Source organism: Panicum hallii, chromosome 7 (genome assembly GCF_002211085.1).
Source record: "Panicum hallii strain FIL2 chromosome 7, PHallii_v3.1, whole genome shotgun sequence".
NCBI lineage: Eukaryota > Viridiplantae > Streptophyta > Magnoliopsida > Poales > Poaceae > Panicum > Panicum hallii.
In genome coordinates this window covers 36,455,943-36,524,012 of record NC_038048.1, presented here as the reverse complement: position 1 = coordinate 36,524,012, position 68,070 = coordinate 36,455,943, and the positions used below count along the sequence as shown (strand labels likewise).

Below are 68,070 nucleotides of genomic sequence, written 5' to 3'. Positions count from 1 at the left end.
CTCCGGCGCGAGGCGGTAGTCCACGGAGACGGCGACGGCGGGGCAGGCCGCGGCGAGGTCGTTGAGGCAGCGGTGGTACGCGGCGGACGCGGCCGACCCGATCACGAAGCCGCCGCCGTGGAAGTAGACGACCACGGGGAGCTTCCTCGAGTTCTCGTCGGTGGCGGCGGGCGGGAGGTAGAGGCGCGCGAAGGAGTGCGGGGAGAGTGCCACGTCCCTGGACGCGACGCCTGTGACGGCGTCGAGACCTGGCGGGACAGGCGGCATGGCGATGGGCCGCTCGAGGCGGCCGCTCTTGTACACCACGAGGAGCGGGGCGAAGTCGTGGACGACCTCGTCGTCGTCCCGGTCCCCCGCAGCGGCCTCGGCGCTCGACATCGTGCGATGCTAGCCGCGTGCGCGTCCGCGACGTACGGCTCTCTACCGGCACGATCGAGAGAGAGCAGGGCGTCGTCGATCCCGCCGCGGCCCCGCTATTTGTAGACCACCGTACCTGCGGCTGCGGGCGATTAGTACGAGGAGATGCGCGACGGCAGCACGCGTTGCTTCCTGTTGTTTTGGTGAGGTGGTGTTGGCGCGCAGGTGAGTCACGAATGCCGCTGCCCTGCATTGCCAGGACCGGGGCCGGTAGGGCACACGTTTAACGTTTTGTGGAGGGTTGGATCAGACGGAGACGGATCCGCCACACAGGGTACTGAAGATTTGAGGTAGCAATGGAGGCTTTGCCTTGAGGTCTGAGGTGGTAGATGAGCCTTCTGGGCTTCTGGGCACATGAACAGCGCCAGCGCGAAGAGAGCAGACTGCAGTGCTGCTGCTTGGTCGCCGGAGACGGCCGGATCCGTTGAAGTCATATTCATGGGCCGGCCATTCGGGTTGAGGCGACCCGAGACCCGTCCGTCGTCGTTAGTGGCGGCTTCCGATGATGCAAAGCTGGTGGCGCTAATTCCTACCACGGCAGGAGCGCGCCCCCATTCCCCAATCCCCATCGACAGCTTGTGCAGCCGCCGCCGCATATGCCGCATTCAGGTCCGCCGGAATGACCGGCCTCGACGCCACAAACTATCCCAGCCCAGCCTCCGCCGCTCCAACCGTCTGGAGGTTGCCCGCTCGATGCTACTGTGCCAGGAAGGTAGCGTTGCGTGCAGGGAAAACGGTATTCAGGTGAGCCGCCGCATGGCAATTCGTTTGCAGATTGTTTTGGTTTCCTTATGGATAATTAGCGCGATTACCTACCGCTACATCTCAAGCAAATGCGATTTGGCTCGTCATTGTCCGGCCGCATCTCAAGCAAATGGATAATTAGCGTGGAGGTGCCGCAGTTGCGACCGTCAGAACTTGCGCATCTACGCCGTCATCGATTCCTGCACCGTCACCAATGCGGCCATGGCCGGACACAAGTCTTCTTTTCTACTCGTGCGCGCTCAGTTTCGTCAGCCTATTTCATTCGCTCGGAATTGTTCCACCGCCGGCCAGAGATTCGGCCGCAGACGAGCCTTCAACATCATACTAATTCAATATCAACCTGGTTCCCCTTGGATTAGCAGCCGTTTCTCTTTGGATTAGATTCTTCCTTACTGTACATATATTTATTTTAGTGATTTTCCATTGGTTTGATTTCCCGGAAGGAATTGGTCCTTTTGTTGTTGCATCCATGTCGTATAAATTTGACTGCAGTGTACAGCTCTAATTGTTTGATTCTATCGATTTATCACATTCTTTTAGTTACGCCAAAGAAAACTTTTAAATGATATTGCTTTTAATGTAGGTTCTTATATGCAAAGAGCACAATTTTCCTAATCTTTTTCCCTGGATTGTATTCTACAAATGATGATACATATTTTTGCGAGATTCCATGGTCTTCAGGTACTATGCATTATTGTAAATATATCATACCATTTACTAATTATTTTCATATAATCTCATAATTTAGTTGTACGTAATTCTTGTAATTTTACTAGGCTTTCATTAACCCTTCATATTGGTAAATCTACCATATAGTTTACTACTACATTTAATTATGGTGATTTCACCAGTTAGAGTTGTGGTTGCCTTATCTGATCTGGGTGTTAAGTTGCATGAAACTAAAGTTTTGAATTATGTCGAAACTAGGTTGGCATAGTAGTAAATTGATGGATTCATGTTAGTTACTTATCATGAGTTATGTCTCTCGTAATTCAAATTCCAGTTTCAATTTTACAGATTTATCTGCCAATAGATTTACTGATTGTTATGTCTCGATCTGATGGAGATGAGGATTTGATTCGATCTGATCCAACAACGTCCGATGTTATTGTAGTGCAAAAGATGTGTATAGTGTTTGAAAATAAATTATTTGTTACTGAATTACTATACACTTTGCGCAAAAAGTTCCAATATTTTTTCACTTGCTCGCAGAAAATAAATTGTGGTAATAACTCCACGTCCAAATTATCTTCCCGAGCCATTTGAATTCTTGTAACTATTTCATGTTCAATTTGACTCGTCACCGTAGTAGCTGGTTACATGGAACGGATTGACACAAAATTATGGTAACCGCGCATATAGTATTTGGTTTCTTAGAACAATTTAATATCAAATTGTGGTAACTCTATTCTAATTAACACCTCGAACTTGATGTCAAATTGTGGTAACTCTCTGTTATAATTATATATTAAGCTATTTGAATTCTTGTAACTATTTTATTGTAAATTTGACTTCTCTACAGTAACTGATTCCTCGGAAAACCTTGCACGCGTACTATACAATTCTTTTAGCTCTGAAGCATCTTATTGTATACACAGCAATTAGCATGGACATTCTTAGACGTGCAACAAAAGCCCATGGTGATGGTACTGTGCTACACACTATAGTAAATAATAACTATATTAGTAGCTATGGCATTTTTAACTCAATTAGCAAACGCACTTAATCGAAACCGATCCATGCACTACCATATATGTTATGTCACTACCGTAGCTTGCAGGAATAAGTTCCACGTGTGTACGCGCTCTCGTTTTAATATTCTCGTAACATGTATGCAGGCATGCACGTGCATACTAAACACTGTCTATGTGTTCTCGTAACCTATATATCTAGGCCGTAACGTGAACTCGAGTTCCCTAAATCACCCAACTAAATCACCCAACAGTAGTTAATTACGCCATCCATGGAAATAGGTATCCGGTTGCAACTTAAACCGATCCGATTGTAACAGGACACAATCCGGTTGCAACTAAAACTGTCACAATTGCAACTAAGAGAATGGGTGCATTCTCCATGCAAAATGCACCTAGATGCATTATAACAAAACTATATAAAAGATTCGAAGATGTCTCATGTTTGTCATTTGGGAGCACGTGGTCGTAGCCGCTCGCTACAGAGTACAGTAGGGTGACATCAGCTGTGCAAAAGTGGTTGTAGGAATTTATCAGACGTGGAGCGGGCGCAGCAGCTGAACAAATACTGGGGCGGTGGTACGTCATGTGATACCCGGAACTAAGGCCCGTGGGCTAAGATGGAAAAGGGCCCAGTATTGCTACCCACCATAGTTTTGGGCCTTGCATCCATCGTACCTACTAGTGCATGTTTTGAGTTTGACCAGCGTCAACTGCGTCGGTTGCTCGTGAGCAGTCGGTGGCTGACTGGCTGCACCTGCACAGGACGCGCGCAACTTGCAACGAACCTGACATGCGAAAGACTCTTATCTTGCTGGATGATGGGGACAGACACAGACCGAAGAGCCTCCAGACGGCGTAGTAACCTCTGAATCTCGATGCCCTGGCCGGAAACGTGCGTCTCTCTCTCCAGCATGGCGGTGACAAACTGTCCCGCATCTAGAACGGAAGAAATTCAGCCTATCCGCAGCCGGCTGCCTTCTTCCGTGGCAATCTGCTTCTGGAAACTTTGACGTGCCGGCTTAATTCCTTCCCGTCCCGATCGAGCCGCCGGCCGTGCGCGCGCGGCGACGGCGGCCTGCGGATGTCCATGACGAGGCCGCAAACGCATGCGGGGATGATCGCCAGATGCGCGCACCATGGAGTTCACACCTGATCTGCCACTCTTCTTTGCGAGCGATCACACCTGTCCTGAAAAAAACACGGGTCTTGAGTTCGGCTGATGGACGACCGACGGCCGATGCCGTCTGCGATGCAGACGTGTGTTCTGACCTTCATTCTCGAACGGCGGCGTACACACAACCAGGAGCGGAATCCAGTGGAGGCGAAACTGGGTTCCGGCTCCCTCTTACCTGATGAAAATTCTGAAGATACGATGATCTATCAATGAAAAAGCACCAGGAGTATTCTAGCTGATAGACTTCTAGTAAACAGCTATTGGCAATTAGCCCCTTCCTTACTTTTGGGTCACGGTCCGCACACAACGACGGCTGATCTTCGTTGCCAACAACGTTTACCGGTACCTGCTACTGCTAGTACCTGCTACATGACACGTAGTGGTCACATACGCACATCCGGAGAATATACAGAGTCAAATACGCAGCCACGGGGATGAGTAGGTAGGTCTCTTGCCAGCATCTCAGGGAAGAGATAGAATCCAAGAAACCACCAGCGTAGCTATCCGATCACCATTTTTTCTCATCACGTGTGATGCAAGCCGTGACACTAGGCCTAGCTAGCTAGCAGCCCGTGACATCGGAAAGGAAGGCGAGTGCCATTTTGGCCTTCGCGGCCTATCTTTCAGGCAGCGACGTCCACCCAATAATCCGGCTACACTAGCAATCTAGCATTAGTGGAGTTTCCATGTCAGCATCCAACACACGAGCGCCGTGCCGCCGTCAGCATGGAGCCATCGACAGCGTGGACGCGTGGTGCGGTGTCACAGCTGGGAGCTCCACGCACGTATCGCGCCCGGGCCCAGCCCCCTGTTCCCCCAGGCCCTCGCCTGCGCCCTCGAAACACCGCCATCTCCTTGTCCTGGGGCCATCTTCTCTCGCCATGGCCATCAGGCATCTGCCCTGCCCATCCTCCTCCAGACCTCCACTGTTTGTGAGCTCTCCTCGCCTCCACCACCCCCAGGAGAACACGTGTGATCGACTGACGGGGCATCCATGCTTTCTCCTTCGCGCAGTCGCCGGCCGGGCCGCCCAAGCAGCTGCCAGGTGGTACTCCGATCTGGCGCGGTCGGTTGGCAACCCGTGCCTGTCTTATCTTACCGGTGTATAGGCGTCTAGCCATTGAATGGAATGCAATGGAAGAGGCTTTTATCAGCCTGCGGCCCACCGGCAAACCCTGTCTGAATCTGAAATCGGAATGCGATCCGAATTTGATCTCGGACATAAGAAAGAATCTTGTGTTGAGAATATAGGTAGATGTAATATTAAATTCGTATAAAATAAATTATGTTCATCCAATCCGGCTACGCCCCGTTTGATCTCGAACATAAAAAAGAATCTTGTGTTGAGAATATAGGTAGATGTAATATTAAATTTCGTATAAAATAAATTATGATGAACATAGGAACTAGCATGCATAAGTCTAGTATACTAGTCAGCATAAACAGTATAGTCAGAAACTTATTAAAATACACGGTGAATAAATATACGGTTAAGGAATAAATCAGATCACAGAAGACGTACTGATCCTTGACCGGAGGATTGACAACGACGAACCGCCACTGCTGGAGACGACGAAGGCGGTTGGCCCGTGAGGTGACGGAGTTAGGTGGAAGACGCGCCGTGGTGAAGATCTTGAGCGGTCGCACAAAAGCGCTTCCCAAAAGTCTTATTCGCCCTCTCCCGGTGCAGGATCCCAAAGGCAAAGAGTTCTGGAGATCTGCTCTCGTTCCTGCTCTCTTGTTCGCCAATGCCCGCCGGCGCTCGGCATGGAGAAGACTACGGTGGCGGCGCAACAACGAGAAGACGCAAAACCCTAGATTTTGGTGTGTGTTTGGTGGAGGCCGATGAGTCATATATATAGGGAAGTCAAACCGACCTCGCGATCGGGATCTAAACCGATTAGATTTAGGGTTTAGGCTTCCTTTTGCAGTTTTAATTCTTAGTGACTTAGGGGTTTAGGGTGAGTGGGCGTGCCCGCGCCCTTCGCCCCGCCTGGTGAGGCGTGGCGTGCGCGCGTGTCGTATTTTATCTTCCCTCCTACATCACATAGCTTGAAGGAGTGGAGACAACCTCCATATATTGATCATCTCACTCCTTCACTAGAAAGGTGGGATTAAATTTGTACCACTTCCTCTTGTATATGGGTCTTTGAGATTTATTAGAATTTCTGAATTAGTTAATGGGCCAAGCCCACTACAATTCTAGCATCTTGTCATTTAATAGTATTAAATAAAATTTGTTTACAAAATATTTTGCATATATGGATGTTAATTCGCGAGACGAATTTAATAAGTCTAATTAATCTATGATTTGCTACAATAACTATCCTCCAACTATGGATTACTAGATTCGTCTCGCAAATTAGCTCAGAAATTCTGTAATTAGTTTTATAATTAGATTTTATTTAATACTTCTGAGTGGCTAGATTCTCTGAATGGTTAGATTTTCTTTATGTGATACAGCCAAAGTTACGTGTGTGTGTGTTGCCCCCTTTTGTTCCCCAAACTTGCATCGAGCCGATCTCACTCGATGCATTTATTGACTCGATCTCCCGCGATGGAATCGCGCGCTCACTAATTTCGGTGGTGCGTCACCGCGCGCTTCGGCTGACAGGCCTGAAAGTGTTGCTCGATCGCCCAGGCCCGGATCCGGATCGTGGCCTGGAGAGGAGGAGGTCGACGACCTGCGTGCCTGTCAGCGTTGCAGTTAGCTGGCGAGCAGGGAGGAGGGCTGAAGGACATACTGGTTGCGAGTCCTGCTCGCTGAGGCAAGTCGGTGATTGGCTCACGAGTGAGTAGAGGCAACTGAATCTGACGTCACGCGAGCTATCAGTGTCACGGTAGCAGCAACAGGAAAGGGAGGGGGAAAAACAATCGTTTGCTTGGCAGTCAGCAACAAGTTAGAAACGCTGCTTCTCAGTTAGCACCGCCCTCACACACTACATTTCCCCGACGTGTTCTTTTGCAGGCAGAGAACAAAATGGATGCGAATCTGATCACATAAGAAAAAGGTGTTCTTTTGCAGGCAGAGAACAAAAAGGATGCGAATCTGATCACATAAGAAAAAGGATACGAACATCTGGTTTTGTTTTTTAAAGGGATACGATCGAATCAGCCTGCGGGGTACCTATTACACAATCCTCCGGCGTAGAGAGGTTGGGGGCCAGGTCGCTGTAGCCGGCGGCATGCCACTGGCTGCTGCCAGGTCCCCGGTGACGCGACGGGACACGGTTCCCCTGCCGTCCTTGATGATTTCTTGGGAGGCGGCGGACGCGACCGTTCCCTGAAGCCCGAACCGACCATTCGGTTTGCAGTTTGATCTCCTCCTTTCCCTACTGCTGCTTCCTTCCATCGCCGGATCACCCACCAGCTCCAGGCGTTCTTTATTGCTGCTGCCTGGGGAGGCTGGAGTGCGCGGCAAGGCAGCCCCGTCAAGTCAACCATGGCTAGCTACTGTAGCATGAGTTTGCTTCTCCACGGTCCGATCCGAGCGTCTGACTTGCGCGCGCGCGCGTCAACCAAAAGCAAATTCAGAAAAGTGTCGCGTGAACCGTGACAGGGCGATCGAATGGATGGACGTTTTCCGCAGAAACTTCTCTGCCATTGGGAGGGTTTCTTCCAGCTCTCGGAGTCGCGAGTCGTGGCATGCAGGAGCGCCCGGAGAAAAATTCAGCGGTCTAGCACCAGCACACGCTAGCCGTTGCTTTGCTGGGTACGCGAGAACGCAGCATAGTTTGTTCTGGCTATCATTCTCTGTCCCGTCGGACGGCAGTTTACTTTGCGCCTTGCAAAGGAATCTTACCAATTTGAAGTACTAAATAAAATCTATTTATAAAACCTTTTACATGGATGGGTTGTAAATCGCGAGACGAATCTAATGATGCTAATTAATTTATAATTAAGCAATAATTAGCGGATGGTTACTGTAGCATCACTGTTGCAAATAGTAGATTAAGCAGGCTTATTAGATTCGTCTCGCGATTTACAGCTCATCCATGCAAAAAGTTTTATAAATAGACTTCATTTAGTACTTCAAATTACCAAGATTCTTTTAAAAATTTTACGTTTACAGTTTTTTTCGTTTACAGGGTGGAAACTAAACAGGGCCTTTATCCGTAACGGATTCTGACGGTTACTTTGGTATGTCGTACGCATCCATTAGTTTTTCTTCTTCTAGAGCGGGTGGCTGACGCTCCAGAGTCTTGACTTCCACGAAAGGCGAAAAAAGAAAGAAAGAAAGGGTGTCGCCAGTAGGAGATGGCGCATGTCAGATGTGACGGCTGCGGGTGGGGGAGTCGAGGAGAAATTTTCAGAGGGTCCAACTGGCCTCCCGGCCAGCTAGTGTAGCGGCAGGCCTGGCCCCTGGCGTAGATATCTGCCACCGTCCTGAATCGTGTCGGACGCGCAGCAAGTCCCCATGCCAGTATGCCACAGTGGTCGGAGCCAAAAAGCCGCTGCACGTGTCGGCCTCTTGTCGGGGTCGCAGTCGCAGCACCTGGGTAGCGGAAGCGGAGGCTGCTGACACGGGCCAACAGCCACAGCCAGAGGCCAGAGCCCAGGGAAAGGTTAGCGAACAGTACAGGCAGGCGTGGGAGGCCACGACAAATGGGGCTCCAACGACTCGGGGTGCCGTGCCGAACCCCGTTACCCGCCGGCCAGATGAGGCGCCGTCCCGGAGGCGGACCTTGTTGTTGGTGGTGGTGACAAAGCTACAACCGTTTGTACCGTGTTATTAAAAAAAAACTGTTTGTACTGCCAGACTACCGGTACTGCTGAATTGTCCTGACCGATGAAAGCATTCTGCCTGCTAATGCAGAGAGGAAGGAGTGGTTTGCGCGAGGTGTTTGACGGGCTGATGATGACTGATCAGCTCAAGAGAGAGAAAGCGGATGAGTCCAGCAGGCCAATTGTCTAAGTCGATGGGGAGATTGAAAATTGGACGGATAGATCCTTTCCAAAAAAAAATGGACGGATTGCAAAACGCCGTAGGCCAACTTCGACGTCTCAAAGAATAGATTAAAGGCTAGGACTCAACAGTTGGCGTAAAAGGAATATGGAAGTGGCGGTGTGATCATCTAGAATACTAGTTAACTAATGGCAAGAAGGTTTGACAGTAACAGAAAGGAGATTTGGCGGACAAAAGCAGCTGGTTTAATTATTACAACCCCGTACTCGCAATACTTTTTTTAATGCACGGTATTGCATGGATATTTGAGTTCTTTAAAGTAAGTTAATATATGTCTATAAAATATGTTAAGTAATAAGTTCTTCATGCCAAATTGAAGTTTATGTGAACCATGGTGATTCTTTGCTTGTTGAGATGAAAAAGAACCCACCTTTCTCTATTGGCAACCGTGTAATAGACACCCTGCCCTCTTTGCCTTTTTCGAGTAAAAGACTAGATGCAAGCGAATCGTTTAAAACCAGCAAAACCACATTTTTATGGAGGTAAACCTATGTGAAAATAGGAAGAAGAGGGGAACAAAGGAAATAATACGTAAAAAGAAAAGGCTAGACCTATCCGTTGGATGGGATCATGGCCATTGAGCCATAGATGCATTTGTGATTTATATATACATCTCATTATATTATATTTGAATCTGTTGAACCGATGATTCGGCATTTGAACCAGACGTTGCCCTGTTAAGTCCTTATAACTATGGTGGGGATAATTTTTGTCATTTATCCATCTCTCTATGTCGGAAAGGTCAAACACTCAATTTAAATACAATTTATGAAGTTGATTATCATGTAGCCCTACTTGTTAGAGCAAGAACAATAGTTTAGCCCGCTGCCGACTACAAAAGTTTGCTATGTCATCTAAAATTAATATTGTAGTCAACAAATATAATAGATTGACTATTATGTTGGCTAAAAGAGTGTTGTGTAATTAATATTAGACCCACTTGCATACTCTCATTCTCTCACCTCAGTCTGGAAATTTGTGCTATAGCCAGTTATGAGCTGGCTACTATCCTACAGCCAGCTCCTTCTCTCTCTTCTCTCTTCTCTTCTCCACCTCAGCATAAATATAATAAAATAAGACTTATAGCCAGCTGACTAGGACTTATTGTACCTGCTCTTAGATTCTAGTTGTGGGGTGAATCTAGCAAGCTCAAGCCTCCCTCCCCCTGTCCCCCTCCCTTCAAACCAATGGAGCACCTAAATTCCCCCCTCTCCCCTGTATGCACTGATCGAATTGGAGATCTTGTGATCACCTAGTTTCTAGTTCCCAACTAATTTTCTCCAAATTCATATCTTATTGAGGACAAGGGATAAACGAACTTGTATGACACGTTTCTGCACCTCCAATTTTATTTAGACATGCGATGTATAACCCATTAATCTACGTAGTTGACGTTTTCAGATTGGTACGTTTGTGCTAAAAAAAAGTTGGAACTTTCGTCGACACTCCAGAGGCAGTGAAAGTTTTTGGGAGAACCCAGAACCAGAGGCCTGTCAATTCACCCCATCGCTTGCGGATAAACCCTGGCAATCGTGTCATGTCACCCTTTACCTGCCGTGCCGTGCCGTTAACTCTGACCTCCCTCGGTCTCCCCTCCTCGCTGAACGCCGTCAGCCCTTCAGGTGCTGCTGGGGCCCACGAGGGGCGCAGACAAAAACTCCCCGAACCAAAAGGCTGCTTGCAGCTGGGCAGTTAACGCAGAAAAATTAAACTCGGAAGAATAAAAAAAAGGCACACCCCCCGGAACCTTCTCTATTCTCTCCCCTCCGCCCTCCTCTGCTCCCGCAAGAACACGGGCGCGAGCGCGGCCGCCGGTTTGACCCGCCCGCGAGCTTATAAGCGGCAGTCTCCCCCGGGAACGGCTTGTCGCCCAAGCCGCTCACGTTTTCCCGCGCCTGCCGCCTCCTCCGGCTCCTGCCTGGTCGGTCTCGGATTCCCTCGAGCGAAAGCGAGAAGAGGAGAGGACCGGCGCTTCTTTCCCTGTCCGCCTCTTTCTCTCGTCTCGCGCTCTCCGTCCGTTCCGCAGAAAGCGGCGCGGATATAGTTTGGGGGGAGAGTCGCTTCGTCTCTTGATTCCGGCGGCGGAGGCGTGGTTCGCCCGTTCGTCTTTGGCGGCGGCGGGGGGCCGTGGATGTGAGGGAGGCCTCCGGCAGCAGAGCGTCCGTCGCCGGACGGCGGCGACGATCGATGGACTCGGTGAAGGCGTGGGTGGCGGCCAACTACGCGGAGCCCATGGCGTCGATGCAGCACTCGCTGCGCGTCGCCTACGTGGTCTTCTCCTTCTGCGCCGCCTTCTTCCTCGGCGGCATCAAAGGCACGCCCCTCCTTGTGAATTGCAGCCTGCGTCTTGGTCTCGCCATGTTTTGATTTTGGAGCCTCCTGCCGTGCTTGGGGGGCTCCTGCGCCTGCGTGTGCTAAATAAACTTTCTTGGCTCCTCGGATGGGTGTGCAGCGATGGTGGTCGGACCCGTGGCCGCGGCGCTGATGATCCTGGGCAACGTCGGCGTCATACTCGTGCTCTTCCCAGCGCACGTCTGGTGGACCATCTACTCGCTCATCAAGTAAGCCACCGAAACAAGTCCGGTTGCTGTGTTCTTGCTCCGTCGATTCGTCCTTTTTCCCCCTGGTTGCAATGAGAACCTTCTTGGCCAGTATCGATTTTGCCGTCCCTTTTGTTCCCAAAAATTCGTGTTTTTTTTGGTTGCCAATATTCGCATCGTTCGCGAGGAAAATTGTCATACTGTTTGACTGATCGCATTGTTTATCCAGGACTGACCGCATCAACGCGGGCCTGAAACTGGCTGTGCTCATCGCGCTGCCGGTTCTGTTCGGCCTCTGGCTGGGGCTCGGCATCTTCGGCAGCGCGCTGGTGGCGCTCGGCTACGGCTTCTTCACGCCGTGGATCTCCACCTTCGAGGCGTTCCGGCAGGAGAGCGAGGCCAAGAAGTTCGTGCACGGCATTGTGGTAAGGCACCGCGTCAGAGCATCATCCCATTCCTGCACGACGCAGTCCGAGGCCGTTCAGGTGCTGCGGCTGCTAATCATGCCTGCCTCCCAACTGACAAGGCTGAGATGGTTCTGGATGGAGCAGGACGGGACGTGGGGCACGATCAAGGGCAGCTGCACGGTGGTTAGGGACTTCGCGGACATATGCTTCCACTCCTACCCGGTCTACCTCAAGGAGCTGCGCGAGAGCTCCCAGGATCGTGAGCCCCATTCGATAAGGTACCTGTCCGTCCTCCCACTGCTTGCCAGTTGCCACTGTTTGGTTGTTTAAGATTAGCTCCGTGTTGTGTGTAATCCTTTGCGACAAGGATGGGTTTGTCATGACAAGGACGTGCTTAGCATTTTCTTGCCATAATTTTTTTTGAAAATTGCCATAAAATACTCTGTTCTGGCAGTGTGTCATCTCTCGTGATAGACTGTTACTGAAGTATATTCTGCACAAATCCTACCATCATGATTGTTGCGCAACGCACATCGCCTGCATTTTCTTGAAATCAATATTGCAATTGGCAGATTCAAAAGTGAGAAAAAAAAGCAACTGTTGGGTGCACATTGTAAAAAAGCATCTTGAATATTGTTTGCAGGTTGCTGGATGTGCCTTCATGCATAGTTGTTGCTCTCCTTGGGTTAGTCGTGGACATACCGCTCTACACGGTGATCGCGCTGATCAAGAGCCCCTACATGCTCTTCAAAGGCTGGCAGAGGCTGCTGCACGACCTCATCAGCCGCGAAGGCCCGTTCCTTGAAACAGTCTGCGTGCCGATCGCTGGCCTGGCCATCCTTTTCTGGCCACTGGTGGTGGTTGGGAGCGTCCTGTTGGCTATTGTCTCCAGCATTTTCGTGGGCCTTTACGGAGCAGTCATTGTCTTCCAGGTTACTAAACTGCCAGTGATGAATTATTCTGATCTGTGTCAAAGATTATGTGATGTAAGTACTTACAATTTTTCTTGCCTTATTGTTGCAGGAGAAATCATTTCACAGGGGAGTTTCATATGTCGTGGCCATGGTTGCAGAGTTCGATGAGTACACCAATGATTGGCTTTACCTCCGTGAAGGAACAATTCTCCCAAAGTACATCATTTCCCTTGACCATTCTGATCTGAACATCCTGATGTCCTTTGTCATGTGCTTCTTCCTCACTACCCGATTATTAACCTTCTATTTTTGAACAATTAGGCCTTCCTACAGAAAGAGGAAATCATCCAACTCCACAGAGTTCTCAGTCAGAACAAATGCCTCTGTCAAAGGAGCTGAATATCCTTCTGGATCCGGTGAAGCACCGGCAATGTTGGTTCCGACTTTGGCTCCTGCAAGATCAGTAAGAGAGGCTATACAAGAAGTCAAAATGGTCCAGGTATGTTTCCTCCTTTCATGAGTTTAATTCATGGCATTCCCATCTTGTCTGCAGCCTGCACACAATTTACTCAGACACAACATTATTCGGACTTTCACCTTAGAAAACTTTTCTGATACTCCATGCAAACTTGGTAAAGATGTGTGTTTCATGTTATGAGCTCCTGTGTAATTTCCTATAATTTAGTTCATACATTTTTTTTACTTAATGTATGCAATACGTCTTCCTGTATATTCTAAAGAGAGGAAGTTGCTGCTACCCATCAATGTTTCCCCTGTCTTCAGAGTAAAGCAGTGCCGACTTCAGAGATTTCAACGGGCCTGTTCCTTATTTCCTTTGGCAGTACTTTATGCGTGTTAATGTCACAAAAGAAAGAAGCACTTTTCGATTGCTGTGCCCATGCTATCTTTTATTAGGTTTGCTTGCTCCATGTAAGGTGCTAATGTCATGAATGGGACTATAGTGTGAACTATACTGCTCCATCACCAAGTAGGCGATAGCCAGACAAATTCGTCTTGCTGTGGTCACGCTTTCTTTGGTAGGTGAGCTAGTTCTAATTGAGGAAACTGCATAAATGAAAGAGGCACACAAGAGTAGGTACAGGTAGACGTTTGAATTGTTGCATTGATGGTATCTTGGATTTGGTGGGCTATTTCTAAGCGAAGCAATATCATGATCCACCAACGAAAGGAACCTCACAAAAGCAGCAATTGCAAATTTGCAATGCTTTTTTGTATGGGAGTTTGCCTTGTATTGTGACCACTATAAAGAACAGATAACCTATCCCAATTCCCAAGTGGCAGTTAGTTTATTGGTTAATAATAAGGTTATCCAGTTCTTTTATGATTGCTAGTTTAGTAGTTTATGCTGGTAGGTGTTCTGTCAGGTGAAGTTTAGGGATTTCAGTGTTCATAATTCAATATTGATGTACTACAGCAGAAAAATCTTGACAATGACGAATAGTATGCATATCACATTCTGATGATATCCAGCAATTTGGCTTGCTTTCTACTCCCTCCGTTCTAAATTATTAATCATTTTGACCTTTTTAGATATATAGTTTTTATATGTATCTACATATATATATTTATCTATGTAAAGTTGCATACCAAAACCTATGAATAAAAAATCAAAACGACTAATAATTTGGGACCGAGGGAGTACCAGAGATGGTACGATTATACAGCCTCCTATGTTGCTCACTTGCAATCATGCCTGATTGGCTCCTTGTTTCTCAGATATGGGAGAACATGATGAAGGCATGCGAGCAGAGGGGCAGGGACCTTCTGAACGTGAATGTCATAACGGCCGTCGGTCTGACCGAGTGGCTGAGGGCAAAGGAAGGCGGCCACGAGACCATAAGCCTGGGCCTGCCTTCCTACTCCCTTCTGTGCACCGTGCTGCAGTCGATCAAGGCCGGCGCCGGGGGGCTGCTGCTGGGCAACGTCGAGGTGAATCAGCACAACAGGCCCCAGGACCGGCTGCTGGACTGGTTCTTCCACCCTGTGCTGGTGCTGAAGGAGCAGATACAGGTGCTGAAGATGACCGAGGAGGAGGTGAGGTTCCTGGAGAAGCTGACCCTCTTCGTCGGCAACGCCGCGAGCGCTGGCGGCTGGGACAACGGCGCCGAGGTGCCCAAGGATCCCGTGAGGCTGGCGCAGATTCAGGCCATCAGTAGAAGGTACGTAGATTTGCTGCCCCTCCCTACTGTTTCAGTGTTTCTTCAGAGAACCATGCTTGACCTGACTGACCTCTGCACTGGCAGGCTGGTCGGGATCGTGAGGAGCCTGTCGAAGTTCCCGACGTACAGGAGGAGGTACAGGCACGTCGTGAAGCTGCTCATCGCGTACTCCATCGAGCGGGACGGCTCGTGTAGGTCGTCGGCGTCGAGCCACTCGGTTTCGTTCTTCGAAATAACACAGCTCGACGTGTAAATTTCCGGAACGATCTCGAATTGTAATTAAGCCATCTTAGGATCAGATAGCTCCAGTTTTTTCGTTCTTTTTTCTTCATCAGTAAATATCGCACGCCGTTTTGTCAGTGCCCTTTGTGTATCTCAAGCCTAGTAAGGAGGTTCTTGTAGGTCGACTAGTCGTTACAGACAGGAGATAGGCACCATTTGCAGATGCTGCTCAGGCCGGTGTTCACGTGCCGAAACTTCAGACACAAGTCAGCCACCGCACCGCACAATTGTACAATTGCTTTTGGGTATAGCTTGTCAATCCAATGCACATGTGTTGTTCTCTTATCCCTCGCAAAAGCTGCGACCTTTCGTCACACGGCTCACTCTTTCTTTATCTATATCTTTACAAGAAAAGGTCCATCGATCGCCTGTCGAAAGCTGGCACGGTGGCACCTGGCACCACAGGAGCAACGGAGGAACTGAGGAAGCAAGCAAGAACTCAGCCGAGTCTGCCGGTGCCGAAACCAAACAAAAATCTTCAGAGGAAAGACGTAGGCACGCACGCATGTGCAGGCGTGCCTAGACTTCGAAGCAACCAGCTGCCATCCAAAGACCGGCAGCCGGATCGTCAGTCTCAGCCGGAACGCCCCCGATTTCCTCCTCCGCTCGGCCAATCCGGGCGAGATTCACGGGGCTAGCGTTCGTTCAGCCCCCCGTCGCCTGCCCGCGGCTCGTCCGGTAGCAGGAGTTTCCTGTGCGCCCGTTTGGCCATTTGGAGGAGGCTACCAAGCTGCGCTTACGCTGACACCAGCTGGAGGGCTCGGATTCGCCGTTGAAACCGACTGCTCTGATCGGACCCGTTCTCCGTTATGCGGGGGCGGTCTGCTGCCACTGATAGACGTGTTTCGGTTCAGTTAGTTCGTCGCCTGAAACTCCAATGAAATTTCTAGTGCATTGCTTAGCTCACTAGCAGTAACAGCTTGGTGACAGCAAGCGACGAGGTCTCGTGGATCGTCACCTCCAGTCGCCGCCGTCCATCAGAGTTCAGACCAAGATGGCAGCGCGGTTGCAGCTGCTTCCACGTACCCACCGCGGAAACGTTCCGCGCCGCTGCAGCCGGCGGCCGGCCTCGCGCGAGCTCCAGCGTCGTCTCTCCAGTCTCCACCCACAACCAACACTCCAGCAGCAGGGACGCAGCAACCAAGTCATAAGCAGGGGCACACCAACTTGGGAGGAAGGCACCAAGGGCTAAGCCAGGTAGAGAACACGACAGGGCGGCTCTTTTCATCTTCGTGGAAGATACAAGAGGCCATGTGTGTAAACCGGTTCCAAGCTGGAAAGGGAGGTGCCAGGAATGGCACGAGAAACGTTGCTGTTTGGATCCGGTCACGGAGGCAGCTCGCGTCGATCCCGCCACGTTGACGCGAGGTAGGAGACAGGGAGGAGTCGGGTCGATGATAAGGAGAAGGGGCAAAATCAGACGGACACTTCCTTGGTTGCATCCACGCAAACACACAAAAGAAAACCGAACGAAAGCTCTTCTCGATTACCCTTTGCTTTCAGCCTTGGATCGTTAGTTTTTTGTTTTCTTTTGTGGAGCTTGACTGAAGCTTTGTTGTTAGGATCACAATCATAGAAAGGTTCGTCGCGGAAACACAGGGAATAAATAGTACCACTGGAAAAGGCCAGATCCTTAGCTTCCGTCGGTCCACACTGACGAACCAGCACGGCACATCATGGCTAGCAGGTCATGGGAGATGCAGACGTGACGTCAAGCCATCAACAAAAAATAAAGAGAGCTAATTTCATGTATGGGCCAGGATAAAGGGATTCGAAACCCTCATGCTATGCCGTTGTTTCGAATTTTGCTTCCCTTTATTTCGTCATCGCACGGCGATGACACTGGCACCAAGCGATCGTTTATAACGGCGGCGCCACAGAGGAATGGGCATTTTGGATTGCTAGCATGGAATGGAAGAGATCAGGCGCGAACATTGTTTGCGGCGAATACAGGATTTCAGTACGTATGTTCCCATGCACACAAGGGATAACTGAAAAGAAAAACATTCAGGGGCCCCAGTCCCCTCGAAGATTCGCGCGATGCAAAGCCACCTGCGCACATCTTAAGCGGACGCTGCTGTTTTGAACTTGGGGGAAAAAATGCTTCCGAGAATCTGAATGCCCACCAGATCCTGCCCCGTAGGAGAGCAGCGTCTCCGCAGCCACAGTCCACATGCGAAGGGGCCAGAAAATTCATGCTGGTGCTGGTGCACAGCAACAGGTCACTGCCGAAGACCTGGACGACTGGAGGCTGGAGAGGCGGAGCCTTAAAAAACCCCCACGACCTCGTCGTCGTCCCCGCGCTCCCACTGGCCCGCCCGGTCGGCCAGGTGCCACCAGTGACCAGCCAGCCAGCCCAGCTCGGGCTCGACCTTCTCCTGCCTTCCCCCACCAGGAGGCTTGACCCACCCACCTGCCGCGTCGTCCCGGGCGTTAAAACCGCACGCGCCCCGCCCGGTCATTAGTGCGCCGCGCCCGCGCACTCCCGCTCCCGCTCCAGCTCCCCGGCCGCTTTGCGGGGATTTCGATTGGTTTCGTTTCACCCGAGAGCGCGAGGCCGGCGCGCGTGGGAGCGGGCTGGATTTGCGCGTCCTGTACCGCGCGCCCCATGTGACGGGTCGCTCGCCTGCCCCCGCCCCCCTTCTCCCTCCCTCATCCCGCAGAGCAGCAGCAAGGCGCCGAGCGGGGCAGCGCGGGGTCCCCGGCCAGCCAAACCCCGCCCACCACCCCGCCCCCCCAAAAAAGGCGAGCGGGCGGGCGGAGACCGGAAAGGCGGGTGCGCGCTCGTGCTCGTGCTCCCCGACCAGGCCAGGCCAGGCCACAGCGCTAGCTAGGCGCCAGCGCGGCGGCGGGTGGCGATATGCTGCGCGGCGCCCGCGCCCGATCTGCCGCCGCGGCCGGGATCTGACTGGTGACGCCGACGCGACCGGGGGAACAGGATGTCGGCGCCGCCGCGGGGCGTGAGGCGGCGGGCCGGGAGCGTGGCGCTCGGGGACCTGCTGCGGCGGGAGGCGTCGGCGGAGCGCGTCGCGGCGGGCGGGGGCGAGCGGCCCACGGTCGCGGCGGGGCAGGCGGGGCGCGCGAAGAAGGGCGAGGACCTCGCGCTGCTCAAGCCCGCCTGCGAGCGGCGCCCCGGCGCGCCGTCCACCTCCTTCTCCGCCTTCGCCGTAAGCGCTCCCCCCCTCCCGATGCCCCAATGCTACTCCGCTTGCTTCGTGTTCTGAGACGGTTCGCTGCTCTGCTGTCCGGTTCGCGTCTCCTCAGCTGTTCGACGGCCACAACGGCAGCGCCGCCGCGGTGTACGCCAAGGAGCACCTCCTCGGCAACGTGCTCGGCTGCGTCCCCGCCGATCTGAGCCGGGACGAGTGGCTCGCCGCGCTCCCGAGGGCGCTCGTCGCGGGCTTCGTCAAGACCGACAAGGACTTCCAGACCAAAGGTGACCCGAAATTCCTTCCATGCATGGGAATGGAACTAAACTGATTGGTGCCCTCCCGAGCAACTATAGCAAGTACCACTTCACGGTACCAGTTTAGTAGAGTACCAACACATCTATCTATAATTACTCAGCCTGGCGTCTCCATGGCCAGGCGGGCAGTTAGGTGATTGATTCGAATTGACCGTGTGCGTGGTCTGGTGGTCCGCCGTACTAACCGGTACAATAGCCGAGTGTTGCTTGTCAACTAACGTGTGGTATCTTTCATTTCAGCTCATTCCTCAGGGACAACCGTGACTCTCGTCATAATTGACGGCTCTGTTGTGACTGTTGCTTCCGTGGGCGATTCGCGCTGTGTCCTTGAAGCTGAGGGATCCGTCTACTATTTGTCGGCTGACCATCGTTTTGATGCCAGTGAAGAGGAGTAAGATTGCTTTCTCACTGAGCTTGCCGTAGCCCTATGTTGGCTATACATTTTGGCTCCTCTCAATGGTTAGTTTTTGATTTGCAGGGTTGGACGTGTAACAGAATGCGGAGGTGAAGTTGGAAGGCTAAATGTCGTCGGTGGTGCTGAGGTTTGTTCTTTTGCCTTTTGTGGCCACTCAAAAGTTTCCCATCTAATTTTTGTAGTTGGTAGCCAAAGAGCTGTCTTTATATTGAAAAACAGCTGGCATGTTTTTTTTATTGACGTTTTTGTTAGAATATTCAATGTTTTTTGGTTAAAGTTTTTGAGGCGGTGCTTTTTTCGGAAAACAGCCTTGGGAAGTTTGATTTCTGTTAGTGGTTAATATGGCGTATGTCGAGTTATTCAACATCTAGTGTTTTCATTGGGTAAGTGGGGCTTCAAGTCATGCTACTAGATGGTAGCTGGATGCAGCTTTTGTTTGATTTTCTTTTGACTGAAACGATGCAGCCCTTGAATTGACAGGCAAATCTATGCTTCTGCACCTAGTATCCATCCTATTATTTTTTATTATTTTTGAATTTATGCGACTGATAAGTCAACCTGCGTGTGAGTACTGTCTTGGACATTTTAATAGCCACATGTATTAGATAGCTTCCATAGGATTTCCTTTACGGTGGCATCTTTTGGTTTGTAGATCTGACTTAAACCTTTCTGTTGATCCATGATTTCTTTTTCCCCCATCCAGATTGGTCCCCTTAGATGTTGGCCAGGTGGTCTATGCCTGTCAAGATCAATTGGTGATCAGGACGTAGGTGAATTTATAATTCCTGTTCCTTATGTGAAGCAGATGAAGGTACACACCATTTCTGGAGAATACCAAATTCCAAAGTTTTGCAGATATACTAAATGATCTAATGTTTTGATATTCTTATTATTTCATCACCTGTATTCTGTTCTTGTAAATTGGTTAATGTTTGAGGTCAAACTGTACTCTGTTCTGTATATTTACCTGGTTACATTCAGATGTTAGATCATTTTGGCAAGTTAGATATCTTGCAGTATCTATGAAGTGACTGCCGGTTTTCATTCTTACTTCATTAGTTCCAAAATTTGCCCATAGCTGTAGGCTTGTAACTATGTTTTCTTTATGACAGGATTATTATGTGGTTTTCCCTGACGTACATTTTGACTTGTTTTAGTTTGATCACATTCTGAAAAGTTATAGTCTCATAATACTTTCTGCAGTTGTCTAATTTTGGAGGCCGCCTTATTATTGCAAGTGACGGTGTTTGGGATGCTTTAACTGCCGAAACGGCTTTTAGTTGCGCACGAGGTCTTTCTCCCGAGGCTGCAGCTGATCAAATTGTCAAAGTACAGTACTAATACCCTACTTGACCCTCATAACATGTGTCCTGAAATCCTCGGCGGTACTATTCCTAACTAATCCATTGTTTCCAGGAAGCAGTGGAATCAAAAGGATTGAGAGACGATACAACTTGCATTGTCATTGATATAATACCACCAGAGAAACCAAAATCCAATATGGAATCTCCAAAAACACCAGGAAAAGGCCTTGGCCTTCTCAAAAGTTTCTTTTTGAGGAAAACATTGTCTGACTCATTATCTGTTGCTGATAAGGATAATTATCCTGAGCCAGATTTGGTGGAGGAAGTCTTCGAGGAGGGATGTCCATCCCTTTCAAGGAGGTTTGTACCCTTACCTCATCTTGATGATGGATGCATAACAGTTGGCAAATAATTATACTGTAAACTTAAATTTTCCAGCTAATAAATTGACTATCATTTATGGAACACTCTTTCACTACTGCTAAGGTCAGTCTCAGTGCATAGTTTTATTGCACAGTTACCAAGACTGAGAACTATGTAACTGTGCCAGCTAAGTGTCTTGGGGATGGAACTCCTCTCACATCTGATGAAACTCCTCATAAATGACCTTGCCAAGTCAGCAAAATTGCTGATGTGGCATAGAATTTAATGTCCATGAAACTCCCCATGAAACTCCATTGAGATTGGCCTAAGGTGCTTGTAGATAGTAAAGAAGTATGATGTTTCCTGCTATTTTCTTGATTCCATTTGAGCTGGAAGTATTTACCTTTTCATGGAGTGCCTTGTCATGTTCAACTGAAAAGGATCTCTCCTGGATGCAGAAATTGTTTGTGCTGGAAACAATCTATGTTATATTCCTTTTTATTTTATTTTATTTTTATAATGGCCGATGCCATGCCTTGACTACAAAAATTTAGTTCCTGACAGAGCATAACAAATGCTGTTGTCAAGTATATAACAGGGAAGTCAATAGTGTTATAATTTGGGACTCTAGGTGCTATACTTGACGTTATTTGAGTATGTGCTGTTATGTTGACACTTCAAGCATGTCGTTCATCATACATTTCTCAACCTATGCCATATCTTTAACTGATTGCTGTAGTGTTTTCATTTGCATTTATATTAATTTATAAATTTCTCAAAGTCATCAAGTAGCAACTGTTAATTATGGCGATTTTATGATGTGAGAAGACCATGGGATGATGAAATAAGTGAAAACAAGATTGTTTTCTCAAAACATCATGTGGAGTTGGAGCCTCAGAAGCATCCCAAATTTTAGATTATGATGGCACGCCTAACATTTGGTATCTGGTGAATGCAGGCTTAATTCTGAATATCCAGTCCGGAATATGTTCAAACTCTTTGCATGCGCAATTTGCCAAATTGACTTGGAATCTGGTCAGGGGATATCCATACATGAGGGTTTGTCAAAGCCAGGAAAGCTGCGTCCCTGGGATGGCCCTTTCCTTTGTCACAGTTGCCAGGAAAAGAAAGAGGCAATGGAGGGGAAGCGTCACTCATGAGGTATATATTTGTCCAAGTTATATTTCATACTTTTTTATCAAATCCAGCAGAATTAGCAATCAAATCATTAATATTACATTCGCAGATTCCTCATCAAGAAATAGCGGGTCAAGCGAATAGTACCCAAGGCCAGGAGTCATCTTGAGGCAACCAACTAGTGGTGCAGCAGGGATAATGCTTTTGTTGCAATCAGCATTATCCCTGTAACAGATGTTGGGAGGCACTGCCGCACTGTGGCTAGCCTATATATGCTGAAGAAGTTATACAGTACTGGATTGTAGAAGCAAATCTGATCGACTCTTGATACCGGGGGCTCTGGCAGTGGCAGACAGGTGTGATGCCAAGAGATTAGCAAAAAATGTTGACAATGGCCAATAGTCATGTAAATTACTCATGGTATAGAGGTGTGAGTGACAAATAGCTGCGGTTTTGTAATTCTCAACTAGGATTAGGTATTGAGACCCTGTAATTCAACTGGGAGACCTCAATTAAAGGTCAACAACAATGTAGCTCGTTCTCATGTAGAATGTATGATGCCCTATAATCTTCATGATTCAACACTGTAATTACTACATCCAAGAAGATCGTTGCAGACCTGATTATTTCTTTTACATGTGAGCATTGTAAATACTGCGCTGGCATGCTAGGCTGTACCGAAATGCTGCACTTGACCTTGAGTGAAGAAGATTTGTCCATGGTTATCTATCTGTCCCTCTTGTTTGATTGTTTCCCTTGATGACCTACTGTTTTGATAAGGATTCTGAGGTTCGTATGGCTTGACAATATGCAGGGGATGGCACCTAGAATCTCGTTTTCCTTGATGCAGTGTCGCTGCTTACTGTTGTACAATTGTGCAGCTGATGATATGAGTGGAGTGGTGGCTGGTGTCTCCTTTCATGCTATCGTGACATCGCCCTGGGAATCTCGGTAGAGGGGTGTTTCTACATACTAACAAGCCTGATCTGGGTTAATCTGGACCCTCCGCAACCTCTGATTGACTGATTGCGGCCATTCCATCGCGTTATCGGGTTCGTAGGCATGGTGGGCACAGCGGCCGCCCTTGTCCGTGATGCACGGCAATGGCCGCCGCGCTTTGGAATGTTGCATTTTATAGGATTTTTCTAGAATATTATAGTGAAATAGTTCAGTTTGCCCATTATACAAAAGAAATTCCAGTGTTTTGAGTTTTGACCCAAGGTTAAAGTAATCCGTATATTACATGATCATCACATTGTTACTGTGTTCGTTCTGTAATTACAATATGCCTTCTTGGTGTACAATGTGTTTCTTTGATCGTACACAATGTGCACAATCCGGCGATAGCTGAATTGCCTATCCGTACTGTACAACTCAGCTCTTGTAGAACTGAGATTTCAATCCGTTAGGTGCTAGTATTTAAAAGATCAAATCTGGTTTTCCCTGATATAGTATCGTGTTTACTGGATACTATCTCCATTCATGCTCTTTTTTTGGGCGAATCTCCATTCATGCAGCCTGAAGGACTTGCTGCTGGTGGTGGTGCTGCTTCCCTCTTCTTGCGTATTCATATGGGAGTGTGTTCAAAACCTTCACCCGGAACATGGCCTGTATGTTTGTGAATTCGATCAGGATTTGGAAGAAATGGTTTCACAACAATTCAAGCCTCAATGAGATAAACTTGATCAGCTGAATGTGAAGGGGGAAAAAAAAACAGAAGGTGGTAAGAGGGAGTGAGGTTGAGCTACCTTCTTATCGTAACCGAACCGAATGAGATCAGAGGGGCGGAAACGAACTGGGAAGTTCGGTGGCACGCGGTTAAGTCTACCTACATTGCTGGATACTCACATGAAGGTGGGTAAAATCTTGTTACTGAAATCCTAGAGGAAGGTCATAAAACCATGCAATTTTCAGGGCTTACTCAGTAATCCAGGTGCCATGTTCGCTTCCAAGATCAGTCACATAAAAAGCCTTATTCTTGCACGTGATGGTAGCATGTCTTTCTGATATCTGCAAGGAAGTTCATAAACTAAAGGCTGGTACTGACAGTTCATGGGCCAAAGCCTTATACAATGCCAAGCACGAGAAGTTGGTTAAAAACCCTGTCTTCATTTGGCTTAACTAACCTGTGGCAAGGACAATGATAGGGAAGAACCAGAGTCACTGGGATCTGACTGGCTCCTGCAGAGGAAAATGCAGCTATTTTTATTCCAGAAAGCCTATACTGAGTGCAATCAGCATAAAAATGATTTTGCTATTTAGACCTACCCAACAGAGAGTGACACTGTTCGTCCCTGAATAAACGAACTGGTTGCAAGCAACCGCTGTTTCCTCCGCTTGTGGGGAAGAGGTACCATCTGCGAATAGTATTTTTATATGAATGTTTCTAAAGGTGCTGACATCAAGGAATAAATCAAACATTTTGTTTAACTAAAATGTAATTAGAGAAGAAGCGAAGATCGCACTGTCCACCCATAGCTTCTTCCATGGCATCGTCATCCTCCAACCATTGATAAAGCTGGTCGTTTGCCTTCAACATGATGCTAAATTTCATGATGTGACCGTTTGACCACATTTATAGTTCATATAGAAATATACCTTGTCAGAAAGTAGGCATCTTAAAGTTCTTCCTTCTAGCTTTGAGCTGTACACAATGAAAAGATTCAATTACATCATAAGAGAGAGAGAGAGAGAGAGACTGAGTGAGAGAGTGAGAGTGTTGGGCTTGTGTTTGTTTGTTTATTTTTAGAACGGGACATCTAAATTCACTGGAAAACCTACTTCGGTGAAACAATATTATCCTAAACGTTAAACAGACCATTACATATTGTTTAGCTATTTATGTCGTCTAGCTATTTATTCGGCACAAACAGTCATTTAAATAGGATAAACTATTGATTAAACAACATTGCTAGCCACCATGTAGCCTTTACATGCCGTCGAGACGTGTTAAAATTAAATGCCGTTTAGATGAATAGTGACATAAAATGAGAACAAATTTATTCAATTAGAAGTTTTGTATGTACCTGTCGCCAGTAAGCACCCAGCTCAGCATCATATCCATTCCGTACTTGATGAGGAATCTGCTGCTCTTGGTCAAGAACTACAAGTGAAAATAACATCATAAAGATCAAACTAATTTAGTTATGCAGTTCAAATTATTTCAGTGTGCAGTTCTTCGTTGATGCTCTTACAGGGTTATAATGAGATACTCTAATTCAGAGCCTTGTCTCATAAATCGAATTTTCGGTAGCAGACTTAAAACTATTTTTAATTTGGATCGCGGACAAAAGCAACTCTATGTATTGAGCCATATAAAGCCGTTATGTTTATGACATACCGCTAAGGGTCGGAGACCAACACCCAAATGTGGTGTATAAATAGTAGCCATGATTGCTGCCATTCTTGCCAATCCATGTATAATAGCAACACGCAGCCTTCTCTCTTTCTCGTAACTGCAGATCCAATATGCAAACATAAATTATGCCTGCCAGTCAACTTACTGAATACTACTATTTTTTTTTAATCGTGCACCGGGTTAACTGCATGGCCTGTATTGATATTGATAGAGAAGGTGATCAAAATTTATGAATTTACAAGGAGAAAAAAGGCACACCTCAAATCCATACAAAAAAATAATAGCTTTGGAGTTGAATTCAGTTGAAAGGTTGAAGTGGTTCTGTGGGAGTACAGCGTTTCAAAGTAATTACCGCTTCAGGGAGGAAGCTATGTCCATAGGAGCTCCAGACTTGGCGCTCTCCTGCCAAGCACTCTCGAGCTCTACAGCCAGCTGGTAACCATCCTGTGAAGACAATGCTATTGTGGTAAGTACCAGATCTCAACACCACAACATATCCACCGTGATGATAGTGATTCCATAGCCTTGGCAAACTAATTAAATAGCAAGGTCACACGGCCTCTCCCCCAGTTCATAATTGGTGGACGGTCATATATATCTCTGCGAAGAATGGCGTCCTCTTCAGTTGCATTGATCAGATCTACGACAATGTCGCACCAGCCGCCGAATATCTCTAGCAATCTTTTCTTTTTGCCTGTTAATGTATGGCAGATGATAAGCATGTGGGGTGAATATATCAAAAACATTGTCCTCATTTTCGTCACAACTTACGACGTGATTGTGTTAATTTCACTAATAAAGCATGGAAACTTAGATCTAAACACCCACCATTTTCAGGGTCAGTTCCACCAGCCTCTTCTTTGTGAAGAGCATACCATTGCACTTTACTAGCACCAACATCTGAAAAGCCGAAGTATTGTTCGTGACCAAGTAATAATCGAAACCTAAAACAGAAAAAAAAAGAATTGGAACACATTGTTATACCCCCAATGAAGTTCAAAATCTCTGAAAATAGCATTAATCATTCTGGGGGTCCATGCAACATACCCAACTGTGTCAATATCAGGAGGCACAAAGTCTGCAACTCCCGTGTAGCATGAATAACCTGAATAAGTGGCTTCTAAATGCCCGAATAGTTTCTTCCTCACCTATCAAGTGAAGGAAACCTCAGGCAAATCAGGCTTTTATGTGCTTGTTTCTGACCAAAGGGAGAAGCAACCGCATTACCTTTGACCAAAAGATCACCTTCAAATCTTCGACCATCCTCCAATATGGCAGTTACCTGCCCGACAAAGATTGTTGTGTCAGAGACCCGCAACAGATTTCTGCCGACATGGCCACAAAAGAATACTTTTCCCATTCACCTTGTTTCCATCATCTATGAAATCAACAACGTGGCTTTCGTTCAGTATAGCGTCAAAACCAACCGCAGGAGCAAGAATCTGCTGTAGCGCCATGCGGCTAATGACCCTCGTGACAGGCAGCCCTCGCTCAGCTGCAGGAGTAAATATATCAAACTTGATGTACCTGAAAACAAACTGGGCACTGTCAAATGGATGCCTCCAGCAAACAGTGACGTATCCAGGTTTTGAGGCTAGGGTGGTCCAAAGAGGCAATTTGTTCCATCCAAAGAGATGCAATGTCTCATCTTTCTTCATGTTTCAACGAGCACAATGACAACCAGCTACAAATTTGTTACAATCCTACATCCCTACCAACTACCATGACTATCAATCTGCAAGCTACCAAATTGCAATGGCAATTACTGATTGCCTTGCTAGCTTGCTGCTTGGTGATTGCAAATAAGCAAATTGCAAAGCGAACTCTTTAAGCTGTGATTTGGTGAAGGTGCTCGGCCGGCTGCTTGCTGCGGGCCGGCCGAAAGGAGAGGGTCCTGGCCGCGTCGTGCCGCCCGGATTGCCTGCCGCCGGGCGTCCCTCCCGGTCCCGGACCCCTCACGGCACCGACGGCGTGGCAATCGCCAATCGGCCATGGCAGCCTCGCAGTCGCAGTCGCAGGAGGCCAGCCGTGCCGCTCGACACACCCGCGCCCGTTCCTCTCTCGGACCCTGCCTTGCCGAGTAGCTGTCCTACCGGCCGCTGCGCAGGCGGCCACCGCACCGCCGCCAGTCGCCTCCAAATCGCCGAATCCTAGCGGCTAGCAGACAGAGACAGGAGATTTTGATATTTGGGATTCAATCTTGAAAGTCTCGCGAATTGGATGATAATTTTAAAAATTTCTCCATCGGGATCAGGGGACGGGTCTTTGGGCCGGCCGAATCTTAGGTTGGGCCGGGATCCGCCAGCAAATTAATGGAAATACAAACAAATATGATAAAATAAGCATGAAAAGATTTCTACTACATCCGTTTTAAAATACAGGTCATTTTAACTTTTTCAGATTCATAGTAGTTGCTATACATATAGATATAATATCTTGAAATGATTTACATTTTGGAACTGAGATGGGAGAGTTTTCTCTTGTGGATATATGGTCGGGCTACGTGTTTGGTAACTTTATCAAACTTTAGGAAACTCTCAACCTAGATTCTGTTTGTTTTAGCTTATAGCCGATTTCGAATGCTTAATTTTGAGAAATCTAAAAGTCAGATGATTCCCAGAATTCAGAATCGAGCATCCATAATCAGCTGGATTCTTAATTCTCGATCATCTGACTTTTAGATTTTTCAAAATCGACCCTTCAAAATCGGCTATAAGGTGAAATAAACGGGACCCTAGTCTCTTGTAGGTATTCACGAGTGCTTATGTTTTATCATGATTCGTAACCGTACCAACAACATTTTCGTAAGAGGGAAGAGACATGGATTATGGACCTAAATAGACGCTGACTAACGGATATTAAAGAGTAAGGGGTACGTAGAGACATGCGGTTTATATAAGTTCAGACCCCAATGCACGTAACGCCCTACAATTTGTTTGTTGTTGATTGCATTATACCAAGTATATATTTGGTTACAATGAGGTACGTGTAGCCTACTTGTTCGGACTTCTCTTGCCGCCTGTGCTTCTATTCGTTTGTTCGAGCCTTTTGGCCTATATCCCCGTCACTGGACCCATAGAAAATCGAAGTACCCTTAGCTACGGAGTATCCCTATACCATGGGCATATATTTATACTTCATAAGTGCGAGTGCATGGCTGCCAATACGATCATATATTCTTATGTCGAGTGTATAAATTGACATATTCTTTCTTTACCGAAAAAGCTTTTTAAGATCTTGTGGTTACGCTACGGCCCACCACCTCGTTTAGTCGTTTTTTTAATCAAACGGATGCAGACTTAAGTGACACGTTTTTACCATTTGTATATTTATTCTGTATGAAAATATTTTCATGGCTATAAAATCAATTTTGTATGAAAATGTTTTCAAATATAAATCAATGCTACCAATTTCTTTAGCATAATTTATAAATTAAATGTTAGTCAAAGATTGACATGTTTGAATCTACTAAGTTGCATATGAGAGTACGTGCAGAACGGTATATGCCCTTATCACTAAATTCCACAAGGAGAAAAGTCAGATTTCTTTATCGACGCAGCGTCAAAAAAAAAAAAACAAAGCCTCCGTGGCGGTAAGTAGTGCACAAAAGTTTGCTCTCGCGCCGGAACAGCCCTGCCTCCCTTACCAGGAGCCGGAGATGCCGTCGACGATGCCGTTGATGCGGTCGCCCGTGACGCAGCCGGCGTCCATGACCTCGTCGGCCGCGGCGGTGTCGATGGCCTCGACCGCTGCGAGCGCGTTGCTCTGCAGCTGGATCGGGCCGCGGTACCTCCCTTCCCCGCGGACGGCGCTCACATCCCGCTCCAGCACCACCACGTCGAACCCCTTCCGCTTGGCGGCCACCAGGACGCGCGCCTTGGGCTCCGGCGCCGGCGGCATTGCTGCCGCGGTGACGAACCTCGCGCGGCCAGGGCCGCGCCGCGGCGCGGACATGGAGGGGAGCGCGAGCAGGGTCCGGGCGCGGCAGGAAGCGCCGGGGAGCGAGATCGCCGTCGAAGAGGTCGCCATGGTGGCGGAATGGAACGGAAGCTTTTCTTGGTGTGGGAAAAGCTAGCAAAGCTCGAAACTGTGACTACCGGAGCAGGGAGTGCCAGCACAAGACGATCGGTGCCGAGGAAGAAGGGTATTTGAAGCAGAGTGCACGGAGACCGAGACAGCGCCGTCGCTTTTCGGCCTGGAGTACATGGGCCCCGTCCCGACGGCGACGGCGAGGAGCGAGTGGTGGCGCGTTGGAGCGCTTGGGTGGTCGGGACTCGGGACGAGGTGGACAAGGTAATGCACGCCGTGGCCCTGGTATGCGATGGTGACGAGATCGGCAACGTGCTGAATCATCGATGATCACGTTCCAACAATCCAAGAAGTTGTCATTACTAGGCGGTGGTCGTACGTACCAGGTGGCAGGTGCAAATAATAGAGCAATGATCACGGTTCCAACAGTCCAAAAATTTTATTCCATGAAATTAAATGGAAGCGAGTTCTTGTATTGCAGATGCAATTTATTCTTCGGTCCATCCCGGTTGGAGGAAATTTCATTCCATTTCCAATCTTTATTTGGCTTCACTCTTTTATCGGAAACTAAGAGTAAACTTGCATCCGGAGTGCAAAAACTAGATAGGGGCGCAAATTAGTTCTAAGAACTTGTGATCTGATTAATTATCTGATGGATGAACTTAAACACTTTGGCGCTGATACGGTCCAAATCTCGCCACATGGCATATTTTTCCAACATGTCTAAGTCAATACTACCAGACGTAAATATCTCTAGTCAATATTACTAAATGTATGTAAGGATGCAAGTAGGTATCTAATAGTATTTTTTTGTCAGCTAATTAATTATGATGGTATGCCACTCTAATTTATTTCCCCAACCAAATTATTTATTTAGAATGCCATTCTAGTTTATTTTATTAATTTTTTGGATCGATCCAATGATTAAAATATATATAACTGGCATCTCTATATATTTTATCGTGTTTATTGTTTTGTTTTGGACCTGCCCGCAATGATAACATTCTCTTGCCTTTGCAGGCTTCTTGCAATCGGGTGCACCTAAAGAACAGCGCCGCACAACTGGTGGCTGCAAAAGGGCTTCAGAGGTGGCAGTATAATGACACATAAAAGACATCAAAATGGATGCTTTGGGAGAACGGTAACATGCTTTTAAGGTTATTAGAGCCACTTCAGTAGATTTCTAATATCCTTCATCCCAAAACTCATAGCTCTCCTTATGCTCAATTTTTATTTGTGATCACCAATAATCCACCAACTCACCAAAAGATACATGAGCATGCATACTCGTTTTAACCTAGTATGCACGCACATAAGTGAGTGTCCATGAAACTACTATTTTCCCTTCTTGCTTACAGATAGCATATATGATCCATATTAACATATATAGCTCATGTTATCATACTTGAAGAATTTGCACAAAATCTGGTCAAACACTCGGATCTCCCACTGAAATAGAACAAATATACCTATAAGTCCATTATATATGATTATTCAGGATAGGTGTGCCTTCATCATAAAAAAATGTGGTTTTCTCCTAGAGTCTTCTTGAAACTTGTCGCTATGCTATTGAAGGAATTTTTTTTCTCTTTATCAAAGGTTTTCAAAAGGATTTCACGGTCGCACAAGTGATCAAATGTCATTTTAGAACGGTTTACGCTTATCCACGAAGTAACTTCATCCGTCCCAAAATAAGTTGATTTGTAGTTAAAAATATTATCTCACAAAGAATTGTTTTTTTTGCATCACTTTTTTAGGATACTTGTTTGCATCGATTAGTTGAAACACCCATTAAATATGATGGGAAGGCCAAATATCACCACCAATAAGAAGCAACAGGGTTTATAACATGAAATAAATACTGACGGTTTATTGGAGGATAACAAAATCTTTTTCCTCTACTAATTTGCTTGAGATTGGCTACAAATCGAGATGGTAGGGTAAGGTTCCATTTGGATCCATAAGCTAAAATTTAGACCTAAAGTTTAGTCCATTATATGATCCAAACAGGTGGATTAAAATATAGATTAAAGTTTAATTCGAGCACAACTAAAAATTAGTCCAGCCCTTAAAATCCACCAAATTTGGACTAAACCAACCAACGAATTCTAAAAAGACCAAATTGGCCCTCACTATGGCTATTAAGGCACAATAGTAGCATAATCCAAGAAAAAAAGAATATTTCTATATTTTTATATGTATCCCACGTAAACATTAAGTACATGGATTCAAACAGGCATGAATTAAAGCTAAATAACATGATGTTTTAGTCACCTAAAGTTTGGAGCCTAAGCGAGAACATTGAGAAAAATGACTATTGAGCTCCCGACCGATGATATCGGCATCCGATTAGACCCCATTCAACACCCGCCGCTTCGTAAAAAGCTCTGCCCACACGCCACAACGCTGTGCGTGAATGCTGTGTGTGGTGTGGCTTGCCCTATAAGCTGAATGCCAAGTGCTTGAATGCTCACTTGGCCGCCGTCCGCCGCGGCAAACGGGCCGGACGCGATGGGTTCCACTTCGCCGCTGGCCACCCCAGGTAATCCTTTCAACCGCCTCCTCCCTCTATTGCCGATTCGCATCCATCGCTGCCCCATATGAGCATAGCATCATTAGGAATTAGCCATGTATTGGCGGAACGAGGGTTCTATGCCAGGAGCCTAGGAAGGTCAGATTCGGTGTCAGGTGTGAGTGTGACTGAGATATATGAGATAATTGTTGGTGGTGATTGGACTCGCGCGGAAGCGAGATTGTTGGGGTGGAGATGGGATGCATAATTAGAGGGGGGGGGGCGTTTCCCTTTTCTCCTGAACGAGTACAACCTTGAATTAGTAGAAATAACATCTTGAATGTGCATTGTCGTCTACTCCCTCCGTTCATATGGGATCCGTGCTGATCAAACTAGTTCAAGTTTGAACAAAATTATAGTATTTAATATTAGTACTTATGTCTTCAAAAAATTTAATACGAAAATATATACTACAACTAATTTAATGGTACTTATTTTGTATCATGATGTTATTACTTTTTTGTATAACTTTAGTCAAAGTTCAAACTGTTTGACTTATCGAAAAGCGAGAATTGCATTCTTTTGTGGACGGGAGGAGTACACTCTACATGTATGAAATTCACAAATCATTAAACCTGACTCGGAAGGAATTTTCCCCATCCCCACCTAATACTCGAGGAGTCTGGAGTAATAATCGGTGGGATTATTTCCATTTCCATTTCCATCCCCATGTTTCATAGCCTCTTCTAGGCCAGCGGGCAACACGCGTGCCTAGTACTTCGGCTGTATATTATTTTGTATTGGTCTAGGGAAATTGAAGGGAAGCATAAGGTCAAACGGAAATCAAAGGGCATAGCACTGAGAACACTTTTCACCTCTGGTTGCAATGACGTGAAGATGAGCAGCTGGAACACAGTTGAATCAATTAACCGTGCAGCTCATATTGTCTTCTTTTTTCTTTACTTTTCTCTAGATGACTGCATCCCACCAAAGAAGAGGTGGGCTTGGCACGATGTCCAACAACCTGGGCACTGCATTTCACCAAAGAAGAGTCGGACTTGGCAGGATGTACAACAACCTGTGCAGGTAAATTTTCCTCTATCGATTGACTCTAGCTTTAGCAACTGTATCTGTACCATTGTCATGGAAGGTGCATTTCTTACTGAATCAAATGAAGAATAGGTTTTGAAGTATTATGCAAACTAAAGGAAAATAGATTGGGTCCCCAATTACATTTCTTCATGAAAGATATTGTTCTCTCATAAGCTTATTATAGGTTCAAGCTAGAAGTTTGTAGAGATAGAAAAAGCACGTAGTTGCTTATTGTCCAAAACTCCAAGTAGATAATATGATCCATGTCCAAGCTAAAATTTTGTCTTTTTTTGTTGTTGTCAAACAATGGGATGTCAAAGTGTAGAGGTGCCTTAAATAACTAGCATGATGTTTCTTCTGCAGAATCTTGATTGGGTCAGTACAATACCAGATGACATTTTGATCAAAATTCTTTCGTTAATGACTGTAAGGAAGGCTGCAAGGACTGGCTGTCTTTCTAGCAAATGGAAACACCTGTGGGAAAACATTCACTATCTCAGACTTACTGCCCGTGCTTTTGGGATGTAAGTGCTAGGACCAAATTATCATGAAAATCTTGATTTCTGGAATTCAGAAGCTACAAAGTTCGTGGATAAAGTAAATGAGCTTCTGCGGCATCATAGTGGTAATGGGGGTCCAGAGATTCAAGGTTCGGTTCCCATTAACCTCAGCTCATGCTGCAGACCTAGATCGCTGGGTTGCGTTTGCTGCTACATCTGGTGCCAAAAATCTTGAATTCTCCCTTTTTAACAGGCATGATTTTTTAACAGGTATAATGGTATGGTGAACGTACAACATGCAGAGCCATACAACTTTCTATTAGAGTATATTAGAGATATCTTTATATCAGATTATGATTGTATCAGCATCCTACCATATCTACCATATCTCTAGAAGAGACTCCTTGCCCTCCAAGTCATGTACCCCTTATATACCGGCCTAGCCCTCAATGCAATACAATCAATCAATTTATTATACACCAACTCTATTATTCTACGTGGTATCACGAGTTTAGGTTTTCAATCTAGGGCACAAACCCTAAACCTTCCATTGCCCAGCACTCTCTTCTCGCGCCTCCGTCACCCTGTTCCCCACAGCGCCCCTCGAGCGCGCCGCCTTCACAACACCCTAGCGCGCCCTCGGGGAGATTGCCCATGACCTCCGCCGAGGGCAGCGCCCTTCCATGTGTTGTGGCAGATCAATCTGATCCGCCGCCGCCGTCGTCAAGCAGCAACGGATCATGAGGAACTCACCCGGGTGTTGTCGTCCTCCTCGGCCCAGCATCGTCGGGCCAGGCTTCCCTAGCCGTGGTAGTGCCCCTCTCCTGCTTCTCCCCTGGCAGGACCCGCCGGCGGCGGACTGGCTTCGGACCCCCTCTGGCGGGATCTGCCGCCAGCGGGCCGGCTCCGCCGCTCCCGCCCCCTCCTGCGCTCTTCTTCGACGCCACTCTTCTGCTCCGCCGGGACTTGGCCCATCGGCGGCCGCAGCTGCGGCTGGCCGCGCGTCTCCGCCTCGGGGTGCACCCCGCTCTCACCTCTCCCGCCGCCCCTGGTAGGTGGCCGTCAGGCCACCTTCGTCTACACAGTCTTTACGCCGGTCGTCCCCGATACTGCTGCTACCACTTCGATCCATGCAGCATTGTTGTCCGTCGTCCCGTATGTGCGCCCTCGGTCTATTCAGCCGATCAGTGCACCGTTGCGGTACGTGCGGATTTGGGATGGTTGTCCTAAGTACGCGTGCACCTCCACCGACATGAGGGTTGCGGCTGCATCGCCTCTTCGGGCAGCAGCGCCGCCCTTCCTAGTCCTCCTCGCCGTTGCATCTACATCGCTGTCGACTACGTCCTCGACCATGTCCACATAATCTTTGTCGACAACATCTGCGACCACGTCCACGACTATATCATTGTGTGCATCACGCACATGGTCTTCGTCAAGCTAATCGAGCGTTGCAACGTCTTCTTCGAGCACCGCTGCTGCTACCCACGGATCGTCTAGCCCGCCGTAGACTGTCCGCCTCCCCTCTCCGACTCATTTCGTCTAGCACAACCTCATCGCCAGCGTCGCCGTCTCTTTCCCGACTACTTCGTCTACTCCGGCAAGCAGGCTGAATCGACATCTTCTGCCCTGTTGTTCTTCTGCGCCTGCGACCGCCGTGGAGGCCTTCTCTGCTTGTCCCTCAGACAATGGCGTATCTGGTTGTGCCCTCTACCTTGCACGTCCGATATTAGCAACATCGGTGCGTTCCTTCGTCCTCGATGCGTTCTCGGGTCTGGCAAACCCGGTGCACACGTCGCCACGGCGGCCTTGACCTCATTCTCGGCGTCGATCTTCCTCCCCAACGACTACCTCAACATGTCACCGTCTTCGTCTACGGCGCTTTCTCTTATGCGCCACCACCTCTGGCACCCACCATGGTGTGCCCACGGCTTCATGAGTGGCTACCTCGACTTCAGCATCCTCGACTGCTTCGATGACCACGGCTACCCTACGCACGGCATCCACGACCATGGCTATTCATTCTCGTCTCGACTACCTCGACATCGGCACAAAGGGCTATCATTTGCATGAGGATTCGCCAGTTTTCTCCAGTCACAACATTCGTACTGCACCGACGTTATGTCTGCGGGGGGATGTCAGTCCGTTGGTTTCTACCTTTGGCTTCTTCTCCAGTCTCACCGTCTGCAGTGCTCCTGCTGTGACTGCGGGGAATATTAGAGTATATTAGGGATATCTCTATATTAGGTAGATTAGAATTGTATCTGTATCCTACCATATCTGCAGGAGAGGCTTCTTGCCCTCCGAGTCATATACCCCTATCTATACCAGCCTAGCCCTCAATGCAATACAATCAATCAATTCATTATACACCAACTCTATTATTCTACACTTCCCATTGAAGCATTTTGCTGATGTGGAAGGCTGCAAGTTGCACCAATTGTTGCTATCAAACTGCACTTTAGAAAGAGTGAATGCCAACATCAATGGCTTTTCATACCTTCATTATCTTCTACTCGCCTCTATGTCAGTGGTTGATGCAGTTGTTCTGAATATTATGTCCAGCTGTTGTGCTCTCCATCTCTTGGGTCTGAAAAACTGCCATCAGCTGATTAATGTGAGGGCTGCTCATGCACAATTGTTGCACATCGATGTTTATAAATGCAAGAGCTTAATAAGTATTAGTATTCATGCTGAAAAGCTCAAATGTTTCTCGTACATGGGTCATAATGTGGATGTTGAGTATCAATATGCACCAGTTATTCAGACACTCCATGCTCATTTTCTCAAGAAGAATGAATGTCCTTTAGAGCGCATAGGCGCACTCCCTGAACTCAGAAAGTTGTCTTTGCAATTTCCCTCACGTTTACAGGTATGTAAGAATCATTTGGCGTTGATGTGTAACTTCTGTAGAAGTTGTATTATTTCTGAAGTCGCTCTTTTCTTTTCCTTTTCCCATTGTCTTGTGCTCTGTCCAGGTATCTCGTGTACTACAAAACAGTAAAAGGTTCGCTGGTTTGAAAGAAATTGTGCTGTATCTCTTGACATTCTGAAAAAGAGCATCCGCTCGGTGGCTTATCTCCTGAAAGCCGCCCCTCTAGTTGAAACGTTTACGCTTGAAGTAAGCTGTGGTAGCTAATCCACAGGGTTAAAAGTGGCAAATTAGGGATTTTCCCAGTCCCTTTATGAGTACTGGTGTGGTTTTTACAGTTCTATGTTTAAGCAACATATCTTGTTTGACTTCTCCTCAAATTATACTTAAACAGCCAACCAAAACAGGGTACTGTGGCTAGATTATTGGAAATCAGTGGAACCAGGTCCCACTGATTTTCATGTGCTGCCAGTTACTACGCTTAGATACATATATATTGCTGTTATTTATATATTAGCAAAGAATGTAAAGAACACAATCACAGTTGTCGGAAATCTGCACCCACAGAGTAAGGTGAAAGTTATATGGCCCAAGAAATGTACCCTTTGGAAGGCTCCACACTGTCAGGATCGGAGGGTTTAGTGGGGAACCTGAATTGATGCAACTCTGGTTCTTTCTGCTAAGGAGGTCGCCTGTGCTTAAGAATCTGCTAATTGACCCACAACAACGCCACTACCAAGGATTGGACCGATGGAAGACGGTGAAGGCTGCAGATGATGCCACAAGGTGCTATTATGCGAGAGGGGTGGCTTTGACACACTTGCCCCTAAAGTTCCATCTACCCTACCGTAAAGTTTAGAGTTATGTAACTAGGGATGCTTATGCAAACTACTATGCTAATTGCTATGACTTGGGGTACTAGTGGTAACTGGATGTATTGAAGAAATGCTACTTCACGTAGTAAGCTGAACTCTAAAAAATGCTGTAGCCTGCGGTGACGATGACTTGGTTTATTTTGTGGTGTGTTGGACCTCTCTCTTGTAGGTGGACTTGTTTGCTGGTGCATCCTGTGCGCTAAGCTATATCTGGAAATATTTCTGTTATTTATAGCTAGTGCGAATACAAAGAAGCGTATTTTCAAGGCAGACGTGTAGGCAGCATACATATATATATCTCTTTCTGAATCAGCAGAGTTTTGGAGATGTGTGGAAACACTGGAGTCCCATCCTTTAAGCCTAGAGTGTGCTCCAGTACAAACTCATAGCATCTATCAAGGTTGTTGAAGTCTCGAAGAGGACATCTTTGATTCTCAGGCATGGCAGCCTTTTACATGTGCACAATGTAAAATAATACGGCGACATGCCAGCAGGCTGGGCAGGGCAGTACGAATTCAGTAAAGGTGCCATCATCGGTTCTTGAGCGAATTGAAGAAGATTTGTCCAGAGTTATCCCTTCCTCTAGCTTGAGAGGCCTCGAGCCTCTCGAGGTTTGACAATATGGACGGGACATTACTAGGATAAGACGACGAAATTGTCTTCGTGCCTCTTTGCTGATCTGCCAAGCTGCTTAATTTGGATAGTGTACATGGGACCAGGTCCTGCCACCGAAATCATGCTCACATTGCGTAGAGTTTACAGCAGCCATGTACTGTATTTTTTTGGGGTAAGAGCCATGTACTGTACTGACGATAGCTTTGGCCTGTACTGGTGGTGCCTCCGGCTTCGCCATGATCGAAGCATTGACCCGGCCTGCAGCCTTGCTTCACCAGAGCGCGCGCGCCACCTTGCGTCCTCGAGCTGCAGGCTATCGTCGCGGCGTCGCGCGCCGATGGCTTGGCAGCTACCAGCGGCTACTGCCCGGAACAGACGGAGCTGGCAGAGACGCTTCGCTGAGCGGTGGACCACAGCCCGAGCCGTGGCAGCATGCCAGCTACTGCCGCAATTGGTCAACTGAATTAGGGGATGCTGTGGAGATCGACGAGTACGGTACAACACATGTAGACCTAAAGAAAATCAGATTTAAAGATGATTCGTTCGTGTTTCTGAAAGATGTGATCCAGATATTCCATGAACGGACATGGAATAAAGGCAAGTCTAAGAAAATGATGAGGAAGAAAAAGAAGAAGGATAACACACTAGCGATTAACCGACGCTCTAGGTCGGAGTCGAGCAGAGGAAGACAAAGTTCGACGAGCTGCCTAATTTTGCACTTAATGTTGGCATAAGTGCCATACAGAATTGTTATATTTAACTCATTTTGCGAAATTGTTATATTTAACTCATTTTGCGAAATGTAGTTACGGGGTGCTGCATTTCTACTAGAGATGGTGTGCATGAACTATGGATTTGTTATATTCAACAATTTGAATGAATTCTATTCATGAAACTTTAACTTATTTCATGGTATTTGTATAGACATTTAATAAGCTTTAGTTAATTCAATTGGCATGAATTGTAAATATTCAACTATAATAAAAAAGATTGTGAAGATGGATTGAAGAACAAGCCTTCAGCCATCATACCTGGTTATTGAAAACAACCAGGTATGGCGTTCTCTATTATTCTCTTTTTATTAGTTCCTTCCTGCTTATCTCAACCTCGTGGGTGACATCGCATTACCCCATGGCGCACACTCCGGAAGATCTTCAATCCCTATCACTCCACCAAGCACCAAACTCACAAGATCATCAATCCTGTCGGTTCCATCACCTCGCCTATCCTCGAGGTCATCAACCCGTTCGCCCTCTTTTTGCGCCCTCCTCAGAGCTCTATCTATCTGCCCAATTGCTATTTTCGTGTAATTATTTAATATTGGGCAAAATTTGTTAGGGGACGCTCTTGATGGTGGCTTTTGCTACAAACCACTAAAAAAGATATTTTTACTAAAAGATATTACAAAGTTATGGTAATTAGTTGTAGGACAGTGCAACTATTATTATATTTAATTTTAGTACAAAGGCGCCGGAATTGACTGCCCTATCCTTACTTTTACCAGACGTATCTCATCCTATCCGATCTGACTCCGTAAGACGGATCGGCGCTGGCCCCTCAAGCGTGTGAAGTCTCGGCGGCCACTTCCCCTCACGGCGGCGCGTGCTGCTCGCTCAACGGACCTGCAGCACTCGTTCCAGGAGCAAAAGATAAGTCTTTTTAGTGTCTAAGTAGCAAAAGGCTTTCCGGACGCCAATTTTGCCTTAACATTGATATGTATCTAGTAAACATTGAGGCCTTCGAGGCACGTAACCAGTAAAAGATGTAGTTACTACGTAATTAGAAAAATAGTTTGTGTAAGCAGCTATAATGCAGTTATGCACATAAACATTTTGGTAGAAAGGGCACATTTTTGCAATTTGGACTCTATTGCAGATAGAAATTCGGTTACAAAATCGTATAAAAAAATTACAATTCAACTCCTCCATGAATTCAACGTGCTGGTGATCACAGTGAGGGTGGTGGCCGAACTTTGCGCAGAAACCTGGTCCCGTCCGGAGTACATGCATGTCGTCCTGAAAGCCCGTACACGCTCGTATATATGCCAACACTGCTACACAAACTAGCGTAGCATTAGTACCGGTCATATAATGCGGTTATTGTGTAGTTAGTACCGGTTGCCGCAAATGATATCGCCTGGCCGGTATCAAAGAGGGCCCTTCGTGATTGGATGGGCCGTTCGTTTAGTACCGGTTGCAGCAATCGGAACTAAACACGCCATCTAGAAAAAAAATACAATGAACCCTCGAGAGGTCCGCACACGCCCATCCAATCATGTCACACAAAATTTTCACCCGTAAATACGTGTGCGTGGCCGTGAAGATTCAAACACACGACTTCCGGTCTCGCGCATAGTTTTCTTACCATCCCACCTACACATCGTATGTGACTAGGTAAAAGATATTTTTCTTTTGAAGTAACCCATGGAGTACCAGTTAGTACCGGGCTAAGACATCGACCGGTACTAAATGACACCCTTTAGTACCGCTGGTATCTTGGTCCGGTACTAAAATTTGGTCGAGGGTTTTCAAATTTGGGTCCGGCGTTAAAATGGCTCCGTGGCAGATTTAGTACTGGACCAAATTATGTCTGGTACTAACGTACGCAATGAAAGGTCATTTTTCTTGCAGTGGAAGCATTGACCCCTACTAAAAGACCATTTCTAGGGGCGGATGCGGTACCCGCCGCTGTTTGTCGTAGCTAAAAATAGCTATTTGCAGGGACGGATAACGCGACCGCACTTACAAATGCATTTGTAGAGGGCGTTCATGGGCTCACCTGCCCCTGCAAATCAATTTGTAGGGGCGGTGCAATTTCCAAAAAATAAAAAAAATAAAAAACTCGAAAACAGCAAAATAAAAAGGAAAACTATCCCAAATCGGCCACCACCGCAAACCCCTCTACTATCAAGGTATAATTTTTTTGACAAATATGCACAGTTACATAAACTGGGGTTTGAACCGCTTATCTCAAGGCTCGCATGTACCCTGCTCTCCACTACACTACACGTCACTTATGTTTCTATGAGGTATGCTATTCTTTTGTATTAACTCTGAAATCGATTTACAGGAGACCCACCATAGAAATTCGTTTCCAAGGGCGGGTAACGCCATCACCCGCTCCTCAAAATACTTTCTATTTTATTATGAAAATTTATTTAAATCTTTAAATATAGCAAAAACAAGTAAAAAATATGAAATTTCTACACTATGGTTATTGTGAACTATGGACACGGAAAAAAATATGCCAAGTATATTTTAGTGTATATAAAGGTTAAGATTATGAAAACCTCAAAGTATTACTTGAGTTGTACGAGATACTGTATAGTTATAGCATGTAGGGCACAACTATTAAATATTCTTGTGATCCTAAACGGTCTTAAATAAATAATGTATAAACTATAAATCTTAGATCTTACCACTACAAATTTGATATGGAACTACTCTACATCCAAGGCTGTTTGAATTTTTCTGGATTTTAAAATTTGAGAACTTATAATAATTTTTAAATTATTAAATGACCTTAAATGAAAAAGTTATCAACTACAAAGTTTTACATGATATAAAGTTTGAAAAAGTTATGAATTTTTTTTGCGTGGGACCATTTTGAGGGGATGGAGACGCCATCACACGACTCTAAAAATGGTCACCATTTTTATGGACGGGTGGTAGCATCACCCACCTCTAGAAATAACTTTTTAGGGACGAGTAATGACGTCACCCGCCCCTAAACATGGTGGGCATTTCTAGAGGCGGGTAACGACATCATCCGCCCCTAAAAATATATTTCTGAGGATGGAAGTTACCTTTTGGACCACACTTGGAAAACAAGGCGTTCTTACAAAAACGATTTTGTAGTAGTGGACCCAGCAAGTCTATCGTAGCTACTACATGTTGCGTCGTCTTCAAGCTGCAAGCTCTCTCACTTAATATTAAGCACGCCGATCCCTAGCTCCATCAGCAGGCAGAGTGCAGTGAGCCGGCCGGCCGGATCACAGGCTGCCGAACCACACAGCATATAGCTCTAGCAGCTAGCCAGCAGCAAAGTTTGTTCGCGTTCCTAGCTAGGCAGCCAAGTGATGGATCAGAACAAGGCGATACGATCTCACTTGTCGCCGTGCCGTGGGCTGGAGGCACGCCGGCGGTGGTACCGAGCGGCCGCGCGGCCGACGGTGCTGGTAGTCACCGCGAGCGTGGCGGCGGCGCTGCTAATGGCCGCCGTCCTCTTCGGCGTCCGGCTGACGCCTTCGGGCGGCAACAGTACCTGGGTCTCGGCCGGGGTGCGCGACGTCCTGAAAGCCGGTACGCACGACGTATGTTCTTATTGACACGTGACCCACGGTTTAAATTAAACATGTTTTATTTTGTTGCGATTAATGTGCTAAACATGACTGTGAGTGTGTGTGCTCTATATCTTCTACGTACATGAATTTTAGAAGCATCTGCAGGCATGAATGAACTAGCCAAGCAACGTGCACGCAACGGCTTCTTTTTTTTTTGAAAAAAAGATTTGATCTTGTTTTCTGCGTGCATGGTAGTGTCCAACCAGAGCGGCCAGGGCACCGCCGGTCCGTTGGCGACGGTGCCGGATCCCGGCGACCGGCTTCTGGGAGGACTCCTCGCGGCGGAATTCGATGAAAACTCCTGCGTCAGCCGCTACCGCGCCGCGCTCTACCGCCGGCCGTCGGTGCACGCCATCTCCTCCCACCTTGTCTCCGCGCTCCGCCGCTACGAGTCGCGGCACCGCCGCTGCGGCCCCGGCACCCCTGCCTACGCGCGCGCCGTCGAGCGCCTGCGCGCGGCGCCGAACGCATCGGCCGCTCCGTCGTCCTCGGCGGCCGGGTGCAGCTACCTCGTGTGGAACCCGATCGAGGGCCTCGGCAACCGCATCCTCACCATCACCTCCGGCTTCCTCTACGCTCTCCTCACCGACCGCGTGCTCCTCCTCCACAGCAGCGGCGGGGCCCTCGACGACCTCTTCTGCGAGCCGTTCCCGGGCTCCACGTGGATCCTGGAAGAAGATGAAAAATTCCCCATCCTCGGCATGGGGCACCTCACCGCAGGACACCACGAGAGCCTCCGCTCCGTGCTGAGGCGCGGCGAGGACCCCAGCGCGGCGCCATGGCTGTACGTCCACCTGCGGCACGACTACAGCAAGGTCCACCAGGACCAGCAGTTCTTCTGCGACGACGTGCAGGCCCAGCTGCGGCGCGTGCCGTGGCTCGTGTTCCAGTCGGACAACTACTTCGTGCCGGGGCTGTTCCTGATCCCAGGGCTCGAGCGGGAGCTCGTGCGCATGTTCCCGCGCCGCGACCTCGTGTTCCACCACCTCGGCCGCTACCTCTTCCACCCGAGCAACACGGTGTGGGGCATGGTGACGCGGTACCACGACGAGTACTTCGCCAAGGCGGACGAGCGCGTGGGCATCCAGGTGCGCAAGTTCCGCTGGGCGCCCATCTCGACCGACGAGCTCTACGGCCAGATCCTCAACTGCTCGCAGCGCGAGGGCATCCTGCCCGTCCACGGCGCCGCCGCCACCGGGGGCTTCAACGACGGCCAGCCGGCGAAACAGAAGGCCGTGCTCGTCGTGTCCCTGCACGACGAGTACTCCGAGAAGCTCAGGGACCTGTACCCCAAGAACGGCTCGGCGGGCAGGGAGGCGGTGAGCGTGTACCAGCCGACGCACCTGGGAGCGCAGCGATCCGGCGAGCAGCAGCACAACCAGAAGGCGCTCGCGGAGATGGTGCTGCTCAGCTTCTCGGACGCGGTGGTCACCACCGCCGTCTCGACGTTCGGATACGTCGGCCAGGGGCTGGCGGGGCTGAGACCGTGGGTGCTCATGACCCCCGTCGACGGGAAGGCGCCCGACACGCCGTGCCGGCACGCCGCTACCATGGAGCCGTGCTTCCACGCGCCGCCGACCTATGACTGTCGCGCGAGGGCCAACGGTGACGTCGGCAGGATTGTGCGGCACATCAGACACTGCGAGGACTTCCCGCAGGGTGTGCAGTTGGTGGAGTGACGAACTATTATATTTATGATGTAACAAGCAAATATATCCGTATTATCACATGATAACGTTGACGCGATGATTTTATAAAAGTGTGGTATATTATACACTATATTTATCCAATTGTAACTAGTTGTATTATACATTACGAGTTTAAATAAATTTATACTTTATTCAGGCATAATGAACTAGATGTATTCAAAGTAGATATTCAATTGTCCATGAACTAATTGTATTCCTTGGTATTCATAATAGTGGATGAATTAGCCTATCCTCCCTGACTGCATCTTGGGTTTCAAATCTTCATGGAGTGTGTCGGAGGAAATCTCTAGCCGGGTGGCGGAATGCACCCGCCTAATCCTAGTCAAGGAAGAGTTTGGGGAAGACCTAGGAGCGCTTGATCGATAGGCGAATGAACACAGGAAGGACACGAGGATTTAGTGTGGTTCGGGCCGCCGGAGCGTAATACCCTACGTCCACTTGGTGTTGTATTGCTTGAGAAAGCTTGGGACTTAGCAGTTGGAAGCTGTGTGTGAGACCTAATCCAAAACCTTCCGTTCTAACGGGTGCACCCTCCCTTTTATAGACCAAGGGCGTGCCTACACGGTGTGGGGCTCCGACAGGTGGGCCCGACCAACAGGAGCCTATTCTACGAAAGATATAGAGATCTTCATCTCCAGCTCCTCTCTGTAGTCCTCACAATCGAGAAGTTGATGTGCGTATCTACAGCCAAGATATGGCCGTGTGCTGGCTTGCCGGCACAGTGACTGCTGTCAGTATTACCCAACAGTGGAAGCCGTGCTGCCACTGTTAGGTCAGGACCCTCTGACAGGCGAAGGAGCAGCGCTGACCCGCCACACCGTCGCCTCCCCGCACACTGTTGCAGCGCACGCCTCGGCTCACCTGCAGCAGGCCATCATCACCCATGCGCGGTGCCGTGATGTGACTACACGCCGTCTGCCTGCGGGCAGAGCACAGTGACGCGCCGCCTTAGTAACAAGCGGGCTTACCGTGGTGTCAGTTGGGCAGACCATGCTTTGATTTGGGCATGGAAAGCCCACCCACCCGCATTTAATGCGGTTGTTGGGCTGGCGTCCCGCGGAGAGCCTTCTGCCACAGGCACGTGGTAGGGCCGGCCCTGCAATTGCCTCCGCGGCGGCATGTGGCGGCGCCGGACCCCTTCCCGGAGGAAATAGGGGGGTCCGGGCCCCCGAGGCCAATTGGAGAGACGGGCGCATAGGGGTCTGGCTCCCACACGTGGCAGCACCGGACCCCCTGGGGGTCCGGGCCTGTGGAGGCCACCCCCAAGTACCTTGTCCTCATGGGCACGTGGGGGCGCCGGACCTATACGAGCCCGGGGGGGAGGTCCGGAGACCACGATCCCAGCTGTCGGGTCCGGGCTGTACGTCCCGTCTCCTAGAGGACAAGGGTGAGGTCACCGATAACCTTGTGTCTATCAGGGCGGACAGACTGTCAGATGGCTCCCTGACGGGCTAGGCCCGTGGAGATGCCGATCTCCTCGTAGCGGACTATTACGACCTTCTGGTCGTTGAGCAGTTTCTTAGCGATGATGGAGGATAGACGGTCGAGCATGTGGTGGCGCGCGCCCACCACGATGCGCTTGACGCACACGCCGGAGCCTGACATCATCGCGCCCTCCCGTGAGGCGACAGCGAGACGCTAAGGGTCTGGACACCCTAGCAGGAGGTACCCCTGTCCGTATGTACCGACAGAGTGCTAGTTGCATATTGAGGTCTGGTATAGCCTTGCATCCCTGATTTGGTGTGCATTTAGTTTGATGGCCATGGGTGAAGAAAGAAGTAAAGAGTTTAAGGTCTGCCAACACTTTTATCTGGGTGGTGCATAGTTTCATTATTGATTGAGCGGCCAGGGCCCCTGGCGGGTGTATAAAATGGCATCAGGCCCTTTGTTGTTTTTCTTGCGCCAATACCTTAGTAAAATATGGTGCAAGTTAACTCTTTCACATGTTAGGTCATTCTCAAAAGTTTGTTACGCAGTTTTCAATAGTACCATATCATCTACTAAGGGCATTTGAGTTGATGAATAAAACTAGATCTCGCAATAGAGCGTTTTATTTCACGATTTTATAGGCTAGTGTATTATTTTAATGCTGCACTTAATTAAATGACCAATAATAGTGCATGAAATGAGTGGAGATGAAACCAAACTCTCTCAATAGGAGTTTCAAACTATTTCCAAAATATTGATAACCGTGTGCAACGAGTTTCATCCTGATGAAATTGCTGCCATCTCTCTCATCAAATATCATATCACGTCATCTAATTTGCTAGTGTGGCACCTTATTAAATACAAATAAAACCTCATGAAACTTGCACTGTGAGTGATCTTAGTTTTCACGCCTATTGTTTTGTTAACTGGTGCCAAAAAATGTGGCGTGCAAGCATATGGCCGCATGCATTGCATGTTGTGTTGAATGGGAGGCTTGCATGGCGTGGAACAAATCCTTTCCTAATACGGAAGGACGTATCATTTTTCCGAATTAGCTGAGCAAACAAAACCAATTCACTTTAATAATTAGGGGCAGCTAGATAAAGTTTATGGAACACTAATCTATCCTAGGATTCCACTACAAGAAGTCAAGAGTACTAGTTTTTCTCAACATTTCTTTTACAAGTGGCCAACAGTTTCTAGTATACTTGGATAACTAGCTGATATAACAGTGGGAAAAGAGTTCGTTGGGGATTACATTGTTCATAATTCGACAAACCTGTTGAGATGCAGGGAGCGTATACACGGAGGGTGTTGTGAGGTCTTGACGACGACAACGTTGATTCTCGGGCAAGGCAGCCTTTTACATGTGCGCATTGTAAAATACGCTGACATGCCAGCAGGTTCGGCCAACTTCCTTGACCAAGCATTTGTACGAGCTGGGTGTAAAGGTGCCTTGGTTCTTGAGTAAGGAGCTTCTCGAGGGCTTGACAATATGGACGAAGCATTACTAGGATAAGAGACGAAATGGTCTGCATGCATGCCTCTTTGCTGATTCACCAAGCTGCTTAAAATTGGACAGTCGGGACGGGTCCTGCCACCGAAATCATGCTCGGATTGCGTACAGTTCACAGCGCTGTATTATTGATGGTGGTGTCCTGGTGGTGCATCCGGCTTCGCCACGATCGAAGCATTGACCCTGAAGCCCTGCAGCTACTGTCGCTTGCCTCAGTCCAGCGGGCGCACCACCTTGCGTCCTCGAGGTGCAAGCTAGCTATAGCTCCGATCCATAATTAGGCACGAAGATGGCAGTTCATGCTAGGCAGCTGATCAGCGGCGGACCGGAGGCCGAGTCGTGGCAGCATGGCGGCACGGTCGCAGCTCGCCGGCAGGAGCAGATCGTCGGCCGTGCGGGCGACGACGGTGCTGCTGACCTCGGCCATCGTGGCGGCCGTGCTGCTCATGGCCGCCGTCCTCTTCGGCGCCCGGTGGACGCCCTCCAGCGACGCCGGGACATGGGTCTCGGCCGGAGTCCGCGTCGTCATGAACGCCGGTATATGTCCTCTGTCATGGTTTAGTGATAACTAGGTAGGCGACGTTCGCATACAATTGTAAGCGCTTGCTTAATCTACATTTTTCTCTGTGCACGGCAGTGTCTGACCAAGGCGCCGTCCCTTTGGCGACGGTGCCGGACCCCAGCGACAGGCTCCTGGGCGGCCTCCTCTCGCCGGACTTCGACGATCGCTCCTGCTTCAGCCGCTACCGCGCCGCGCGCTATCGCCGGGCGTCCCTGCACGCGCTCTCGCCGCACCTCGTCTTCGCCCTCCGCCGGTACGAGTCCCTCCACCGCCTCTGCGGCCCCGGCACCCATGCCTACGCGCGCGCCGTCGAGCGCCTCCGCGCGCCGCCCAAGGCCTCCAGCGGCGACGACGTGGCCCCCTCGTGCAGCTACCTCGTGTGGACCCCGAACGCGGGCCTCGGCAACCGCATCCTCTCCATCACCGCCGGCTTCCTCTACGCGCTGCTCACCGACCGCGTCCTCCTCCTCGACGGCAGCCGCGGCGACCTCGACGACCTCTTCTGCGAGCCGTTCCCGGGCTCCACGTGGATCCTGCCGCGGGGGGACCTCCCCGCCCGCGTGAAGCTCACCATCGACACCCCCGAGAGCCTCGGCAACACGCTGGGCCGCGGCGAGGCGCCCGGCGGCGGGGCACCGTGGCTGTACGTGCACCTGGTGCACAACTATAACGCCCAGGACAAGCTCTTCTTCTGCGACGACGTGCAGGCCCAGCTGCGGCGCGTGCCCTGGCTCGTGTTCCAGGCGGACAACTACTTCGTGCCGGGCCTGTTCGTGATGCCGCGGTTCGAGCGGGAGCTCGCGCGCATGTTCCCCCGGCGCGACGCCGTGTTCCACCACCTCGGCCGCTACCTCTTCCACCCGAGCAACACGGTGTGGGACATGGTGGCGCGGTACCACGGCGCCTACTTCGCCAAGGCGGACGAGCGCGTGGGGATCCAGGTGCGCACGTTCAAGTGGGCGCCCATCTCCACCGACGAGTTCTACGCCCAGATCCTCAAGTGCACGCAACGCGAGAACATCCTGCCCGCCGTCGTCGCGCCCGCGGCCAACGCCTCGACGGGGGGCTCCGGCGGCCAGGCGGCGGCGAAGCGCAAGGCGGTGGTCGTCGTGTCGCTGCACGGAGAGTACTCCGAGATGCTCAGGAACCTGTACCACGAGCACGGCACGGCGGCCGGGGAGGCGGTGAGCGTGTTCCAGCCGACGCACCTGGGCGAGCAGCACATCGGCGACAAGCAGCAGAACCAGAAGGCGCTCGCGGAGATGGTGCTCCTCAGCTTCTCCGACGTGGTGGTCACCTCCGGCGTCTCGACGTTCGGGTACGTCAGCCAGGGGCTGGCCGGGCTGAGACCGTGGGTGCTGATGCGCCCCAACCACGGGAAGGCGCCCAACACGCCGTGCCGGCTGGCCCCCACCATCGAGCCGTGCTTCCACAGGCCGCCCAACTACGACTGCCGGGCCAAGGCCAGATGTGACACCGGCAGGATGGTCCAGCACATCCGGCACTGCGAGGACTTCCCGGAGGGTGTCCAGTTGCTGGAGTCATGAGCTACTGTTATTTAGTTCCATACATCACACATTCTTTTTTTTACTCTCGTATACAGTGATTAATTAAACGTTATGAATAAGCCTCTATATAGATGACAAATGAGTGTGTCCCAAATTATGGGAGTTTTGTAGACTGTCAAAATACAAGGTGAGGCATAGCAATTTCATCTGCATTTTCCCTCAGAGACAATAAGGATACATGCCCATAGTCAAGTAAATACGCATATAAAGCGTTGTATCCTACATGAAGCCGCAATGAAGGTGTAGAAATGTAAACTTCCGTGATCTAAGAGCCTCTCATATGAAATCCAGCCACCATTATCAGATCAGAATGATGAAATACCTGACGCACGGCGCAATTTCTCGTATGAAACCCAGAACACAAACTGCCATGGGCCAAGCCTCGCCCATGTGGGTAAGAAACCCTTCCACAAAGCCGTTATGCCCTCATGTCTGACGGTCTTGACCAAACAATCGTAAGAATTCCTGTATAGAGCTTTGCCCTCCTTCCCCTGGTTCATCATCCTAGTTTTGATCACATCTGCTGGACAGCTCAAGGTTGTCGCGGACAGTCCAGACGCGACAGAGGCCAATGTGTGAGCATATAGATTGTCATCGCATATCTGCTTGCGAATGATGAAATGCTTTGCTTGATCGTAGCACGTCAATTCACCAATGTTGACAAGAAATGCCCGTTGTGCGTTGGGAACAACCCCCTTCCAAAGTCCCAGAAAGCCCTCAGCTCGTATAATTTTTGTGAAGGCATCTGTGATTCCAGAGTACCGTGGTTGAATACCTTGGCTTAACAACCTGCTGTCTGCTTGCATCCTTACCTTTATGAGGTCAGCAGGGCTCGCTACCACCTGCACTGCAGAATAGCAGGAATAAAATTACTAATGGTGAAGCTAAGAAATTTTAGCAGCTAGCAACTTTTACATAAAACATACAAAATATGATTTTGGAAAGTCACATCACACTTCAACTAATATCATGTTATCATTAAAAGAAATTGAGTATCTGATTATTCCTATTCCTCCAATGAGCTCCGGAAAAAACCAAGTCAAGCATAGATGACAGATGGGTATGCTTATGTGCTGACCTATTCGTTCCCATTCAACCAAATAGATAAAGCCCTCAACATAAGGACCTATTTAGGATGTCTATTTTGTTTCCAGTTCCATTGGTAAATCTATTAATGAGGACTAAATTTAGGCCTGCACAAAACTGCTAGTTGAGTCATCTTTCTATATTTTTTTCAACAATATTCACTCACCAACATGGGAAACACCAGCTCCTCCTATCACCCCATCCATCACTATGCATGAATCACATTGAGGCACCTCTATACAAGGTCTAGATCTTGATCCTGAAACCCTGCACCTTAGTGCTCCCTACAAGTCTCTGTATGGATCTGATAGTCCATCAAGGCCCAGGCAGCAGTGTCAGGGATCTGATTGTGGTAAGTACCTTTGCCAAGCTGTCCCTGTCACCCAGTCAGCAGCTGCCAACTGTTGGGGAGGACCAGAGCTGTTGGAAGCGAATGATCATACTATGGGTGTTGAAGAATGCAAGCGCATATAGGTAGTGATATGGCTGGTGCATATACTGAAGTTTTTGGCTTGTTGCTACTGCTACTGCTTAATGTAGTCACTGACTCATTGTGCTATACAACAATTAAACAAATCCATGACTGAGGGTGTGCTGCTTTATCATCCACCACACTACTTCAACATTGAGGCTGATGATTAATTGATGGCAGGGATCAATTAAAAGCGCCTCTCCCAGCATTGTTTGAAATGAACAGCTTGCGAAGCTTCAAATCAGGTGAATCAACTATGGTTTGGAGCTTTGGATCAACATGTTGCTGTATCTCTCATCCATTTCAAAGTTCAGGGCCTACTAACCCGAAATATGTTTTTATCTATCACTAATAAAACTGTGATAGTGACGACGTCACAATCTATCTGCAAATCTAACTTGGAATTGCAGGTTTGTTTTTCAGAACTCGCCTGATTTCTTCTTGTCACCTTCTCTGACCACTGTATTTGCATGTTGTTATTTCGCACTGCTCACATTATGAGTGCGAGGACATCGCAAGTTATCTACAAATCACACGTAGAATCAGATACTTGTTACGCATAACTCGCTCGAATTTTTTATCGAGTCCAAGCCACCTTCTGTGACCACTGTATTTGCATCGTTTGATTGAACATTGATCTAACGGGAACATAAAGTGACCTTTCCTAAGTTCCAAAGAAAATTTTACCTGCGCAGAAACGCCGGAGAGTCCCCCGGCGAGCGCCTTTTCGGCGACGCCGGCCTCCCGGCCCCCGCTGGCGAGGGTGGACCGGAGATGCTCGTACCCCACGATGCGGAGTGGGGTGTACATCAGGTGGCGGAGGACGGCGGGGGAGAAGCCCCGGTACACCCCGCCGTCGCGGGCGAGCTCGGCCGCGACGCGGATCACGCCGCCCCCGCCCGCGCCGCCGGGGCTGCGGTGGAGCTGGAGGCGCGTCTTGAGGGCGTCCAAGGGGTAGGTGGAGGCCTCCGCCATGGCGGCCGAGACCGACGAGAGGGAGACCTTGGCCAGGGTCCCCCGGCGGCCGCCGCCGGCCTCGGCGTTGTTGGTTGGCATCTCTCTGGGCTTGTGGAGGATTAGATTTTCTTTTTTTTGAGGGGTAGGAAACTCATCTCGCGAATTGGAACCCAAATTCTAACACGCACGCAAATTGGAACCTAAATCCTGACAAAAGTGCTGAGTACATACGCCATCAGGCGGACAAATGAGCCAAACACGTCGGCGAAAAGAATCTAAAATGGCGCTCCTTGCCAGAATATGCACCTCCAGTCTCCTGGTCAGATTCTCGTCGTTCGTGGACGAACTCCTCCTCCGACGGGGAGAGATACAACTCACATTCGACGACGACATCTCAAAGTCCCCGGGCCTGTCTGCGCGCGTCTGTCGGCCTGCTTGGTGCGGCCCATTCTACATGCCTCGATGTTGCCTTGTGCGATTCCGGAGTTTGGGCCTCCGCTGCCACCGTCCTCGCTACCTCACCGGCGCCTCTTTCCGGATCGGAATCCGCTGGCTTCCCCGGAGCAGCCAGTCCGGATCGGCCTTCACCCAGCCACCCCGCCGGCGGATCCGCCCTGCCGCCTCCCACTCCTTTATCCTACGATTTGCCCCGACCGGCGACCCCTGCTGCGGCCACCGCCATCGCTGGCGCCCTGCCGCCCAATCCACCCACCAGGTTCGTCGCCAGTCACCCTTGCCGTCGCCCATCCTCCACCCGCCGTCGGGGGGCCGCGCGGTCGCAAGCCCAGGCAACCAGATACGCGCGCCGCCGCCGCTTTCCGCCCAGTTCACCGCCCCCGCCTCAGCTCTGCCATCTCTAGAGAGGGTTCGTACCGCGGCGGCGACGCGGGTTGCGCGCGTCCTGCCGCCACGACCACGACCGCCTCAGCGCCCTCACCGACGACCTACTGCTCCTCATCTTGCAGCGCCTCGACACCCGCACGGTGCTAGCCACCGCGACCCTCTCGAAGCGCTGGGCCGGCCTCCCCCGCTGCCTCGACGCCCTCGATTTCAGGGTCAGTGACATACTCCCGGCGCGCTACCACCAGTCCATCCGTATCCGCGTTGAAGCCGCTCGTTATACCTATGGTTTCGACGTCAATCTCAAAGTGCTTCGAGCCACCATTGAGCGGTATGAGCGTCGTGCCATGCGTGCTATGGCCTCATCCATCAACAACTTCCTCGACGCGGATGATGACCAGGACAGAGGTGGTCTGGGCCCCCGGGTTGTCCGAACGCTGCGGCTTGAGTTCTTTGCCAATGCCACCCATTGTTCAAGCGGCATCAACAGATTGATAGCTATGGCTGTTGATTCATGGGGGGTCGAAGATCTGGAGGTTTCAGCTAAGAGTACATTCCGGTGAAAGGATGCTCACAGTTTCCCTCACCATGGTCTCTGCAATAATCCACACAAGTCCCGACTAAGAAGTTTGAAGCTGGCAGCCTGTTACATTCCGCCTGTTACATTCCGCCATTGAAGGGCTTCCATGCGCTCACCAGTCTGGTCTTGCAAGATTTGCCAGAGTCCACTCCAACCACAGCCTATGAAGCTATTTTCACCTTGTGCCCTCAGCTACAAGCACTGCACCTCAAGTCCTGCTCGTTCAACCTAGGCGTTGTGGCTGTCCACTCCCCCAAATCAGAGATCAAGCAGCTTATCGTGGAGGATTGCTGGTTTGGGCTGATCAAGCTGTACACGCTACCAATGCTTGAGAGCATGGCTGTTGTGCAAAGTAGTGTGAGTTACAAGCTTAGCTCCTTCCTGTACCTCACACACTTGAATATCAACTCGTGCCATGGTGTCACAAAAACCCGCTTTTGTTGCGTTAAAACTGATTATGACCTCAATCAGTATCTTGGAGGAACCCCGGGAATAACCAACCTTGTCGTACGCTTCACTGGGTATGATAGATGGTTCAAACCTTGGAGGCCCACATTGTTGTTACCTAAACTCAGGAGGCTTCTGATTGCTGATGTGCCTTCATCCTGGGATGTCTCTTGGCCCCGCCTCCTCATCGAGGCGGCGCCATGCCTCGAGAGTCTTCACATCCATATTACCCCATGGGAGGAGGAGCCTTGTGATGACATTTCGTGGCAACCCTCTGGATTCTGCCATAATCAGCTAAAGGAGTTGGTGATAATTAATTTTCAGGGAACAGAGAGACAGATTTACTTTGTTAACTTTGTTAAGTATCAACGTTGTTGCAGCATGTTTCCTTGTACAAAAATGGTCATGTTCAGGACAGGGGTTGCTGGGACTGGGACATGGTGACACACGAATACCAATGGGTCAATGAGGAGAAGGTCAAAATACTGGACCAGATTGTTGATAGTGTTCCTTGCGCTGCTACTCCCATTCAAGTGGTTCTGCAATAATCACCATCATGCGTGAGTTGAATAAAATGCATAAGTTATATATGCATAGATACTGCTCCCAATTTCATCTATGTAATTTAAAAACCTGTTTCAAGTAGTTCTGGAGTGGTCTCCTGTGAGTTGAATAAATTGCATAAATTATGTATGCATAATTTGTTTTCCCAATTTAATTGATGTAATATATAAGCCTCTTGTATGTTAAAGAAATTCCAGTGTTTCGACGAGATACCGCTCAGGAAGAACACATCATGTATTATCTGACTCAATGCTAAAGAACTATAGAATCCGTATACATTACATTATCAGTGTAACTGTGTTCGTGCGGTCATTACAATATGCCTTCTTGGTGTACAGTATTTTCTTTGATGGTACAACAATGTACACATCCGGCAACAGCTAAATTGCCTATCCCTATTGTACAACTCAGTTCTTCTCGTAGAACTGCAAGCTCAATCCGTTAGGTGCTAGTACTCAAAATCCTATTTGGCATCTGGATGGATGCAAGAATCACTCCTGTATTTTTGACGTATCTTCTATATCCTTCCCCTGATGCAGTGTTGCGTTTACTGAATGCTGTACAGTACAGTGTGGCTGATGATAAAAGTGGTCGCTCATGTCTCCATTCATGCTGCCTGAAGGACTTGCTGCTGCTGCTGCTTCCCTCTTCTTGCGGACTCATATGGGACCGTGTTCAGCACCTTCACCCGGAACATGGCCTGTAATTTCCCACAAGTCCATTCAGAATTCAGAAGAAAAGCATTCAACTGAATAACTTGCCACATCAGGGGAACCAACCAAAATGTGAAGAAAAAAAGTAGGTGGTAAGAGGGAGTGAAGTTGAGCTACCTTCTTATCGGAACCAAACTCAATGATATCAGAGGGGTGGAAACGAACCGGGAAGTTTGGTGGGACACGGTAACGCCTTCCTTCATTGCTAGATAGTCAAATGAAGTTGATTTGAGTACAATATTGTTAATGAAATTCTAGAGGAAGAGCATGGAACAATACTGCTTTCAGGACTTACTCAGTAATCCATGTGCCGTGTTCACTTCCGAGATCAGTCAGATAGAAAGCCTTGTTCTTGCATGTAATGGTAGCATGCATTTCTGATATCTGCATGTTTATTGAAAAAAAGCTTTATATAATGCAAAATCCCAAAGAAGGTGCACTAAAAAAAATCATTGTGTCTTTCTGCTTAACTAACCTGCGACATGGGCAATGCCAAGGAAGATGCAGAGTCACTGGGATCTGACCGGCTTCTGCAAAAGAAAATGCATTTTTAATTCCAAGAAGCCTTGATTGATTGCCATTAGGAAAGAAAATGATTTGCTATTTAGACCTACCCAACAGAGATTGTCCTCTGTTCATCCCTGATTAAACGAACAGGCTGCAAACTATTGCTGTTTCCTTCACTTGTGGGGAAGAGGTGCCATCTGCAAATAATAGTAGTTTAGGGAATGGTTTAGGCAAAGGTGCTGAAATCAAGGAACAAATCAAGCATTCTGTTTTAACTATCATATAACTAGAAAAAACAAAGAGCTTACTCTCCACCCATAGCTTTTTCCAATGCGTCGTCATCCTCAAACCATCGATAAAGCTGGTCGTTGGCCTTCAGCATGATGCTAAATGTCAGTAGAGAATAAGGGATGGTACCAACTCATTTTGTAGTTCATTCAGAAACATACCTTGTCCGAAAGCCGGCAGCTTAGAGCTCTTCCTTCTAGCTTTGAACTGCACATCAATAAAAAGTTTCATCTCTGTAGAGTAACATATGGTAAACAGGAACTAAGGAGAGAATTGGGGCAGGGTTTTGTTTGGATGGGGCATCTAAAACCAATAAAAACATACTGCTATTACATATATGCTTGAAATGAGAACAAATGACGGCAGCCAAACTTTTGTATGCACCTGTTGCCACCAAGCACCCAGCTCAGCATCGCAGGCATTCCAATCTTGATGAAGAATCTTCCACCAACTCTTCCCGGATGTGGTATCCGCAGCTTGGTCAAAAACTACAGGTGAATAATCTTAGCATGGAGTCCAAGTGATTTCAATATGCAGTTAAACTGTGATCCTCTTAGGAGGATGATAATGAGATAACCTATCTAATTAAGAACCTTTATTTCAGAAATCCAATAAATTCGTTGGTAGTATACTTGAAAATTAAGTTTCAATCTGGCTGACAGACGAATAAGAACCCTGTGCATTAATTAATATAAAGCTGTGTAAGTTTATGACATACCGACAAAGGTCCAAGACCAACACCCAGATATGGTCTATAAGTGGTTGCCATGATTGCTGCCATTCTTGCCAATCCATGTATAACAGCAACACGCAGCCTTCTCTCGTTCTCATAACTGCAGCCCCAGTATGCAAACAGTGGTCAGTCAATTTACTTCCTCTTAATGAAATACGTACTCAGACACGGTCTCGAAAAAATGGTCAGTCAATTTACTAAATAGTACAGAACAGTATATCACACATCAAAAACCATGAAAGAAAAGGATGGCTTTGAAGTTGGATTCAATTGAAGCATTGAATTATCAAGTGGAAATTTAAATCAATGCTACATAAAAACAATTAGCATGCTACAATATACGAAGTAATTACCGCTTCAAGGAGGAAACTATGTCCATAGGAGTTCCGGACTTGACACTCTCCTGCCAGGCTTTCTCAAGCTCCACAGCCAGCTGGTAACCATCCTATAAAGACAAGAGCAAGGGTGTTAGTGCAATTATCTCTGTACAAGAAACATAACCACCATTATGATAGATTGATTGTGATTCCATATCCCTGACAAGCAAAGAAATTTCATACCTCAATAGCCATGCAGCCACCTTGACCCAGATTTGGCTGCATAGCATGGACAGAATCACCAAGTAAAGTCACACGACCTTTTCCCCAATTCATAGTAGGTGGGCGGTCATAAATGTCACGGCGAAGAATTGCTTCCTCTTCAGTTGCATTAATCAGATCTATGACATTGTCGCACCAACCACTGAATATCTCGAGCAATCGTTTCTTTTTACCTGTCAATGTTTAGCAGATGATAAGCATGTTGGGCACATAAAAGTAGTGTCGTTATTGTCAATAAGAATCCATTTCACTTATATGCACGAAAACTTCACTCCAAGCACACACCATTTTCAGGGTCAGTGCCACCAGCCTCTTCTTTATGAAAAGCATACCATTGCATTTTACCAGCACCAACATCTGAAGAGACGAAGTATTGTTTGTGACCAAGAAATACCCGGTACCTTCAACAGAGAAAAAGAGAGGAGAGTGTTGTTATAACCCAATGAAAGTTCACAATCTTTGAAAATAACATTAATAATTCCAGGATCCACGAAACATACCCAACTGTGTCAATATCAGGAGGCACAAAGTCTGCAATTCCAGTGTAGCATGTGTAACCTGAATAAGTGGCTTCAGAATGCCCAAATAGTGTCTTCCTCACCTATCCAGTGAAGGAAACCTCAAGCAAATCAGGCCTCTTCTGAGCTTGTTTCTGACCAAAACTGTGAACTCACTACATTACCTTTGACCATATTCCGTCAGCACCGACCAAAAGATCACCTTCAAATCTCCGACCATCCTCCAATATGGCAGTAACCTACACTCATCCGACAAATACTACAGTGTTAGAAACTGGTAACACCTTTAAGCCAAATTTCAGCTGGAATGGAAACAAAAGTATAATTTCTCACTCACCTTACTGCCATCATCTATAAAATCGACTACATGGCTATCATTCAATATAGAATCATCGCCAACTGCACGAGCAAGGATCTGTTGCAGCGTCATGCGGCTAATGACCCTCGTGACTGGGAGCCCCCGCTCAGCTGCAGGGGTAAATGTATCAAACTTGCAGTACCTGAATATCAACTTGGCACTGTCAAATGAATGCCTCCAGCAAAGGAATTGCAATCTTAAGGCTATCAAGCAAAGTGAAGTAGCATGTTGATGCAAAACAATTTTTTTTAGATAAGGGAAAACCGACCTCAGCTACCACAAATTGGTAGCTTGCAGCCATGTTAATGCAAAACAAATGCGGTCAACTAAGCATGATAGGATTGACATCACATTCACATCAACACTGTTAAATAGGAGCCGAAATTGTTTCGGCATTTAGAGTTTTTTCTTTCAGAACAAGTAGGAGGCTTGCGCGTCAACGATAGAAGCTATGATCTACTAAAGCAGGAGAGCATAACGACTAGTCAACTACCAATTGGCTCGTACAAACTGCCAATACTACAGACCAGTGGATCCTTGTCACACTAAATTCCACTCGAACTTGCAAAAAAAGCCAAATCTTTCTCGCCGCAGCGTCAAAAACAATCAAATTATTGGTGACTTAGAGCCAGAGCTTTTTCTCTGGCGCCGGGACGACCCTGCCTCCCTTACCAGGAGCCAGATACGCCGTCGACGATGCCGTTGATTCGGTCCCCCGTGATGCAGCCGGCGTCCATGACCTCGTCTGCCGCGGCGGCGTCGACGACCTCGAGCACCGCGAGCGCGTTGCTCTGCAGCTGGATCGGGCCGCGGTACCTCCCTTCACCGCGGATGGCGCTCATGTCCCGCTCCAGCACCAGCACCTCGAACCCCTTCCGCCTGGCGGCGAGCGCGAACACCAGCCCGCCGATGCCGCCGCCGGCCACCAGGACGCGCGCCTTGGGCCCTGGCGCCGGCATTGCCGCGCTGGCCACGGCCGCCATCGGGCGCCTCGCGCGTCCAGGAGGGAGGCCGATCCTTCGCCGCGGCGCGGGCGGGGCGGGGAGCGCGAGCAGGCGGAGCGTCCTGCTGCCGCGGCGGGAGACCGGGGAGGCGGAGGGGAGCGAGATCGCCGTCCTAGAGGCCGGCGTGGTGCTCGGCATGGTGGTGGGATGGAAGCTCTGCGAGGTGGCTGTTTCTGCTACCGCGTCGCCGGCGAGTCACAGAGGTCGAAGCTGGAGTCAACCTCAGTTCTCAGCTCAGGAGCTCATGCGTTGCTCAGTTGCTCGAGTATGTTGGCGATTTGGCATTGGTTATCGGGTTGACTGGAGAGTTGGGAGCTGGAAGAGAGGAGGAAGCTCGTGATCTCTGAAGCACAAGATCAGAGGCGTGTCCCCATGGATGCACCCTGCGCCAAGATAACGAATTTTATGGCACTATGGCAGATTGCCAGTGCCTGAGGAGAATGGAATTCGCCGCTGAGTGGAGCTTTCGGCCTCTAGTTCAGGAGGTGCCCGTACCGACGAGCCAGCCCGCGGATTGGTGGAGGCTTCCTCGGTGCGGCTGGGCGGCCGGGGTGGGCACGGTACGTGGCGGCCGCGGGTTGCTCGCCGCTCGGCGCAGAGCGCCCCGGGTGGCTGGGTGGGTGGGGGCGGGGTCGCTGATTGGGAAAGGAAATGAGCGCCGTCTACCGGCCGACCAGGCCTCGCCCGCGATGGCCAGGGCCCAGGGGACACGGCGCCGCGCGCCCATACCCCCCACCCCCCGGGGCGAATTGGCAGCGGCAAGCCGGCAACTCGATGGTTTGGTCGGCTCGCCGTGGGCGGCACGGTGCTTCCTCCCTGAAATTGAAATGGGCCCTGGCTGGCTTTGTGCGCCGCACGCACCACGTGTGGCGATCGTGCCGAGGTCGGCAGGCAGCGCGCTGGCACAGGTGACGTCGCGCACGCCTAAATAAAATCACGTGGACTCGGAGACTAGACTACCGCAGCAAAGAATCGATTGCTGCGCGGCGAGCTCGTGCGAACCGCCATCTTATCAGGGTAACCGAATTGAATACCACGTTTCCAGGTAGTGGTAGGGCGTAGCAGACGGCAGATGCGAAGACGCGAGCAGAGCGCACGCGGCAGCTACTGAGCGAGCGAACAGGAAGAAGGTGAAGCTGCTGAGAGATGAGAGGGAAGGGAATGGGTGTACCAGGAGCCGGAGATGCCGTCGACGAGGCCGTTGATGCGGTCGCCGGTGACGCAGCCGGCGCGCATGACCTCCTCGGCGACGGACATGTCGATGGCCTCCAGCGCGGCGAGCGCGTTGCTCTGGATCTGGATGGGCCCGCGGTACTGGCCCTCCCCGCGCACCGCGCTCATGTCGCGCTCGAACACCGTCACCTCGTACCCCTTGCGCCGCGCCGCCAGCGCGAGCACCAGCCCGCCGATGCCGCCGCCGGCCACCAGCACCCGGGGCTTCTCCCCCTTCTTCTTGCCCCCCGCCGGCGCGGGCGCCTGCGCGGCAAACGCGGCGTCCGGAGGCCGCATTGCCGCCGACACCGACAGCCTGCCGCGCGCCCGCCGCCGCCTCCCGGCGCCCGAGCACTGCGGGTGCGGGGCCGGGAGCGCGTGCCCGTGCTGCGGCTCGTCGTGGCTGGGGAAGAGCGCCGAGAAGTGCGCCTTGGCGGGGGAAGTGGTGGACAGCAGCGCCATGGCCGCGCCGCGATCGCGCGCGCGCGCACCGAGCTGTAGCTGATTAAGCTGCCTTAGGGGAAGCCAGGAAGCTCGCGTAGGAGAAGGCGTTGGGCAGGTGGAACTGGAGCGGTGGAGGGAGGAGGTGTTAAGGCCGCCGTGCAGCTTTGCTTCTAGAATTTGCCATCGGGCACGGGGCGTGGAGGGAGGAGAGCAGACGGGAGCTGGAGAGGACTGGTGGTGCTAAGTGGAGGATGAACCGGAGCCAATCACCTTATCCCATTTGGAAAATCCGATCGTGCTGGACCAGGATTTTATCTTGCCATGTCCTCAATATCCTCTGCGGGCAGCCTCCGGTGTGGTGGCAACTCTGTAGCTAACCGTGCGACCCAACAGTAGATAGGTAATACTTAAAAACTCTCGAAAATATTTAAAATGTACTGTAGATGATGTACACTACTCCCTCCATTTCAAATTGTAGATCATTTTGATATATCTAAATATATGCAATGTATTTAGACATGGCGTTTTATCTAGGTGCATAAAAAAAACTATGTATCTAAATTTGTCAAAAACAACTCACAATTTAAAACAGAGAGAGTATTAAAGTGAAATCATCAGATTACTAACTCCACTAAACCGTCGTCTAAGAGTAAACTGCTCCCATTTGTGGCATTTTTTGGGGAAATATATTCCCCCTAAACCGTTGCCTAAGAGTAAAAACAATTGAAGCGCCCATAAAGTTAAGTTGAACTAATTTTTTTAAGCTTGCAGAGTAGACCACCAGCTGCAGCTGGGGTAAGATCAATAGTCCCAAGTTCCAGCTTTGTTCCAGTTATCTGTGTGTTACAACCACCTTCTACTTGAATACTGGTATGGGTATTTAATGGCACCAGTTTACCGAGGGAACTCTGAGACCACAGTGACCGAGTTACCGAGTACTGACGGATAATATTCTCTCCGCGCTTGCAAAATCCTGTATCACCTGGGTTTTGATTGTTGTAATCTTAAGCCAAGCTCATGCAGCCAACAGACGTTTATGTAGTACGTACTAGGATGCCACAAAAGATCAGCAAGACAACTTAAGAAGCTCGCGAGTAGACGTGGCAAGTTGCTACGTCATAGGTGAGTTTGGAGATCTTTCGCCAGGATGGCAGGAGGCGTATGGCTCCATCGGATTCCCCTGACGTCGGCCTCGGTTCTGAGAGTGACTGTTCCAGGATATTTGATCTTTGCCATGGGACTGCCAACCCTCCTAGTCTCCTCGCCATGGTCAGAAATGGCAAACCACTTTGGCATCCTCAGCATTTCCCGGATACCAAGTTGTGGCCTGGGCGGCTGGGCGCCAGCCTTCCGTTTGTAAGGAAAGGGAAGGAGTTCGCACGGGTTCGAAGGGTACCAGGAAACAAGCAGCATATAGACACAAGAGCATCGCAATCCTTTGTGTTCATTCACGGAAGTATCAAATGGTAGATCCACTGGACACAGTGACGGCATATCATTTGTGTTTCCAGAATCATGACATGCAAAAAAGAAAAGGACGCCATGGTTTCCACGGCAGTCATCATGCACCTGATGACCATCTACTAAACATGTTCCTAAATCTCTTTTCTTCAAGTTATCACCATGTACTGAGCTTGTGGCTCATCTGAAATTTTAGCAGGCACGCAGTTAGGCGTTCCTAAAAGAACTAAAGAATCGCTCTGAAAGACAGGGAAAGAGGAGATGCTTGGCCATCATCAAGGTTGGCGCCAAAATTGCTGTTTGAAGTAAGGCAATGTAGGATCAGGCCTTAGCTGCAGCAGGAGTTGGAGCAACGCCACCAGTAGTTGGCCTGGACAAACAAAATTTAGACCCGTTAAGCTATCATGAACTAAAAATCTAGGACTAATATTGACGAGGAGCAAGTATCAACCAAAAAACAAGAGAAATACTTACAGTCCAACCATGACTTTGAAAGCGTCATAGATACCCCATTGGGCTCCGGTTAGGGTGCCAATCATCACTATCCGCAATGGCAGCCCACGGGTAAATAGCCCCACTAGGCCAATCTTTTTCACAGCCTGTGCAAGCAATAAGTTATATTGGTAAGTTAAATATCCAAGATAACATGCATTCTGAGCAGAAGATGATATCTTGGAAACCTACATCGCCTACAGTTGCCCCCTGAGCATTGTTGAGGAAGGAAACGAGGTTGTCAGCTGGGTGAGAAACAATGGCGCAGAACACCCCAGCGATGTAGCCCCCTGCAAAGCTCACTCCAAGCTGGAGATTCTTGCTGCACTCGCTCTTGGGTGCAGGGATGGCATATTTGTAGATCATCTCAACAACCGTCTCAAAAGAGGCAAATTTCATCATAGTGTCTGCATTAAGTAAAATCATAAGATGGTGCACAGGCCTTCTTAAAATTCAAGATTCACAATAAAAGTTGGGTGCAACAGCATACTAACACAATATCAAAGCAAAAAAAAAAAAAAGAAGCGTGCGCCAGAAGCAAGCAAGCTCAATGCAAGCACCCTACATGCGAGAAAAATCTAGTTCTGCGATAAGTTTCAGTGGCCATTGTATCAATGCAAGCAAAACAGGAGTTTAAACCCCACTATAATCATAGTTTAAAAGGTGGTAAGACGAGGCGAGGCGAGCGAGCCCTTCTGGACGCCTAGGCGACGCCATACAAACATCTTAAAATATAATGCCACTAAAATTCAGAAGCTAATCGGACCTTGATATTACCAATACTTAACATAAGTATCTAGAAAATATTAAGCATAATAAGTAGTGCTACTGAATACTAGACTACTAGTAGTAAGATAGCAATTCTAAAATGTCTAATGTCTCATCTCTCAAAAGCCAGTTAGCCATAAACTAGTCTCTAATGCCTAGAGGGAAGGGAGGTCGGACATGGGGGCCAGCAGGAACAGTGGTCGGAACTGAGGGCCTGCAGGAAGGCGATTTGAAGCAGGCGGACAGCAAGAAGGCAGGGTGGAGCAGTACTGCTCAATTTGGCGGATGGCTGGGCTCCAATCGAGCTACTGGAGGGGATGCGAGGAGCGACGGGCGGAGATGTGCGACGTCCATGGCTGGGCTGCGCCCACGCACCCGCGATTCGTTGGAGATTTGGTCCGCCGCGACTCGATGCGCTGGCGGGATCTCACTGGGCAGGAAAGCTACGGAGCTCTGGCGGCTCTAGCCTCTAGAAGATCTAATTCCTCTCTCTCCTTTCTCTTCCCTACCTCCTGCCCTTATCTCTTGCCCTCAGTTTCTCCCCGCGCAGCAGGCAGAAGGCACAAAGTTCCGCACAGGAGCGATTTCCACCCGATTTTCTCCCGCGCCCCCTGTTTTTTCATTCGTAAAGCATCCGCCAGGGCCACCTTGGCAACTCTCGGACGCCAAATCAAGCAAGGCAGACACCTTACGCATGCAGAGCTGGGCGACCTGTACGCCCAGAAATTTTTAGCGCCCGGACACCAAGGCGACGACTAGGCGACACCTTTTAAACCATGAAGCAGTGTCCAAGAATCATGCATTGCACTGCAGACAGTATGTTTATTCCAGGGTACTTATAATGAGAACTAGGTTAATGTACACCACTTCATTGGGAGTCTAACTCCATAATAACTGAGATAGCTCAAGCAGTGTGGTAAATTTGTATATGTACACATAAAATCTTTAAAATCATTATGTGATTCCAAGAAGAACTATGTGCAAGAAAGTAACGCCCAAGCATGCAGGAACAGGTACAATAAGCCACATCAAGACAAAACTACATGCAGAGCATCACCAAAACATTATATGGTTGGATGTCAATTTCCCATAACTGAATACCATTACGCAAATTTGAAATCAAATGGCAGCAAACTCTCTAAAAAAGAAACCTGCAAGGCTCTTTTCCTATGTACACCACTTCATTGGAGTCTAGCTCCATAACAACAGAGATAGCTCAAGCAGTGTGGAATATTTATATGTGCACACATAAAATCTTGAAAATCATAGTATGATTTCAAGAAGAACTATGTGCAGGGGAAAAAAAACACCCTGCAAATGATCGCCGTAATTTTACAGCCATGGATGTTTCCTCATAACTGAAGATTAAGATGCAAATCTAAAATAGACATGTAGCTAAATCTCAACAAGATAAAACTAACTTCTTTTAATGTTCGCCACTTCATTGGAGTCTAGCTCTAGTGTAGTAGAGAAAACTCAAGCAGTGTGGACAATTTGTTTATGCACACATAAAATCTTGTAAACCATATACGATTTCAAGAAGAACTATGTGCACCAGAATAATAAAAAATGGCATACAAAAAGAGAATAATGCCAGTAAGACTTGTCATCCATATGAAACTGAGTCCATTATTCAGTCCATGAATTCAAGAGCACAACAATTTCTTAAATAAATATACACCATGTCATTGGAGTCTAGGTCCAGCTATAATTATGGAGATGACTCAAGCAGTGTGGTAAAATTATATATATGCGCACATAAAATCTTGAAAACATTATATGATTTCAAGAAGAACTATGCGCACCAAAATTATTCTATCAAAACTATCAATTTATACCTTAATAAAAAAATGAGAGATCAGCGATGTGATGGTAAGACTCATCATCAGTAAGAAATGAAATTATTACTCATAAATGGTGATCCCAAAAAAAAAACTTAGCAAGGTGGAAATATTCATGTGCAGACTTAAGCATTCTGATCACATTGTGATCTCAAGAAATATATGCACTGAATCACATCATGTGTGTCAAACAGAACTATGAGATGATCATAAATATGCATGATATCATAAGTGTGTTAAAATATCATAGGGACAATATTAGTGACATTATTAATGTATTTCCATTGCATCACTGACATCACATATAACATTATAACTACGGAAAATATAAGCATTTCTAGAGGACAAAGATACTTGCTTTCCAGAATTACATACCACATATGTCAAATAAACAGAAAGAAATTAATGGAACGGGAAATATGCACTTACAAGGAATTTGTCGGCCCCATAGAGGAACAATTCCTTTATACAGCCTGCATATATCCACATAGTGTCAGAAAAGTGAAGACACAGGTACAAAAGTAGAGTTGACGCAATGCTTCAACTCACCCAGCATAGCCTTCAGCTTTCACAAACTTGGGAAGACCATCAGACAAACCTCTTGCAAAGCCAGGCTGCGTTTGCACGCGAACCTTCACAGCCTCCATTGGACAGAGGGCAATATCTGCAATGAGTTCAGCTGAAGCAGATCCTGCAAGGTAAATCAAAGTCTTGTACTTGGCAGCATACTCAGGTCCAGCAATGTCTGAGTAATACTTCTTGAAGAATTCGTAGAAACCGAACTTGCATGCTCCCTGAGCACTGTATCCAAGCAAGGTGGGTACCCAGCCTCTGAAAAAACCCTTGGCGCCTTGCTCTTTCAACAGAACACCAAAACCAGAAGTGATGCTCTTGTACTTAGCCGGGTCGATCTGAAATTCAACCCATACAATGTTCCATTAGTAATCAGTATGCATTTCAACTGTCACGAAAATTTGATTGGCATAATTATTGACGGGTCCACAGAATACCAGTAACAGCTTCAAGTATCACATACTGGCATGTGGCATCAAACAACTAATGTCAAATTCAAATCTAGACATAGGAATCATGAAATGGATCAAATGGCCAAAGAGATACGAGCAATGCAGTAAACACAGATGCATCAATAAAACGATTTTCGATTATTTCTATACCTCGCAAATGAAAAACAGTGAGGATTTGAAGCAGGCCCCCAAACATTTGATCCGAATCGAAACAGCATCCAGATCACTAAGGAACACACACCACCCACTAGAAGAACAAAGCCACCAGAGACGCTCACCTGCATGTTGCACTTGACGAGGTCGAGCGGCGTGACGGTCATGTGCGTGAGCCCGCAGCTGGCGACGCCGCCGGCCGTGCACGCCGCGTAGAACGCCGGCGTGTACATCTCGATCCTCCGGCCCGGCTCGCTCGGCGCCCTCGGCCACACCGCGGGCCCCCCCGCAGACGGAGCGGCGACCGCGCTTCCGCCCACGCCACCGGCGGCGGCAAACGGGGAGGCGGTGGCAGGGGCCGCGTAGAGGAAGCCGGGGAGCAGCGCATTCCTCGAGCTCTCGGAGAGGGCCATGGCGCAGCGCGCGGGCTGGTTCCCTCGGTTCGTGTGCCTCTCTGGGCTTCGTCTCAGGCTCGAGGAGGCGGGTGCACTTATGCGTGTGCAGCGGCGAGCCCCGCGAGCGCGGCCGCGCTGCGTTTGTACGCGATGGCCTGAGGCCCGCCGCCATTCGCTCGCGGGGAGGGAGGAGACACCGGTGGCTCCCCGGGTTGTTAGGGCAACCCCGCCTCTCCGCCACCAGAGATGAATGGGCTTTTATAGAGGTGGCGACGACGCGATGGTGTTTCAATGGGCTTAATTGTAGGCCCAATGTGAAGGAGAAACCCAACACGATCCGGCCCGGCCAGCCTTAGAATATAAATCTTGGCCCAATATATCCCCTCACAAAATCAAGCCTAAGTCCCAGTTGCTCTACTCCACCTGTAAGTGCGATGCCTCGACCGTCCGATGGGACACGCATCGTGCATCGGTCCCTCCTCGGTACGAAGTGGGTCAGTGGGTGGAGATCCTGAGATCAGCCGCTATAATAAGGCCGTGTTTGGTAGGGCTCTGCTCCGTCCCGGAGCTGCTCTGCTCCAGAACTTTAGGGTGGAACAACTCTGTTCCGGAGTTTTTTAGGGTGGAACAACTCTGTTCCGGAGTTTTTTAGTGTTTGGTAAGATTGGTGTCCACAGCTCCAGAAAATAGGTTTTTGAGTGTGGAAAGACATTCTTACCCCTGTTTATTGAATGTATGTTTGTTGAGCATAATGAAGCATATGTACATTGTTTTTGCCGTTAATTCATCAAAGGAAATTAAAATATTCGCCCAGTTACTGAGAAATGAGTCATTGTACTCATCAAAATTACTAAAATATTACAAGGCCATTGTCTTCATCTAACCTTCTAAACTAACATTAGATTCTAATTCCAAGCTAGAGAAAGAGATGTTGCTATTCTATCACGAAATCCATCCATGGTAAGAAAACTTGCTTCAGTTGTTGAATCATCAGAGGCATATGGTGACACTGCATACTTGTTGTACCTATCAGGGATTGTAGGCACAAAGTCATGATCTCGATCAAAGTTAGCAAAATCCACATCACCACTTGAGTGCTCACGAATGAAATTGTGGAGGACCATAGTAGCAGCAACAATCTTTTTTTGTGTGTGCATGGCATATTTAGGCATTTTGTACAAGATTTGCCATTTCATCTTCCATAGTCCAAATGTTCGCTCAATAATGTTACGAACAGACGAGTGCACTCGATTGAACTTCTCTTTTGGACTATTAGGTTCCATACCTCTATGCCACTCGGGCAAATGATATCTTTCACCTTTGTATGGAGCCAAGTATCCCGGGCGGTTAGGATAGCCCGTATCTACAACATAGTACTTCCCTTCTGGAGGATGTGGAAAGTGATCTTCATCTGCCTCAAATGCATGGTACAATACACTTGTGTCATGGTAAGACCCCGGTTGACCAGCAGCCACATAGGTGAAACGCGTATCAAAATCACAAACAGCAAGCAAATCGTCTTTCCAATGTACCTGACTTGTTCATCAGGTGAAAGAGAGACACGAATATGAGTGCCATCAAGTGCACCAATGCAATTCTTGAAGTGTGGATATG

The 68,070-nt window shown here is 48.5% G+C and overlaps 9 protein-coding genes and 2 pseudogenes across 9 annotated transcripts in view; 5 read left to right on the top strand and 6 right to left on the bottom strand.

The window, feature by feature from the left end:
• LOC112901182 (probable carboxylesterase 13) overlaps nt 1-378 on the bottom strand; it is a 957-nt gene extending 579 nt beyond the window's left edge. Inside the window, exon 1 of the mRNA XM_025970035.1 lies at nt 1-378. This exon is cut by the window's left edge and continues 579 nt beyond it. Within this exon, the coding sequence (XP_025825820.1) occupies nt 1-378 (378 nt within the window).
• A 10,346-nt stretch (nt 379-10,724) lies between these two features.
• On the top strand, nt 10,725-15,624 carry LOC112900453 (uncharacterized membrane protein At3g27390). Its single transcript, XM_025969318.1, has 9 exons — nt 10,725-11,330; nt 11,469-11,577; nt 11,786-11,981; nt 12,108-12,241; nt 12,607-12,895; nt 12,987-13,093; nt 13,199-13,376; nt 14,615-15,057; nt 15,142-15,624. The coding sequence occupies exons 1-9, from the start codon at nt 11,204-11,206 to the stop codon at nt 15,308-15,310; spliced, it is 1,752 nt and encodes a 583-aa protein (XP_025825103.1). The 5' UTR covers nt 10,725-11,203; the 3' UTR covers nt 15,311-15,624.
• Nucleotides 15,625-17,699: 2,075 nt separating this feature from the next.
• On the top strand, nt 17,700-22,659 carry LOC112900152 (probable protein phosphatase 2C 40). Its single transcript, XM_025968920.1, has 9 exons — nt 17,700-18,506; nt 18,604-18,775; nt 19,046-19,196; nt 19,284-19,347; nt 19,924-20,031; nt 20,424-20,549; nt 20,637-20,884; nt 21,846-22,048; nt 22,134-22,659. Exons 1-8 carry the CDS (start codon nt 18,279-18,281, stop codon nt 22,045-22,047), a joined length of 1,299 nt encoding a protein of 432 aa, XP_025824705.1. The 5' UTR covers nt 17,700-18,278; the 3' UTR covers nt 22,048; nt 22,134-22,659.
• A 638-nt stretch (nt 22,660-23,297) lies between these two features.
• LOC112899751 lies at nt 23,298-29,485 on the bottom strand (annotated as a pseudogene).
• A 12,363-nt stretch (nt 29,486-41,848) lies between these two features.
• Nucleotides 41,849-44,060, top strand: LOC112899747 (probable fucosyltransferase 7). Its single transcript, XM_025968347.1, has 2 exons — nt 41,849-42,175; nt 42,412-44,060. The coding sequence occupies exons 1-2, from the start codon at nt 41,953-41,955 to the stop codon at nt 43,893-43,895; spliced, it is 1,707 nt and encodes a 568-aa protein (XP_025824132.1). The 5' UTR covers nt 41,849-41,952; the 3' UTR covers nt 43,896-44,060.
• Nucleotides 44,061-47,051: 2,991 nt separating this feature from the next.
• Nucleotides 47,052-49,058, top strand: LOC112899748 (galactoside 2-alpha-L-fucosyltransferase-like). The gene is made up of 2 exons (XM_025968348.1): nt 47,052-47,406; nt 47,507-49,058. The coding sequence occupies exons 1-2, from the start codon at nt 47,217-47,219 to the stop codon at nt 48,976-48,978; spliced, it is 1,662 nt and encodes a 553-aa protein (XP_025824133.1). The 5' UTR covers nt 47,052-47,216; the 3' UTR covers nt 48,979-49,058.
• LOC112899749 (mitochondrial uncoupling protein 3) lies at nt 49,042-51,790 on the bottom strand. Its single transcript, XM_025968349.1, has 2 exons — nt 51,245-51,790; nt 49,042-49,841 (listed from the first exon to the last, which is right to left on the bottom strand). The coding sequence occupies exons 1-2, from the start codon at nt 51,611-51,613 to the stop codon at nt 49,305-49,307; spliced, it is 906 nt and encodes a 301-aa protein (XP_025824134.1). The 5' UTR covers nt 51,614-51,790; the 3' UTR covers nt 49,042-49,304.
• Nucleotides 51,791-51,794: 4 nt separating this feature from the next.
• LOC112900719 lies at nt 51,795-54,136 on the top strand (annotated as a pseudogene).
• A 70-nt stretch (nt 54,137-54,206) lies between these two features.
• LOC112899746 (zeaxanthin epoxidase, chloroplastic-like) lies at nt 54,207-60,339 on the bottom strand. Its single transcript, XM_025968344.1, has 16 exons — nt 59,837-60,339; nt 57,641-57,803; nt 57,468-57,542; nt 57,286-57,386; nt 57,071-57,186; nt 56,747-56,958; nt 56,540-56,631; nt 56,172-56,286; nt 55,838-55,941; nt 55,615-55,660; nt 55,474-55,538; nt 55,273-55,362; nt 55,134-55,188; nt 54,954-55,042; nt 54,776-54,863; nt 54,207-54,645 (listed from the first exon to the last, which is right to left on the bottom strand). Exons 1-16 carry the CDS (start codon nt 60,337-60,339, stop codon nt 54,553-54,555), a joined length of 2,007 nt encoding a protein of 668 aa, XP_025824129.1. The 3' UTR covers nt 54,207-54,552.
• On the bottom strand, nt 57,979-59,829 carry LOC112899750 (zeaxanthin epoxidase, chloroplastic-like). The gene has a single exon (XM_025968350.1). The coding sequence runs from the start codon at nt 58,801-58,803 to the stop codon at nt 58,330-58,332; it is 474 nt and encodes a 157-aa protein (XP_025824135.1). The 5' UTR covers nt 58,804-59,829; the 3' UTR covers nt 57,979-58,329.
• Nucleotides 60,340-61,747: 1,408 nt separating the features above from the next.
• LOC112901409 (mitochondrial phosphate carrier protein 3, mitochondrial-like) lies at nt 61,748-66,978 on the bottom strand. The gene is made up of 6 exons (XM_025970324.1): nt 66,187-66,978; nt 65,433-65,794; nt 65,313-65,356; nt 62,467-62,681; nt 62,257-62,381; nt 61,748-62,152 (listed from the first exon to the last, which is right to left on the bottom strand). The coding sequence occupies exons 1-6, from the start codon at nt 66,472-66,474 to the stop codon at nt 62,104-62,106; spliced, it is 1,083 nt and encodes a 360-aa protein (XP_025826109.1). The 5' UTR covers nt 66,475-66,978; the 3' UTR covers nt 61,748-62,103.
• Nucleotides 66,979-68,070: the final 1,092 nt, after the last annotated feature.

Excerpts from the sequence above, each read along its gene's own strand:
- LOC112900453 (XM_025969318.1), top strand. The coding sequence starts at position 11,204 with ATGGACTCGGTGAAGGCGTGGGTGGCGGCCAACTACGCGGAGCCCATG. Across the intron at positions 11,578-11,785 it reads ACCATCTACTCGCTCATCAA|GACTGACCGCATCAACGCGG; the intron begins GTAAGCCACCGA and ends TTGTTTATCCAG. Across the intron at positions 12,242-12,606 it reads CGTGAGCCCCATTCGATAAG|GTTGCTGGATGTGCCTTCAT; the intron begins GTACCTGTCCGT and ends TATTGTTTGCAG.
- LOC112900152 (XM_025968920.1), top strand. The coding sequence starts at position 18,279 with ATGTCGGCGCCGCCGCGGGGCGTGAGGCGGCGGGCCGGGAGCGTGGCG. Across the intron at positions 18,776-19,045 it reads CAAGGACTTCCAGACCAAAG|CTCATTCCTCAGGGACAACC; the intron begins GTGACCCGAAAT and ends CTTTCATTTCAG. Across the intron at positions 19,197-19,283 it reads TTTGATGCCAGTGAAGAGGA|GGTTGGACGTGTAACAGAAT; the intron begins GTAAGATTGCTT and ends TTTGATTTGCAG.
- LOC112899747 (XM_025968347.1), top strand. The coding sequence starts at position 41,953 with ATGGATCAGAACAAGGCGATACGATCTCACTTGTCGCCGTGCCGTGGG. Across the intron at positions 42,176-42,411 it reads GCGCGACGTCCTGAAAGCCG|TGTCCAACCAGAGCGGCCAG; the intron begins GTACGCACGACG and ends CGTGCATGGTAG.
- LOC112899748 (XM_025968348.1), top strand. The coding sequence starts at position 47,217 with ATGGCGGCACGGTCGCAGCTCGCCGGCAGGAGCAGATCGTCGGCCGTG. Across the intron at positions 47,407-47,506 it reads CCGCGTCGTCATGAACGCCG|TGTCTGACCAAGGCGCCGTC; the intron begins GTATATGTCCTC and ends TGTGCACGGCAG.
- LOC112899749 (XM_025968349.1), bottom strand. The coding sequence starts at position 51,613 with ATGCCAACCAACAACGCCGAGGCCGGCGGCGGCCGCCGGGGGACCCTG. Across the intron at positions 49,842-51,244 it reads TCTCCGGCGTTTCTGCGCAG|GTGGTAGCGAGCCCTGCTGA; the intron begins GTAAAATTTTCT and ends TCTGCAGTGCAG.
- LOC112899750 (XM_025968350.1), bottom strand. The coding sequence starts at position 58,803 with ATGCCGAGCACCACGCCGGCCTCTAGGACGGCGATCTCGCTCCCCTCC.
- LOC112899746 (XM_025968344.1), bottom strand. The coding sequence starts at position 60,339 with ATGGCGCTGCTGTCCACCACTTCCCCCGCCAAGGCGCACTTCTCGGCG. Across the intron at positions 57,543-57,640 it reads TTATAGATGATGGCAGTAAG|GTTACTGCCATATTGGAGGA; the intron begins GTGAGTGAGAAA and ends GGATGAGTGTAG. Across the intron at positions 56,632-56,746 it reads GTGGCTGCATGGCTATTGAG|GATGGTTACCAGCTGGCTGT; the intron begins GTATGAAATTTC and ends TTGTCTTTATAG.
- LOC112901409 (XM_025970324.1), bottom strand. The coding sequence starts at position 66,474 with ATGGCCCTCTCCGAGAGCTCGAGGAATGCGCTGCTCCCCGGCTTCCTC. Across the intron at positions 65,795-66,186 it reads TCGTCAAGTGCAACATGCAG|ATCGACCCGGCTAAGTACAA; the intron begins GTGAGCGTCTCT and ends GTTGAATTTCAG. Across the intron at positions 62,382-62,466 it reads AGGGGGCAACTGTAGGCGAT|GCTGTGAAAAAGATTGGCCT; the intron begins GTAGGTTTCCAA and ends TTGCTTGCACAG.